We start from the raw sequence: 66,196 nt of genomic DNA on the forward strand, positions 1-66,196 counted from the left end.
GTTGTAACAATATATTATTAAGAGCCTTGTATTAAATTTTCAAGCTTTTTCACCCAATAAAAAATACATTTTATTGACATTCATAAAGTACATAACATACCAAAGTTTACACTCAGCAGATAACGTTTCGCCCCGTTAGTTTAAAAATTAGAGTCGTGGCTCGCTATAGTAGGTACAATTAACCAAGCGTTAAACTCTCCGTAGAATAATTTATAGTATCAAACCGGATACAAAGCTACGTCATGTGTCAGGACGTGCGATGGCTTGTTTATCATGATTACAACGGCAGTATGGTTTAAAATTGCGCCGTAGTCAATTCTTGGTATAAATTCTTGTTTGAATAATAAATTTCAAACAGCATAATATTATATAGATAATATATAACTATACAATACCATTTTACTATTATATAATAATGTTATTAAAATAAATTAAAATTTTAATAATTCACAAGTAAACAAATTTCTGACCACAGCATTTTGGCGCCCCCAAAATACTGGCTCCCCAAAAAACTCATTTTGTCATTTTCTTTTCGGTCGTCGTGCTCAAAAAGTGTAACTTGAATGAATATCATACAAAAATAAATAGTTTTAATTACATGATACATAGCTACAAAATAGCTATGCAATAGCTTTACCGATGTAGTATTGAAATGTTGACAAATGTTAACAGGTGTTGACAAAATGGCTATCTTCAGCGTGTGTTTATACCCAATTCACAACGTTTTCTCATCCATGAACTAGGTTAGGTTAATAATTTCTCCATGATAAACCTCTAATTCATATTTTATATAAACTTATTTATTAACTAACCTAGTTCATGGATGAGAAAACATTGTGAATTGGGTATAAACACACGCTGAAGATAGCCATTTTGTCAACAGTTCAATATTTCCCAGAAGGCATCGCTTGTTGCTTGGTACATTGTAAAATACTACATACCTTATCTAAAATCTTAGGATGTTTTCGTAATTAAATAGTTTAGTTTCATTAGCAGACTTCAGTTTCTGTGTGTTTTCTTGAGCTGCTTTGTGTTTTTGAAGTGTTACTAATTGTAATTTCTTAAAGTTAGTAGTTCAATCCAATTCAATTTTTTTTTTAAATTATATAATAGCTGTGGTAATATTAACTAAAGGTATGAAAATTGAATTATTCAAGTTAGAAGTTTTTAACTTGGGTGATTTTAATTACATACAAAATTTATAACAAGAAAAAATTGGTATGCATATACTCTTATCAAGGCCAGTGTCTGATACGGGTCAATGCGTTTCACTGGTATATTGTACATGTAACTTCTTACACATTGGATTTTGAACAGATATGTGTTGATGACTGATATACTCCAGTTTTTTTCTTTGATGATCTTAAATTATATACATCTACTATATTATATTTTAATTTAAATATATTTTTGTAGTATTCATAATATAGATACAATGAATCAACAGCAGGAGCCGCAACAGCAGCAGGAGCCACAACAGCAGAAGCAGGAGCCACAACAGCAGCAGCAGCAACAACAACCATCATCACAACTACAAATGAATGATGACCAAAAAATGTCCAATGAACAAACTGATACAGATGATTGTCAGTCGAATAAAGAATTTTTTGTGAAGATCCGTGGCATATTATGGTCAACTACAGCTGATGAAATAATCAAATTTTTAAGCACATTGGGTATGTTAAGAGCAAACTATAATAATTATCTTACTCAAATTCAAGTACACCGAGCAGCAGAAAAAAAACAGTTGAGCTTGTACATCCATCCCCCCACTACTGGTAACTGAAACAGTTTATATACAGTTGTGTTCGACTACTATGTTAGTCTACAATGATTAGTACATATATAATTATTAATTACTGAACATTCACAATTCCGAAGCCATCCTTTAGTTATTGTTATTATAAGTTAGTATTATACATTTTTAGTGATATTTGGTGTCATAATATTATGTTAAATACAAATCAAAAGTAGAGGATTTAACAGCAAATTTATGATTTTGATTATTTATAACTATTTTAATTTATATTTTTTACCCCTTGATTATTTGTCATTAAGTTTGATTCTAGTGTAACTAGTTAACTAGATGTAGCCACAAAACTTCAACAAGTATACCAACACCTCTCAATGCTATTTCCAATACTTAAATTAATAAAAAATCAGTCTACTATGCCCTTTACTAACTTACGCTTGCCTTATCTGGGTTAACTGCTCAGCGACACACATAAAAAGAATTCAAATTTTTCAGAATAGAAATATAACGAACGTACCATATGTTTTATTCGAAAAGATAATCTTCACAAAGACTTCAAAATTATGAAAATTCAAGACCATATAAAAACCCTTGCAGCAAATTTCCATAGTTCGCTTAATCAACAGGCTCATTACACTTCAATTAACACATACATCTATCACCTCAAAGACGTCTCAAAAGTGGTCACCCACACAATCTTATTACCTAGTTAATTATGATAAAGCTTATTATAAATTATAAGTCTAATTTTATTCTTAACCTTACACCCTAAACTATACATTAATTATAATTAACCTTCATTAGGTATAGGTATCACTACTATTGTTATTATTAATAAATTAATATAATGTTAAAATTGTCAAATACAAAAACTCTGTAAATATCTGTAGATATAGATACCTAGCCTACATAAGCTAGGTATATCTTATTATTAAATTATTAAATAATAACAAGTTAATTCAATAGACATACAATTGATCAAAAAAAAAAAAAAACTAGATGTAGCAATAGTTTTATATTTAAAATAAATTAAATGTAATCTATTTTTATATTATGTAGGTGAAGCAAAGGTTAAAGGTGGTGCTTCTGGAGTACATTTTACTATGACTAGAGAAGGAAAACCTAGTGGTCAAGCTTATGTTGAAATGGAATCCGAAGAAAATCTTAAGGCTGCTCTTGAGAAAGATGGAGAGCATATGGGCAGTCGTCCCTTTGAAGGTTATACTCAAATTATATTTAATAATGTATTAGTAATTAGTTTTAATGACTGATTTGCTTCCAAAGTATGGCTTATACTTAAATTCCTAATTCCTTAAACTAATAAAAATCGACTGTAAAAAAGAATAACTTTCTTATTCCGCTCATAATCTACAATAGTCTACAATCATTTAAATATAAATGTTAATAGTGAGTTATAAAAGTGTATTTTAAAACTTAATCATTTGAATATATTTTTTTTTTTTTTAGTATTTCCATCAAAGCGTTCAGAAATGGAACGGGTTTTTAAAAAAACTGGTTCAACACTTGACAGTAAACTATATGATAATTGTGTTCGCTTAAGAGGTCTTCCCTTTGATTCTACTGTGGATGAAATTGTAGAATTCTTCCAAGGTATATACTTTTCCATTTAATTTATATACATTGATTGAATTTTATTTTTTATTTCTCTTGTTAATTTTTGGGTTACTTATAAATTTGCTTTGTCTTGGTGATTCAATAAGATTTATATTTTTAATTAGTTTTGTGATATTTTTTTAACAGTTTTTTTTAAAATCTTATAGCAATTTTACTAAGTAAAGCTTATATTTTTTTTAATTTAAAATATTAAGTGTTACACTATATAATTTGTCTTTGTATAGACTTAACCACTCTACTACGTTCCATTAAACATAAAATTATGATAACTAGTAAGCTATTTGTCCACAGAAAACATTAATAATCGTTTACTGCTTAAAAATTAAGTTTTATATGCTGTATTTAAATATTGAGCAGGATATTTAAAAATGGACTTAAAAAGTAGTAACTAGTAATTATACCAAAATGTAAATTTAAGGACAACAAAAAATATGTAAATAAATTTTTTTAATTTATAAATATCACAAGTTTAAATCAATAACAGTTAAAATGATCTTAATTCATTGCCTTATCTTAACATTTTATAAAAATATTCAAACTTAATAATATTTACCTTTTGTTAATTGAACTTTTTGTGTTTTTGGTTGTGCTAATGATTGGGTCATCTATGATTGATTGTATTGCGGTCAACAGGGTTGAAGATGACACCAGACGGTATAACCATGCCAACCGACTTCACGGGGCGGAGTACAGGGGAAGCTTTTGTACAATTTGTAAGCCGAGAGAATGTAGAGGAAGCTCTGCAGAAACACACGGAGAAAATAAGACACAGGTGGGGTATCTTCCTTTATTTTATATCCCGGTGAAAAGTTGGCGGGTAATATAATCACACATAGTTAAACAAAGGGTGGCCGGTAATCCTTCGCTCCTCCTTATTTGTGGTTTGTTTTTTTTATTTCATTTTTAATTATTTCTACCATAGTAAAAATTTACTTTATGTTAAAGTTACTTTTAGGTATCAATTGCATTGAGATTATAATACTTCATAAATTACTCCTTTTTTTTATGATTCTTTAGATATATTGAGGTATTTCGCAGTAGCTTAGCAGAAATTCGCAACCAAGCACTGCAAAGAAGACCAAGACAATTTCCATATTATGACCGAATAGATTGTTTTTGTGGTGGCAGAGGATGGTACTTTGATATGTCCATGAGAACTGGACGTAATATGAAGTATTTTGGCAGTGGTAGAAGTATGGGTGGACCAAGAGGCGGTGGCAGAGGTGGCCATGGTATGATGGAAGGCAGTAGTGGAGGTGGCAGAGGTGGCCATGGTATGGTGGGAGGCAGTAGTGGAGGTGGCAGAGGTGGCCATGGTATGATGGGAGACAGTAGTGGAGGTGGCAGAGGAGGAGGATGGAATAGTAATAACTGGAAATCTCCACCAAGTAGACCATTACATGTTGTAAATATGAAAGGATTACCTTTTAAAGCAAATGAGGATGATATAGTTACAGTTAGTATATTTATATTTTAAATAATAGGTATAGCTTTTTTTGTATAAATTTTAATAAATCTTTCAAAATAGTTTTTTGGACCATTGGAGCCCGTTGATATATATTTTCTTTTCAATAACAATTATCGACCATCTGGAGAAGCAAATGTTGAATTTGTCAGCATAGAAGATGCAGTATTGTCAATTTATTAAACAAGCATTGTCAAAGTAAATATTTTTTTTTTAGAAATTGCTTAATAATTTATATATAATAAAAAATATGAAATGTTTTAATTTATAAGATAATACATTTATGCAACATAGATGCATTGAACTGTTTATGTTAGATATCTAAGGCCTTCTGGACTAATATAAATATGTCAGGACCTAGACCAAATTTTAACCGCTTTTAAAATTGATGATAAATATAAATAAAATAAATTGTTTGACTTTAAACTTTAAACTAAGTATTATCATATGTTTGCAGCAGATCTATTTTTTTTTTTATTTCTTAAACTAATAAAAGTAATTATGATTGTGCTCTTTAAATCTAAATATGTTAGTTTTACCATTCAAGTGTTATTTAATTTTGACAACCTAATTTATGATGTATTGACATAGAATAATTTTGTAATATCATTTTTTTAGAAAAATATGAGAACACGCTTATTTTATCACAACATTTTAGGGCATATGATGTTATATCATAACTTTCCTATCATCCTAATATAAGATAATTTGATGTTGTGGAATCTTTAAAAATCCAAATACTTGGAGTATGGAAATCGCATTTTAAAGTTAATAGGAACAACTCTTTTTTTATACATTGAAACTTGTGTTTTGCATAACTTCTATTTTTGAATGTATACATTAAGGAAACAATTTTATATTTATTAAAATTAGTGTTTGTAATAAAGCGTCTGAAAAATAAATTGTACCAATCTTTTTAATTCCTATGCATCATAGTTCACGAAAAACCGCTGTTATTATATAAATTTGGTAAAAAATGTGATATTTGTTTTGATTTTGTGTTATGTTACGTATGTTCCCTTATGTTGTATGAAAACTTAGATTACTTGAACGTATATTTTATAATTTTGAAGTAAGTATTAATAATGACTAACATTAAAGAAAGTCATAATTGAGAAAGCGGTAAGAAATAAAGTTTACAAAAAAATTTATCAAAAAATAAAATGTCTACAAGAAAATCAAATTTAATTTTTATGAGCGTTTGAAATTCATATTCTTACAACATTCGATATCACTCGATTATTCACATGTAGCGATTTTCAAATTGTGTTGTAATTCAAAAATGAATAACTGTAGACACTTGAAATGTAGGTACACGATAAGTTTATTTTATCAATTTCTTTACTTGATAAAATTTTCAAAATATTCGTGTAATTACCAACCATCGATAATTTTATCACTTCATATATTGTATAGACAATATAAATTATGTTATGAATCTTCACTTTATTTAATTAAACATTCACGTAATTATTTCCAAATTTATTCCAAACCCTGTCAAATAATTACGAATACAAAAACTATAATAACCGTGGATACTTGAAGTTTTTAACAAATGTTTATTTTATCATTTTATATATAGATATGATACAATTTTAAAAATACTTTGATATTTTGAGTTATTTATCGAAATTTTAAATTTTAAATTTTTTCAGTTTCTTTTTCTATTATGTCCATCAGTTTTTTTTTTTAGTTTGGTAAAAAACTTAGACAATTTAATTCAAGGTTCCTTATAAGTTATTATATAATATAAATTTAAAAATATTAAAGATTCGTAAACAAGATTTTATTTCATAAGCATTTAAAGTTCAAATTTTATAAACAAAATTACATTTTCAAATGTAATTTTTTCACAAAAATTAAGTCAACCTACTAAATATTACTAATGGGCAATGGCTCATATAACTTCGAGAATTTGAGTATTTTTTTTAGAGGTCCTAGAGAATGTATTATATTAACTATAAATTTGTATAAAACCCAAGAAATAAGAATTAAGAAATTATTTCTGCATATTTATTTATTTCTGGAAATGTTTACAATATTATGCACATTTTAAATCAAGTATCATTAACTCAAATTAAATATAAAATTATTAAATTACCTACGTGGCTAGGTATACCTATGTAAGCACTAATTTCAAATTTTTCCGAAGAAAAGTTCTGCTTAGTATTTAAAACCAAAACTAAAAATTATTTTAAAAGTATTTTAAATACTTTATTCGGAATATTATTATTCATAATTATTCGAGTATTTATATCAAAAGTTTGAAAAATATTTTACGCAAGTCTGACGAATACGGAATGTACAATGTACAAACTACAAATAACAAATGTGCAATCATTATAATTATTAAAGACCGGATTTAGCATGAAATGCATTTTGCTATTTTCAACATCATATACATGCAGTCCATGAGTGTCCATAAATCATTGCTCGATTGATTAAATATCAACATTTTATACTGCATATTTTTACATATTTCGACGTTAGTGCATGGTTTGCATATTTGTGCATATTTTAACAAAAAAACATACAATTATACCTAATGGTCCAAAAAGGTGTTAAACAACAAAACATATCATATTAAGTAAATAGGGGGTACAGTTAATTGATCGTATGAAATTGGTTGTGGTAAAATTGGACGTCTGAAATTAGTCGTTTGGTAAATTGGTCGTTTGGAAAATTAGTAGTTTTCAAAATAATATGTATTTTATGTAAAAATAATATTTGGTCGTAATTATTCTTAAATTAATATGTAATAATATGTGTAAAAATATTTATAAGTTATAAAAAATAATATGTGTAAAAATAATTATAAGTTTCAAAAATAATATGTGTAAAAATATAATATGTGTGAAAATAATTATAAGTTATGAGCTATCCCAGATACATTCATCAAATGTTCTATTATTAAATGTTTTACATATTTTATTTATCCTCTCAGCGATGACACCATTATATTTCTTTCATTTTCTAGGAGTTTCTGCTCCAGTGCGATATTGGACCATTTTCAGATGGTTTAGCTTTTCTTCTTTTTGTAGGGAGTAGGGCTCTTATAAATTTAATTAATTTGTTTGGGTGAATAGGATTTAATATGGATGAAAAACCATTATGTCATCCTTCTACCGAATTATTGGTTTTTGGAAGGTTATATTCAACAGCATAGAAATTCCAAATTGTAATTGAAAATTTGGGATTTTCCCTTTTCCCGTTCCTCTCCATTTTACCAATCCACGTTTCTTCAAAATAGTCAAGTTAGTATTTTGGTTCCATCACTTAGAATAGAATGTTCATCTGAATGTATTCTGGCTTTAACTTTTTTTTTTAAATTTCCAACACATTTTTACATAGTTTTTTTTATCATTTTTACTTTCAAAACGATATAAAAAAACCATCAAACACGAGCATATCTTTTCCTCTTTCACTTTTAATAAAATCTAGAGGCATATTAATTGTTAGTTTTTTATTTTTCATTAACTTAACTATTGTTCATTTGTACCTACATAACGTTTTTAAACCAGTAGGTATTCACGTTTCGCAACGAAAATATAGTAAGACTAGTTTACCAAACGACCAATGTACAAAATGCCCAATTCAGAGGACCAATTGTATATGACCAATATTGACGCAGACTCAGTAGATAGATATACGTTTATATATAAAATATTTTACGATTCAAAGAATTCAATTTGTCGTACTACCTAAAATGTTATTTACTTGGTTTGCAACCTATAAACGATTAAAAATTAAATTACATTTTTTTACTGCGTTTTTCAATTTTTGTGCTATAATATATACCTCTATTATACATTTTACTTTTTGTATATAAGAATTTTAATAAAATTAATAACCAATTAACGCTACAAAATTGAAATTTAATCTTGCATGTTTTGTATTTTTTCTGTCCTATTTTGACTTTTTTTAGTGCATGTTTGCATGCATATTTTACAATTTAAAACACATATAAATATTATCTTTAATTATAATATTATATTGTAGGTAGTTAATGGTAATATTAAAAGAACTAAATTAGAACTTGTTTTTATTCGAGCGCAGATTTTATAAAATAAATATATTATAAAATAAACGAAATCAGTTTTCGCGTTGGAATCACCCGTCGCCGTGGATGAATAAAATATTATTATTATTATTGTTGTTGTTGTTGTTGTTATTGTCGTAGAAAATATAATATAATATTGGACTGCAGCGTCGGCGGTGGTGGTGGTGGCAGGAGAACACGGACGAAACGTTGACCGGCGTGCCGTAGAATACGTACGAACCGGTAACCGCGGTTTGTGGCGGAACGTGTATGGGGTTCGGTGAAAGCGCGGGTGTTCACCGCCCGATTTACGCGAACGGCATTCGCGGTGGGGCGGTGTGCTCCGCAGACGATCAGACGAGGGCCATCACGTCTTGTGTTTCAGCGCGGGCCGATCTCGGCCGTTGATGGGCCACCCGCGCAGTCTCTACCGTATGGTGGCGCCCCCTATAGTCGGCCGCCGCCACAAACTCTGCCGTCGCTCTTGCCGTATACCGCTCAAATATATTATTACGTACCTATTTAGAAGAGGTCTGCACGGGCTGATAATTTACAGCCCGGTCCGGCCCGGTAAATTTTTTAGAAAGCCAGGCACGGCCCGCGAATAGTTATAGGCGAGTAAGACCGGCTCTATCCGGCCCGGTAGTATTTCTAGAAAGCCCGGCCCGGCCCGCAAATAGTTTTTGGCGAATAAGCCTGGCCCGATCCGGCCCTGTCCTTTCCAATGCCCATCTAAATGTTATATGAATTAAGCACGGCACGGTTAAGCCCATATATTTTCGTCCAGCATGTTAAATATTTTGGAAGATAGCCCTGTCCGAAGTTTTTGTAGTTTTTAAGTAGATACTAGATACCTCTTATTATCTTTTAAAAGATTTTTTTTTTTTAAATGATAAAATAGTTTAGGAACTAGGTACTAGTAGTAGATACTCAGTATCTGTTTTAATTTAAATAACTTTAAAGGTCGTATTCAAGTAATCCTGATTGCACAAACACGTTGAGCATAAAAATACTAATAAATAATGCTTACTCTAAGCGGTTGATTCTTATAACCAGTGAACACTATACGCGGCAACCACTGTATATGGACATCTTTTTATAGCTCAAGCCAACCATCCTAATAGGTAAAGCCTTTGTCAACAAATCTTGTTCAATAGTTACGGATTTACAAATGACATGTGTTATAACAGCTTGAGGTGGCTTTTGAACCAATTGTTTAAATAAGAGACGAGACAAATCTGTGTGTAAACTCTAAAGAACATTAAAATAATAAAATATGTGATAAATTGTTTGTACTAGGAATTTGGAAAGTAAATATTTAAATTTTTGAGCACAGTATATTTTAATTAAGATTTAATTTTATAATTAACTTTAAAATCAAGAAATAACCATCGCCTGAAAACAAAACAGATTTAATAAAAGCATATTATATACTATATAGTATAAGCATAAGCTAAATATAATAGCATACAAATACAGTTTAACATTTAATACATTTCTATCTACAAGATAATTTGCAAATTGTTGATGAAATTTGTCAAAATGTGAACTTTAAATGCTTATCAAAATTGGTGGCTATATATTATCTTTAACATTTTTGAACATACATTATAGAAACTATAAGGATCCCTGTATTACATTTTCAAACTCTTAAACAGAGCAAAGACATTTTTATTGACAGTAATTTTAAAAACAAAAGTAATCGAAAAAAATAAAATGTATTATTCGCATAACTAGAGGTCAAAAAGAGTAAAATTGTTTTAAAAATTGTAAGGTGTGTGTAGAAAATGGTAATACGAAAATTCGGCAAAAAATCATGTATCTATAACTAGGTAGTTTTTTTTTTAGTTACACTTATAAAAAAAAATCAATTTTTGACAAAAATATAATCATTTTTCAATAATTGTTCTTTTGTTTTTCCCCATGTATTTGAAAACAACATTCAATCTTTACCTGTTTAACGTATCCAACTAGATGCACTTTCCCTTTAAGAAAGATACCAATGCCCAAAGTAGTTATGTGTTTCTTTGAGGCTCTCTGCTTTATTAAAATTTAATTCTTGCTCAGCAAAATTGTATTACCTAGAAATTAAAACTTTGTTAAAAATATGTCAGTGCACCACTTGTTTTCTCTCTTTGCACAACCATCAACATGCAAATGTGAGTACAGTAGATCCAGTTTTGTACCGTTAGTCCTAATATATTAGACTGATATGACATAATGTTATAATCAAACTTAAAGGCAAAAATATTTTTTAAGGAATCTTACGGGGAAGCACCTATTATATTAATGTATTTTATTTTTAAAACAAGTCATGGATATTTTAAGATTGTAACATACAATTATTTATTTATTAATTCATTTTGACTAAACGGGCTGAGCGCTTTCGATACACAAATATATGCCCACGCACACAATTAGATGTCATACGATGTGTCTCGTGAACAGGTGGGTATTTTATGTTAGTTGAATAGAACTCTGTACCACTGTAGTTCTGTTCAAATTTCACATAATCGCGATTCCCGAGTGATTCAAACTTAACGTCGGCAGACGAAAAAATAAAAATATTATGTTGTTATTTATTTGATAACAATTATTATCATCATAGTTCGTGATAAATAGTGATAAGGTTAGAATCGCGGGCATTAAATTTGACGGAAGTCCGACATTTCGTGAACGATGCAGCTCCACGACCCACGATTTAAGACGTAACACGGGCATTTTATTGTTTCCGTTATATATAGCAAATTTACGTTCTGCGTAATACATTTTTATTATTTGTGTCCGTGTACACGATAAGTATTCGAAATAATGCTTCGCTTTTCATCATTTCCGGTGCGAAAGTGAATCTAGTAGGTGCATAGGGGATATCGTAGTACCTACCTAGTCTCCAAAATCGCCGGGAAAAACAAAAAAAAATATAGGAAAACAAGAATTTTTACGTAAATTCGTTTTTGGTGTAAGTGGTGTTATTCTAAAATAAATTACTGTAGATACAAGCAATTTTCACCGATTGTTTGTATTAGAATTTGAAACCATAACATTTTCAAGATATTTAGATTCATGTCTAGGTATTCATATGCATATGAGATTTTCGATTATTTTAGTTTTTTCTCAATTTATGTCGATAAAAACATTTTCTCTTGGTCCAACAACTTGAAAATGAGCTGTAACTACTGTCGTGCACTAGTATACTAGGAATCGTGTTTTTTAATTTCTTCTTGATTAAAGTAAATTGATTTTATTATTATGGCACACTAAACATATTAAAAACTATAAAATGCCACTACTGGAATAATTGCAAAAAAACAATAAAAATATGATTTATTTGAAATCGGAATGACATGAAGCTTATTAGATTTCTTTATCTCATATAGAAAAAGTTCAATATTGCAATAGTAATTAATACAAAAATGACTAAAAAAAACACAGAAATATGCAATTAAAATGTTAAAAAAGTCTTTAAAATGAAAAAAGTTAGTTGATTGGTCGTATTATGCGGCCCAAAAGATTCACAGTGTAAATCGTTATCGTCATGAAACTAATTCTGTGCTCACTATTAGCATATCATACCATCAACCAGACTAAATATGTAAAATCATACGAATTCGCGCTCTAATCATATTAAAATAGATTGAGTTAATAAACACAGAGAAAATTAAGTTAAAAAGTAGAAATTTATTAGACTTAAGTCCATAGACTACATTAGTCATATATTTCTAAACTTAAATATACATATACACTATCAATACGACAAATATGAAAAGTATGATAGTATAACTTATAATGATTTTATACAGGTACAAAGCTAACGTAACCTACCTACTTTTCTTTTTTGTTATACAATTTGAAAATAGAGTTTTCATAAATTGGTCATTGACAAAATAATTTTATTCACAAACATGACTGCACAGTGTATAGGTATAGTTTTTTTTTTGGTTAAATAAAGTAACTAATTACTTTCTGATGGGTGGTGGGGGAAACATAGGAAAAATAAGTACACAAATTAAAGTAAATAGGTACCTATCACAATATAATATAAGTCTTCATCAATTATGTCCATTGTCGATAGTTGAAGTATTTTAATAACAACCACTGAATCTTTTTGGTAATTGCATACTCTTTTTTACAATGAAGATTGTATTTCCTCGTTGTAAATGGGAACGGGTTTGACGACCTGTAAACCAATTATGTACACATTTAATTCAATTTGATAAATAATAATACTATGATCAATTGTTATCAATTTTTACTATAAGCATAAGCTAAATATACAATCGAACATTTAAAACATTTTTAACTGCAAGATAATTTGCAAATTGTTGACGAATTTTGTCGAAATGTGAAGTTTAAATGCTTATGAAAAATGGTGGCTATGTATCTCTTATATTTGTGAACATATATTACAGAAACTACAATAGGATGACGTCCGTATTGCATTTTCAAACACTTTGACATAGCAAACAACATTTTATTGAATATAATTTTTAAAAACAAAAGTAATCGAAAAAAATAAAATGTATTATTCGCATAACTAGAGGTCAAAAAGAGTAAAATTGTTTTAAAAATTGTAAGGTGTGTGTAGAAAATGGTAATACGAAAATTCGGCAAAAAATCATGTATCTATAACTAGGTAGTTTTTTTTTTAGTTACACTTATAAAAAAAAATCAATTTTTGACAAAAATATAATCATTTTTCAATAATTGTTCTTTTGTTTTTCCCCATGTATTTGAAAACAACATTCAATCTTTACCTGTTTAACGTATCCAACTAGATGCACTTTCCCTTTAAGAAAGATACCAATGCCCAAAGTAGTTATGTGTTTCTTTGAGGCTCTCTGCTTTATTAAAATTTAATTCTTGCTCAGCAAAATTGTATTACCTAGAAATTAAAACTTTGTTAAAAATATGTCAGTGCACCACTTGTTTTCTCTCTTTGCACAACCATCAACATGCAAATGTGAGTACAGTAGATCCAGTTTTGTACCGTTAGTCCTAATATATTAGACTGATATGACATAATGTTATAATCAAACTTAAAGGCAAAAATATTTTTTAAGGAATCTTACGGGGAAGCACCTATTATATTAATGTATTTTATTTTTAAAACAAGTCATGGATATTTTAAGATTGTAACATACAATTATTTATTTATTAATTCATTTTGACTAAACGGGCTGAGCGCTTTCGATACACAAATATATGCCCACGCACACAATTAGATGTCATACGATGTGTCTCGTGAACAGGTGGGTATTTTATGTTAGTTGAATAGAACTCTGTACCACTGTAGTTCTGTTCAAATTTCACATAATCGCGATTCCCGAGTGATTCAAACTTAACGTCGGCAGACGAAAAAATAAAAATATTATGTTGTTATTTATTTGATAACAATTATTATCATCATAGTTCGTGATAAATAGTGATAAGGTTAGAATCGCGGGCATTAAATTTGACGGAAGTCCGACATTTCGTGAACGATGCAGCTCCACGACCCACGATTTAAGACGTAACACGGGCATTTTATTGTTTCCGTTATATATAGCAAATTTACGTTCTGCGTAATACATTTTTATTATTTGTGTCCGTGTACACGATAAGTATTCGAAATAATGCTTCGCTTTTCATCATTTCCGGTGCGAAAGTGAATCTAGTAGGTGCATAGGGGATATCGTAGTACCTACCTAGTCTCCAAAATCGCCGGGAAAAACAAAAAAAAATATAGGAAAACAAGAATTTTTACGTAAATTCGTTTTTGGTGTAAGTGGTGTTATTCTAAAATAAATTACTGTAGATACAAGCAATTTTCACCGATTGTTTGTATTAGAATTTGAAACCATAACATTTTCAAGATATTTAGATTCATGTCTAGGTATTCATATGCATATGAGATTTTCGATTATTTTAGTTTTTTCTCAATTTATGTCGATAAAAACATTTTCTCTTGGTCCAACAACTTGAAAATGAGCTGTAACTACTGTCGTGCACTAGTATACTAGGAATCGTGTTTTTTAATTTCTTCTTGATTAAAGTAAATTGATTTTATTATTATGGCACACTAAACATATTAAAAACTATAAAATGCCACTACTGGAATAATTGCAAAAAAACAATAAAAATATGATTTATTTGAAATCGGAATGACATGAAGCTTATTAGATTTCTTTATCTCATATAGAAAAAGTTCAATATTGCAATAGTAATTAATACAAAAATGACTAAAAAAAACACAGAAATATGCAATTAAAATGTTAAAAAAGTCTTTAAAATGAAAAAAGTTAGTTGATTGGTCGTATTATGCGGCCCAAAAGATTCACAGTGTAAATCGTTATCGTCATGAAACTAATTCTGTGCTCACTATTAGCATATCATACCATCAACCAGACTAAATATGTAAAATCATACGAATTCGCGCTCTAATCATATTAAAATAGATTGAGTTAATAAACACAGAGAAAATTAAGTTAAAAAGTAGAAATTTATTAGACTTAAGTCCATAGACTACATTAGTCATATATTTCTAAACTTAAATATACATATACACTATCAATACGACAAATATGAAAAGTATGATAGTATAACTTATAATGATTTTATACAGGTACAAAGCTAACGTAACCTACCTACTTTTCTTTTTTGTTATACAATTTGAAAATAGAGTTTTCATAAATTTGTCATTGACAAAATAATTTTATTCACAAACATGACTGCACAGTGTATAGGTATAGTTTTTTTTTGGTTAAATAAAGTAACTAATTACTTTCGGATGGGTGGTGGGGGAAACATAGGAAAAATAAGTACACAAATTAAAGGAAATAGGTACCTATCACAATATAATATAAGTCTTCATCAATTATGTCCATTGTCGATAGTTGAAGTATTTTAATAACAACCACTGAATCTTTTTGGTAATTGCATACTCTTTTTTACAATGAAGATTGTATTTCCTCGTTGTAAATGGGAACGGGTTTGACGACCTATAAACCAATAATGTACACATTTAATTCAATTTGATAAATAATAATACTATGATCAATTGTTATCAATTTTTACTATAAGCATAAGCTAAATATACAATCGAACATTTAAAACATTTTTAACTGCGAGATAATTTGCAAATTGTTGACGAATTTTGTCGAAATGTGAACTTTAAATGCTTATGAAAAATGGTGGTTATGTATCTCTTATATTTGTGAACATATATTACAGAAACTACAATAGGATGCCTGTATTGCATTTTCAAACTCTTTGACATAGCAAAGAACATTTTATTGAAAATAATTTTAAAAACAAAAGTAATCGAAAAAAATAAAATGTATTATTCGCATAACTAGAGGTCAAAAAGAGTAAAATTGTTTTAAAAATTGTAAGGTGTGTGTAGAAAATGGTAATACGAAAATTCGGCAAAAAATCATGTATCTATAACTAGGTAGGTTTTTTTTTAGTTACACTTATAAAAAAAAATCAATTTTTGACAAAAATATAATCATTTTTCAATAATTGTTCTTTTGTTTTTCCCCATGTATTTGAAAACAACATTCAATCTTTACCTGTTTAACGTATCCAACTAGATGCACTTTCCCTTTAAGAAAGATACCAATGCCCAAAGTAGTTATGTGTTTCTTTGAGGCTCTCTGCTTTATTAAAATTTAATTCTTGCTCAGCAAAATTGTATTACCTAGAAATTAAAACTTTGTTAAAAATATGTCAGTGCACCACTTGTTTTCTCTCTTTGCACAACCATCAACATGCAAATGTGAGTACAGTAGATCCAGTTTTGTACCGTTAGTCCTAATATATTAGACTGATATGACATAATGTTATAATCAAACTTAAAGGCAAAAATATTTTTTAAGGAATCTTACGGGGAAGCACCTATTATATTAATTGTATTTTATTTTTAAAACAAGTCATGGATATTTTAAGATTGTAACATACAATTATTTATTTATTAATTCATTTTGACTAAACGGGCTGAGCGCTTTCGATACACAAATATATGTCCACGCACACAATTAGATGTCATACGATGTGTCTCGTGAACAGGTGGGTATTTTATGTTAGTTAATAGCTTTAGTATAAAAACCGATCAACAATATTCTCACCTTTGAGTTGCACAATTCACTCCAATATTATATGGCTTCATCTGAGTCTGTAGAATTATCTTCAAGAAAGTCAACGTCTGAAAAATTGTCAATACACTGGCTCCACTTCTTAGTTCCTTGTATGTGGTACATAATATATTATTTCAATTTCGAAAACAATAATAAGTATAATCCACTCTATGAACTAAAAACGATAAGCTATTAAGTGACTTTTGGTTTTGACAAACATTTAAAATTGGACACTTGAGTGATATACTTACATAAGTGTGTGTGAATTAGACATTAATCAGTATGTAAGGCTTTTCTGGGCTAATCAAAATCATCAACTGTAAGTCCTCGAAACCCTTTATTCGTCTGTTCATTTTCTGCTAACCCATCGTTGGAGAAACAAAGTTTTCTGAAATTGTCATTTTGTAAAAAATATATAAGTACCTAATTCATAATTTATGTTAAATGTTTTTACCTCTTAGATGCGATTTCCTAGTCGTGCTCAGAGTAGTACCGATGTTGCCGTAAATAACTAAAATTTATTTTACTTCTCTATCCCAGACAAGTGGTTTGGATTATGTTTTGAGACAGCCTCTGACCGTGTTTACTAATTTACTGAGCATTGTTTACAATCACTAATTGAGAAATGATTGCCGCAGATTCTATGCCAGGTAGAAATTGGGATAATCATTTAATTCGAAGATTTTTAGTCTTTATTTCATTGATTTTTTGGAAATCTATATCTGTGAACAAATTAGCAAACTAGACTGACTCCATATTATTAAGAAGTATAAACAGTGCAATTTGAAAATAATACCTACTTACAAATGAAAATTAACGTAATGTGGCGGCGAGGCGATACATTGGATGTTTTGCTAAAAAGAATACACTTATCCCTGGTGATTATGTTCTAAAATTATGTATGAATAGAACTCTGTACCACTGTAGTTCTGTTCAAATTTCATATAATCGCGATTCCCGAGTGATTCAAACTTAACGTCGGCAGACGAAAAAATAAAAATATTACGTTGTTATTTATTTGATAACAATTATTATCATCATAGTTCGTGATAAATAGTGATAAGGTTAGAATCGCGGGCATTAAATTTGACGGAAGTCCGACATTTCGTGAACGATGCAGCTCCACGACCCACGATTTAAGACGTAACACGGGCATTTTATTGTTTCCGTTATATATAGCAAATTTACGTTCTGCGTAATACATTTTTATTATTTGTGTCTGTGTACACGATAAGTATTCGAAATAATGCTTCGCTTTTCATCATTTCCGGAGCGAAAGTGAATCTAGTAGGTGCATAGGAGATATCGTAGTACCTAGTCTCCAAAATCGCCGGGAAAAACAAAAAAAAATATAGGAAAACAAGAATTTTTACGTAAATTCGTTTTTGGTGTAAGTGGTGTTATTCTAAAATAAATTACTGTAGATACAAGCAATTTTCACCGATTGTTTGTATTAGAATTTGAAACCATAACATTTTCAAGATATTTAGATTCATGTCTAGGTATTCATATGCATATGAGATTTTCGATTATTTTAGTTTTTTCTCAATTTATGTCGATAAAAACATTTTCTCTTGGTCCAACAACTTGAAAATGAGCTGTAACTACTGTCGTGCACTAGTATACTAGGAATCGTGTTTTTTAATTTCTTCTTGATTAAAGTAAATTGATTTTATTATTATGGCACACTAAACATATTAAAAACTATAAAATGCCACTACTGGAATAATTGCAAAAAAACAATAAAAATATGATTTATTTGAAATCGGAATGACATGAAGCTTATTAGATTTCTTTATCTCATATAGAAAAAGTTCAATATTGCAATAGTAATTAATACAAAAATGACTAAAAAAAACACAGAAATATGCAATTAAAATGTTAAAAAAGTCTTTAAAATGAAAAAAGTTAGTTGATTGGTCGTATTATGCGGCCCAAAAGATTCACAGTGTAAATCGTTATCGTCATGAAACTAATTCTGTGCTCACTATTAGCATATCATACCATCAACCAGACTAAATATGTAAAATCATACGAATTCGCGCTCTAATCATATTAAAATAGATTGAGTTAATAAACACAGAGAAAATTAAGTTAAAAAGTAGAAATTTATTAGACTTAAGTCCATAGACTACATTAGTCATATATTTCTAAACTTAAATATACATATACACTATCAATACGACAAATATGAAAAGTATGATAGTATAACTTATAATGATTTTATACAGGTACAAAGCTAACGTAACCTACCTACTTTTCTTTTTTGTTATACAATTTGAAAATAGAGTTTTCATAAATTGGTCATTGACAAAATAATTTTATTCACAAACATGACTGCACAGTGTATAGGTATAGTTTTTTTTTGGTTAAATAAAGTAACTAATTACTTTCTGATGGGTGGTGGGGGAAACATAGGAAAAATAAGTACACAAATTAAAGTAAATAGGTACCTATCACAATATAATATAAGTCTTCATCAATTATGTCCATTGTCGATAGTTGAAGTATTTTAATAACAACCACTGAATCTTTTTGGTAATTGCATACTCTTTTTTACAATGAAGATTGTATTTCCTCGTTGTAAATGGGAACGGGTTTGACGACCTGTAAACCAATTATGTACACATTTAATTCAATTTGATAAATAATAATACTATGATCAATTGTTATCAATTTTTACTATAAGCATAAGCTAAATATACAATCGAACATTTAAAACATTTTTAACTGCAAGATAATTTGCAAATTGTTGACGAATTTTGTCGAAATGTGAAGTTTAAATGCTTATGAAAAATGGTGGCTATGTATCTCTTATATTTGTGAACATATATTACAGAAACTACAATAGGATGACGTCCGTATTGCATTTTCAAACACTTTGACATAGCAAACAACATTTTATTGAATATAATTTTTAAAAACAAAAGTAATCGAAAAAAATAAAATGTATTATTCGCATAACTAGAGGTCAAAAAGAGTAAAATTGTTTTAAAAATTGTAAGGTGTGTGTAGAAAATGGTAATACGAAAATTCGGCAAAAAATCATGTATCTATAACTAGGTAGTTTTTTTTTTAGTTACACTTATAAAAAAAAATCAATTTTTGACAAAAATATAATCATTTTTCAATAATTGTTCTTTTGTTTTTCCCCATGTATTTGAAAACAACATTCAATCTTTACCTGTTTAACGTATCCAACTAGATGCACTTTCCCTTTAAGAAAGATACCAATGCCCAAAGTAGTTATGTGTTTCTTTGAGGCTCTCTGCTTTATTAAAATTTAATTCTTGCTCAGCAAAATTGTATTACCTAGAAATTAAAACTTTGTTAAAAATATGTCAGTGCACCACTTGTTTTCTCTCTTTGCACAACCATCAACATGCAAATGTGAGTACAGTAGATCCAGTTTTGTACCGTTAGTCCTAATATATTAGACTGATATGACATAATGTTATAATCAAACTTAAAGGCAAAAATATTTTTTAAGGAATCTTACGGGGAAGCACCTATTATATTAATGTATTTTATTTTTAAAACAAGTCATGGATATTTTAAGATTGTAACATACAATTATTTATTTATTAATTCATTTTGACTAAACGGGCTGAGCGCTTTCGATACACAAATATATGCCCACGCACACAATTAGATGTCATACGATGTGTCTCGTGAACAGGTGGGTATTTTATGTTAGTTGAATAGAACTCTGTACCACTGTAGTTCTGTTCAAATTTCACATAATCGCGATTCCCGAGTGATTCAAACTTAACGTCGGCAGACGAAAAAATAAAAATATTATGTTGTTATTTATTTGATAACAATTATTATCATCATAGTTCGTGATAAATAGTGATAAGGTTAGAATCGCGGGCATTAAATTTGACGGAAGTCCGACATTTCGTGAACGATGCAGCTCCACGACCCACGATTTAAGACGTAACACGGGCATTTTATTGTTTCCGTTATATATAGCAAATTTACGTTCTGCGTAATACATTTTTATTATTTGTGTCCGTGTACACGATAAGTATTCGAAATAATGCTTCGCTTTTCATCATTTCCGGTGCGAAAGTGAATCTAGTAGGTGCATAGGGGATATCGTAGTACCTACCTAGTCTCCAAAATCGCCGGGAAAAACAAAAAAAAATATAGGAAAACAAGAATTTTTACGTAAATTCGTTTTTGGTGTAAGTGGTGTTATTCTAAAATAAATTACTGTAGATACAAGCAATTTTCACCGATTGTTTGTATTAGAATTTGAAACCATAACATTTTCAAGATATTTAGATTCATGTCTAGGTATTCATATGCATATGAGATTTTCGATTATTTTAGTTTTTTCTCAATTTATGTCGATAAAAACATTTTCTCTTGGTCCAACAACTTGAAAATGAGCTGTAACTACTGTCGTGCACTAGTATACTAGGAATCGTGTTTTTTAATTTCTTCTTGATTAAAGTAAATTGATTTTATTATTATGGCACACTAAACATATTAAAAACTATAAAATGCCACTACTGGAATAATTGCAAAAAAACAATAAAAATATGATTTATTTGAAATCGGAATGACATGAAGCTTATTAGATTTCTTTATCTCATATAGAAAAAGTTCAATATTGCAATAGTAATTAATACAAAAATGACTAAAAAAAACACAGAAATATGCAATTAAAATGTTAAAAAAGTCTTTAAAATGAAAAAAGTTAGTTGATTGGTCGTATTATGCGGCCCAAAAGATTCACAGTGTAAATCGTTATCGTCATGAAACTAATTCTGTGCTCACTATTAGCATATCATACCATCAACCAGACTAAATATGTAAAATCATACGAATTCGCGCTCTAATCATATTAAAATAGATTGAGTTAATAAACACAGAGAAAATTAAGTTAAAAAGTAGAAATTTATTAGACTTAAGTCCATAGACTACATTAGTCATATATTTCTAAACTTAAATATACATATACACTATCAATACGACAAATATGAAAAGTATGATAGTATAACTTATAATGATTTTATACAGGTACAAAGCTAACGTAACCTACCTACTTTTCTTTTTTGTTATACAATTTGAAAATAGAGTTTTCATAAATTTGTCATTGACAAAATAATTTTATTCACAAACATGACTGCACAGTGTATAGGTATAGTTTTTTTTTGGTTAAATAAAGTAACTAATTACTTTCGGATGGGTGGTGGGGGAAACATAGGAAAAATAAGTACACAAATTAAAGGAAATAGGTACCTATCACAATATAATATAAGTCTTCATCAATTATGTCCATTGTCGATAGTTGAAGTATTTTAATAACAACCACTGAATCTTTTTGGTAATTGCATACTCTTTTTTACAATGAAGATTGTATTTCCTCGTTGTAAATGGGAACGGGTTTGACGACCTATAAACCAATAATGTACACATTTAATTCAATTTGATAAATAATAATACTATGATCAATTGTTATCAATTTTTACTATAAGCATAAGCTAAATATACAATCGAACATTTAAAACATTTTTAACTGCGAGATAATTTGCAAATTGTTGACGAATTTTGTCGAAATGTGAACTTTAAATGCTTATGAAAAATGGTGGTTATGTATCTCTTATATTTGTGAACATATATTACAGAAACTACAATAGGATGCCTGTATTGCATTTTCAAACTCTTTGACATAGCAAAGAACATTTTATTGAAAATAATTTTAAAAACAAAAGTAATCGAAAAAAATAAAATGTATTATTCGCATAACTAGAGGTCAAAAAGAGTAAAATTGTTTTAAAAATTGTAAGGTGTGTGTAGAAAATGGTAATACGAAAATTCGGCAAAAAATCATGTATCTATAACTAGGTAGGTTTTTTTTTAGTTACACTTATAAAAAAAAATCAATTTTTGACAAAAATATAATCATTTTTCAATAATTGTTCTTTTGTTTTTCCCCATGTATTTGAAAACAACATTCAATCTTTACCTGTTTAACGTATCCAACTAGATGCACTTTCCCTTTAAGAAAGATACCAATGCCCAAAGTAGTTATGTGTTTCTTTGAGGCTCTCTGCTTTATTAAAATTTAATTCTTGCTCAGCAAAATTGTATTACCTAGAAATTAAAACTTTGTTAAAAATATGTCAGTGCACCACTTGTTTTCTCTCTTTGCACAACCATCAACATGCAAATGTGAGTACAGTAGATCCAGTTTTGTACCGTTAGTCCTAATATATTAGACTGATATGACATAATGTTATAATCAAACTTAAAGGCAAAAATATTTTTTAAGGAATCTTACGGGGAAGCACCTATTATATTAATTGTATTTTATTTTTAAAACAAGTCATGGATATTTTAAGATTGTAACATACAATTATTTATTTATTAATTCATTTTGACTAAACGGGCTGAGCGCTTTCGATACACAAATATATGTCCACGCACACAATTAGATGTCATACGATGTGTCTCGTGAACAGGTGGGTATTTTATGTTAGTTAATAGCTTTAGTATAAAAACCGATCAACAATATTCTCACCTTTGAGTTGCACAATTCACTCCAATATTATATGGCTTCATCTGAGTCTGTAGAATTATCTTCAAGAAAGTCAACGTCTGAAAAATTGTCAATACACTGGCTCCACTTCTTAGTTCCTTGTATGTGGTACATAATATATTATTTCAATTTCGAAAACAATAATAAGTATAATCCACTCTATGAACTAAAAACGATAAGCTATTAAGTGACTTTTGGTTTTGACAAACATTTAAAATTGGACACTTGAGTGATATACTTACATAAGTGTGTGTGAATTAGACATTAATCAGTATGTAAGGCTTTTCTGGGCTAATCAAAATCATCAACTGTAAGTCCTCGAAACCCTTTATTCGTCTGTTCATTTTCTGCTAACCCATCGTTGGAGAAACAAAGTTTTCTGAAATTGTCATTTTGTAAAAAATATATAAGTACCTAATTCATAATTTATGTTAAATGTTTTTACCTCTTAGATGCGATTTCCTAGTCGTGCTCAGAGTAGTACCGATGTTGCCGTAAATAACTAAAATTTATTTTACTTCTCTATCCCAGACAAGTGGTTTGGATTATGTTTTGAGACAGCCTCTGACCGTGTTTACTAATTTACTGAGCATTGTTTACAATCACTAATTGAGAAATGATTGCCGCAGATTCTATGCCAGGTAGAAATTGGGATAATCATTTAATTCGAAGATTTTTAGTCTTTATTTCATTGATTTTTTGGAAATCTATATCTGTGAACAAATTAGCAAACTAGACTGACTCCATATTATTAAGAAGTATAAACAGTGCAATTTGAAAATAATACCTACTTACAAATGAAAATTAACGTAATGTGGCGGCGAGGCGATACATTGGATGTTTTGCTAAAAAGAATACACTTATCCCTGGTGATTATGTTCTAAAATTATGTATGAATAGAACTCTGTACCACTGTAGTTCTGTTCAAATTTCATATAATCGCGATTCCCGAGTGATTCAAACTTAACGTCGGCAGACGAAAAAATAAAAATATTACGTTGTTATTTATTTGATAACAATTATTATCATCATAGTTCGTGATAAATAGTGATAAGGTTAGAATCGCGGGCATTAAATTTGACGGAAGTCCGACATTTCGTGAACGATGCAGCTCCACGACCCACGATTTAAGACGTAACACGGGCATTTTATTGTTTCCGTTATATATAGCAAATTTACGTTCTGCGTAATACATTTTTATTATTTGTGTCTGTGTACACGATAAGTATTCGAAATAATGCTTCGCTTTTCATCATTTCCGGAGCGAAAGTGAATCTAGTAGGTGCATAGGAGATATCGTAGTACCTAGTCTCCAAAATCGCCGGGAAAAACAAAAAAAAATATAGGAAAACAAGAATTTTTACGTAAATTCGTTTTTGGTGTAAGTGGTGTTATTCTAAAATAAATTACTGTAGATACAAGCAATTTTCACCGATTGTTTGTATTAGAATTTGAAACCATAACATTTTCAAGATATTTAGATTCATGTCTAGGTATTCATATGCATATGAGATTTTCGATTATTTTAGTTTTTTCTCAATTTATGTCGATAAAAACATTTTCTCTTGGTCCAACAACTTGAAAATGAGCTGTAACTACTGTCGTGCACTAGTATACTAGGAATCGTGTTTTTTAATTTCTTCTTGATTAAAGTAAATTGATTTTATTATTATGGCACACTAAACATATTAAAAACTATAAAATGCCACTACTGGAATAATTGCAAAAAAACAATAAAAATATGATTTATTTGAAATCGGAATGACATGAAGCTTATTAGATTTCTTTATCTCATATAGAAAAAGTTCAATATTGCAATAGTAATTAATACAAAAATGACTAAAAAAAACACAGAAATATGCAATTAAAATGTTAAAAAAGTCCTTAAAATGAAAAAAGTTAGTTGATTGGTCGTATTATGCGGCCCAAAAGATTCACAGTGTAAATCGTTATCGTCATGAAACTAATTCTGTGTTCACTATTAGCATATCATACCATCAACCAGACTAAATATGTAAAATCATACGAATTCGCGCTCTAATCATATTAAAATAGATTGAGTTAATAAACACAGAGAAAATTAAGTTAAAAAGTAGAAATTTATTAGACTTAAGTCCATAGACTACATTAGTCATATATTTCTAAACTTAAATATACATATACACTATCAATACGACAAATATGAAAAGTATGATAGTATAACTTATAATGATTTTAAGCAGGTACAAAGCTAACGTAACCTACCTACTTTTCTTTTTTGTTATACAATTTGAAAATAGAGTTTTCATAAATTGGTCATTGACAAAATAATTTTATTCACAAACATGACTGCACAGTGTATAGGTATAGTTTTTTTTTGGTTAAATAAAGTAACTAATTACTTTCTGATGGGTGGTGGGGGAAACATAGGAAAAATAAGTACACAAATTAAAGTAAATAGGTACCTATCACAATATAATATAAGTCTTCATCAATTATGTCCATTGTCGATAGTTGAAGTATTTTAATAACAACCACTGAATCTTTTTGGTAATTGCATACTCTTTTTTACAATGAAGATTGTATTTCCTCGTTGTAAATGGGAACGGGTTTGACGACCTGTAAACCAATTATGTACACATTTAATTCAATTTGATAAATAATAATACTATGATCAATTGTTATCAATTTTTACTATAAGCATAAGCTAAATATACAATCGAACATTTAAAACATTTTTAACTGCAAGATAATTTGCAAATTGTTGACGAATTTTGTCGAAATGTGAAGTTTAAATGCTTATGAAAAATGGTGGCTATGTATCTCTTATATTTGTGAACATATATTACAGAAACTACAATAGGATGACGTCCGTATTGCATTTTCAAACACTTTGACATAGCAAACAACATTTTATTGAATATAATTTTTAAAAACAAAAGTAATCGAAAAAAATAAAATGTATTATTCGCATAACTAGAGGTCAAAAAGAGTAAAATTGTTTTAAAAATTGTAAGGTGTGTGTAGAAAATGGTAATACGAAAATTCTGCAAAAAATCATGTATCTATAACGAGGTAGTTTTTTTTTTAGTTACACTTATAAAACAAAATCAATTTTTGACAAAAATATAATCATTTTTCAATAATTGTTCTTTTGTTTTTCCCCATGTATTTGAAAACAACATTCAATCTTTACCTGTTTAACGTATCCAACTAGATGCACTTTCCCTTTAAGAAAGATACCAATGCCCAAAGTAGTTATGTGTTTCTTTGAGGCTCTCTGCTTTATTAAAATTTAATTCTTGCTCAGCAAAATTGTATTACCTAGAAATTAAAACTTTGTTAAAAATATGTCAGTGCACCACTTGTTTTCTCTCTTTGCACAACCATCAACATGCAAATGTGAGTACAGTAGATCCAGTTTTGTACCGTTAGTCCTAATATATTAGACTGATATGACATAATGTTATAATCAAACTTAAAGGCAAAAATATTTTTTAAGGAATCTTACGGGGAAGCACCTATTATATTAATTGTATTTTATTTTTAAAACAAGTCATGGATATTTTAAGATTGTAACATACAATTATTTATTTATTAATTCATTTTGACTAAACGGGCTGAGCGCTTTCGATACACAAATATATGTCCACGCACACAATTAGATGTCATACGATGTGTCTCGTGAACAGGTGGGTATTTTATGTTAGTTAATAGCTTTAGTATAAAAACCGATCAACAATATTCTCACCTTTGAGTTGCACAATTCACTCCAATATTATATGGCTTCATCTGAGTCTGTAGAATTATCTTCAAGAAAGTCAACGTCTGAAAAATTGTCAATACACTGGCTCCACTTCTTAGTTCCTTGTATGTGGTACATAATATATTATTTCAATTTCGAAAACAATAATAAGTATAATCCACTCTATGAACTAAAAACGATAAGCTATTAAGTGACTTTTGGTTTTGACAAACATTTAAAATTGGACACTTGAGTGATATACTTACATAAGTGTGTGTGAATTAGACATTAATCAGTATGTAAGGCTTTTCTGGGCTAATCAAAATCATCAACTGTAAGTCCTCGAAACCCTTTATTCGTCTGTTCATTTTCTGCTAACCCATCGTTGGAGAAACAAAGTTTTCTGAAATTGTCATTTTGTAAAAAATATATAAGTACCTAATTCATAATTTATGTTAAATGTTTTTACCTCTTAGATGCGATTTCCTAGTCGTGCTCAGAGTAGTACCGATGTTGCCGTAAATAACTAAAATTTATTTTACTTCTCTATCCCAGACAAGTGGTTTGGATTATGTTTTGAGACAGCCTCTGACCGTGTTTACTAATTTACTGAGCATTGTTTACAATCACTAATTGAGAAATGATTGCCGCAGATTCTATGCCAGGTAGAAATTGGGATAATCATTTTAATTCGAAGATTTTTAGTCTTTATTTCATTGATTTTTTGGAAATCTATATCTGTGAACAAATTAGCAAACTAGACTGACTCCATATTATTAAGAAGTATAAACAGTGCACTTTGAAAATAATACCTACTTACAAATGAAAATTAACGTAATGTGGCGGCGAGGCGATACATTGGATGTTTTGCTAAAAAGAATACACTTATCCATGGTGATTATGTTCTAAAATTATGTATGAATAGAACTCTGTACCACTGTAGTTCTGTTCAAATTTCATATAATCGCGATTCCCGAGTGATTCAAACTTAACGTCGGCAGACGAAAAAATAAAAATATTACGTTGTTATTTATTTGATAACAATTATTATCATCATAGTTCGTGATAAATAGTGATAAGGTTAGAATCGCGGGCATTAAATTTGACGGAAGTCCGACATTTCGTGAACGATGCAGCTCCACGACCCACGATTTAAGACGTAACACGGGCATTTTATTGTTTCCGTTATATATAGCAAATTTACGTTCTGCGTAATACATTTTTATTATTTGTGTCCGTGTACACGATAAGTATTCGAAATAATGCTTCGCTTTTCATCATTTCCGGTGCGAAAGTGAATCTAGTAGGTGCATAGGGGATATCGTAGTACCTAGTCTCCAAAATCGCCGGGAAAAACAAAAAAAAATATAGGAAAACAAGAATTTTTACGTAAATTCGTTTTTGGTGTAAGTGGTGTTATTCTAAAATAAATTACTGTAGATACAAGCAATTTTCACCGATTGTTTGTATTAGAATTTGAAACCATAACATTTTCAAGATATTTAGATTCATGTCTAGGTATTCATATGCATATGAGATTTTCGATTATTTTAGTTTTTTCTCAATTTATGTCGATAAAAACATTTTCTCTTTGTCCAACAACTTGAAAATGAGCTGTAACTACTGTCGTGCACTAGTATACTAGGAATCGTGTTTTTTAATTTCTTCTTGATTAAAGTAAATTGATTTTATTATTATGGCACACTAAACATATTAAAAACTATAAAATGCCACTACTGGAATAATTGCAAAAAAACAATAAAAATATGATTTATTTGAAATCGGAATGACATGAAGCTTATTAGATTTCTTTATCTCATATAGAAAAAGTTCAATATTGCAATAGTAATTAATACAAAAATGACTAAAAAAAACACAGAAATATGCAATTAAAATGTTAAAAAAGTCCTTAAAATGAAAAAAGTTAGTTGATTGGTCGTATTATGCGGCCCAAAAGATTCACAGTGTAAATCGTTATCGTCATGAAACTAATTCTGTGCTCACTATTAGCATATCATACCATCAACCAGACTAAATATGTAAAATCATACGAATTCGCGCTCTAATCATATTAAAATAGATTGAGTTAATAAACACAGAGAAAATTAAGTTAAAAAGTAGAAATTTATTAGACTTAAGTCCATAGACTACATTAGTCATATATTTCTAAACTTAAATATACATATACACTATCAATACGACAAATATGAAAAGTATGATAGTATAACTTATAATGATTTTAAGCAGGTACAAAGCTAACGTAACCTACCTACTTTTCTTTTTTGTTATACAATTTGAAAATAGAGTTTTCATAAATTGGTCATTGACAAAATAATTTTATTCACAAACATAACTGCACAGTGTATAGGTATAGTTTTTTTTTGGTTAAATAAAGTAACTAATTACTTTCTGATGGGTGGTGGGGGAAACATAGGAAAAATAAGTACACAAATTAAAGGAAATAGGTACCTATCACAATATAATATAAGTCTTCATCAATTATGTCCATTGTCGATAGTTGAAGTATTTTAATAACAACCACTGAATCTTTTTGGTAATTGCATACTCTTTTTTACAATGAAGATTGTATTTCCTCGTTGTAAATGGGAACGGGTTTGACGACCTGTAAACCAATTATGTACACATTTAATTCAATTTGATAAATAATAATACTATGATCAATTGTTATCAATTTTTACTATAAGCATAAGCTAAATATACAATGGAACATTTAAAACATTTTTAACTGCAAGATAATTTGCAAATTGTTGACGAATTTTGTCGAAATGTGAACTTTAAATGCTTATGAAAAATGGTGGCTATGTATCTCTTATATTTGTGAACATATATTACAGAAACTACAATAGGATGACGTCCGTATTGCATTTTCAAACACTTTGACATAGCAAACAACATTTTATTGAATATAATTTTTAAAAACAAAAGTAATCGAAAAAAATAAAATGTATTATTCGCATAACTAGAGGTCAAAAAGAGTAAAATTGTTTTAAAAATTGTAAGGTGTGTGTAGAAAATGGTAATACGAAAATTCTGCAAAAAATCATGTATCTATAACGAGGTAGTTTTTTTTTTAGTTACACTTATAAAACAAAATCAATTTTTGTCAAAAATATAATCATTTTTCAATAATTGTCTTTTTGTTTTTCCCGATGTATTTGAAAACAACATTCAATCTTTACCTGTTTAACGTATCCAACTAGATGCACTTTCCCTTTAAGAAAGATACCAATGCCCAAAGTAGTTATGTGTTTCTTTGAGGCTCTCTGCTTTATTAAAATTTAATTCTTGCTCAGCAAAATTGTATTACCTAGAAATTAAAACTTTGTTAAAAATATGTCAGTGCACCACTTGTTTTCTCTCTTTGCACAACCATCAACATGCAAATGTGAGTACAGTAGATCCAGTTTTGTACCGTTAGTCCTAATATATTAGACTGATATGACATAATGTTATAATCAAACTTAAAGGCAAAAATATTTTTTAAGGAATCTTACGGGGAAGCACCTATTATATTAATTGTATTTTATTTTTAAAACAAGTCATGGATATTTTAAGATTGTAACATACAATTATTTATTTATTAATTCATTTTGACTAAACGGGCTGAGCGCTTTCGATACACAAATATATGTCCACGCACACAATTAGATGTCATACGATGTGTCTCGTGAACAGGTGGGTATTTTATGTTAGTTAATAGCTTTAGTATAAAAACCGATCAACAATATTCTCACCTTTGAGTTGCACAATTCACTCCAATATTATATGGCTTCATCTGAGTCTGTAGAATTATCTTCAAGAAAGTCAACGTCTGAAAAATTGTCAATACACTGGCTCCACTTCTTAGTTCCTTGTATGTGGTACATAATATATTATTTCAATTTCGAAAACAATAATAAGTATAATCCACTCTATGAACTAAAAACGATAAGCTATTAAGTGACTTTTGGTTTTGACAAACATTTAAAATTGGACACTTGAGTGATATACTTACATAAGTGTGTGTGAATTAGACATTAATCAGTATGTAAGGCTTTTCTGGGCTAATCAAAATCATCAACTGTAAGTCCTCGAAACCCTTTATTCGTCTGTTCATTTTCTGCTAACCCATCGTTGGAGAAACAAAGTTTTCTGAAATTGTCATTTTGTAAAAAATATATAAGTACCTAATTCATAATTTATGTTAAATGTTTTTACCTCTTAGATGCGATTTCCTAGTCGTGCTCAGAGTAGTACCGATGTTGCCGTAAATAACTAAAATTTATTTTACTTCTCTATCCCAGACAAGTGGTTTGGATTATGTTTTGAGACAGCCTCTGACCGTGTTTACTAATTTACTGAGCATTGTTTACAATCACTAATTGAGAAATGATTGCCGCAGATTCTATGCCAGGTAGAAATTGGGATAATCATTTAATTCGAAGATTTTTAGTCTTTATTTCATTGATTTTTTGGAAATCTATATCTGTGAACAAATTAGCAAACTAGACTGACTCCATATTATTAAGAAGTATAAACAGTGCACTTTGAAAATAATACCTACTTACAAATGAAAATTAACGTAATGTGGCGGCGAGGCGATACATTGGATGTTTTGCTAAAAAGAATACACTTATCCATGGTGATTATGTTCTAAAATTATGTATGAATAGAACTCTGTACCACTGTAGTTCTGTTCAAATTTCATATAATCGCGATTCCCGAGTGATTCAAACTTAACGTCGGCAGACGAAAAAATAAAAATATTACGTTGTTATTTATTTGATAACAATTATTATCATCATAGTTCGTGATAAATAGTGATAAGGTTAGAATCGCGGGCATTAAATTTGACGGAAGTCCGACATTTCGTGAACGATGCAGCTCCACGACCCACGATTTAAGACGTAACACGGGCATTTTATTGTTTCCGTTATATATAGCAAATTTACGTTCTGCGTAATACATTTTTATTATTTGTGTCCGTGTACACGATAAGTATTCGAAATAATGCTTCGCTTTTCATCATTTCCGGTGCGAAAGTGAATCTAGTAGGTGCATAGGGGATATCGTAGTACCTAGTCTCCAAAATCGCCGGGAAAAACAAAAAAAAATATAGGAAAACAAGAATTTTTACGTAAATTCGTTTTTGGTGTAAGTGGTGTTATTCTAAAATAAATTACTGTAGATACAAGCAATTTTCACCGATTGTTTGTATTAGAATTTGAAACCATAACATTTTCAAGATATTTAGATTCATGTCTAGGTATTCATATGCATATGAGATTTTCGATTATTTTAGTTTTTTCTCAATTTATGTCGATAAAAACATTTTCTCTTTGTCCAACAACTTGAAAATGAGCTGTAACTACTGTCGTGCACTAGTATACTAGGAATCGTGTTTTTTAATTTCTTCTTGATTAAAGTAAATTGATTTTATTATTATGGCACACTAAACATATTAAAAACTATAAAATGCCACTACTGGAATAATTGCAAAAAAACAATAAAAATATGATTTATTTGAAATCGGAATGACATGAAGCTTATTAGATTTCTTTATCTCATATAGAAAAAGTTCAATATTGCAATAGTAATTAATACAAAAATGACTAAAAAAAACACAGAAATATGCAATTAAAATGTTAAAAAAGTCCTTAAAATGAAAAAAGTTAGTTGATTGGTCGTATTATGCGGCCCAAAAGATTCACAGTGTAAATCGTTATCGTCATGAAACTAATTCTGTGCTCACTATTAGCATATCATACCATCAACCAGACTAAATATGTAAAATCATACGAATTCGCGCTCTAATCATATTAAAATAGATTGAGTTAATAAACACAGAGAAAATTAAGTTAAAAAGTAGAAATTTATTAGACTTAAGTCCATAGACTACATTAGTCATATATTTCTAAACTTAAATATACATATACACTATCAATACGACAAATATGAAAAGTATGATAGTATAACTTATAATGATTTTAAGCAGGTACAAAGCTAACGTAACCTACCTACTTTTCTTTTTTGTTATACAATTTGAAAATAGAGTTTTCATAAATTGGTCATTGACAAAATAATTTTATTCACAAACATAACTGCACAGTGTATAGGTATAGTTTTTTTTTGGTTAAATAAAGTAACTAATTACTTTCTGATGGGTGGTGGGGGAAACATAGGAAAAATAAGTACACAAATTAAAGGAAATAGGTACCTATCACAATATAATATAAGTCTTCATCAATTATGTCCATTGTCGATAGTTGAAGTATTTTAATAACAACCACTGAATCTTTTTGGTAATTGCATACTCTTTTTTACAATGAAGATTGTATTTCCTCGTTGTAAATGGGAACGGGTTTGACGACCTGTAAACCAATTATGTACACATTTAATTCAATTTGATAAATAATAATACTATGATCAATTGTTATCAATTTTTACTATAAGCATAAGCTAAATATACAATCGAACATTTAAAACATTTTTAACTGCAAGATAATTTGCAAATTGTTGACGAATTTTGTCGAAATGTGAACTTTAAATGCTTATGAAAAATGGTGGCTATGTATCTCTTATATTTGTGAACATATATTACAGAAACTACAATAGGATGACGTCCGTATTGCATTTTCAAACACTTTGACATAGCAAACAACATTTTATTGAATATAATTTTTAAAAACAAAAGTAATCGAAAAAAATAAAATGTATTATTCGCATAACTAGAGGTCAAAAAGAGTAAAATTGTTTTAAAAATTGTAAGGTGTGTGTAGAAAATGGTAATACGAAAATTCTGCAAAAAATCATGTATCTATAACGAGGTAGTTTTTTTTTTAGTTACACTTATAAAACAAAATCAATTTTTGTCAAAAATATAATCATTTTTCAATAATTGTCTTTTTGTTTTTCCCGATGTATTTGAAAACAACATTCAATCTTTACCTGTTTAACGTATCCAACTAGATGCACTTTCCCTTTAAGAAAGATACCAATGCCCAAAGTAGTTATGTGTTTCTTTGAGGCTCTCTGCTTTATTAAAATTTAATTCTTGCTCAGCAAAATTGTATTACCTAGAAATTAAAACTTTGTTAAAAATATGTCAGTGCACCACTTGTTTTCTCTCTTTGCACAACCATCAACATGCAAATGTGAGTACAGTAGATCCAGTTTTGTACCGTTAGTCCTAATATATTAGACTGATATGACATAATGTTATAATCAAACTTAAAGGCAAAAATATTTTTTAAGGAATCTTACGGGGAAGCACCTATTATATTAATTGTATTTTATTTTTAAAACAAGTCATGGATATTTTAAGATTGTAACATACAATTATTTATTTATTAATTCATTTTGACTAAACGGGCTGAGCGCTTTCGATACACAAATATATGTCCACGCACACAATTAGATGTCATACGATGTGTCTCGTGAACAGGTGGGTATTTTATGTTAGTTAATAGTTTTAATATAAAAACCGATCAACAATATTCTCACCTTTGAGTTGCACAATTCACTCCAATATTATATGGCTTCATCTGAGTCTGTAGAATTATCTTCAAGAAAGTCAACGTCTGAAAAATTGTCAATACACTGGCTCCACTTCTTAGTTCCTTGTATGTGGTACATAATATATTATTTCAATTTCGAAAACAATAATAAGTATAATCCACTCTATGAACTAAAAACGATAAGCTATTAAGTGACTTTTGGTTTTGACAAACATTTAAAATTGGACACTTGAGTGATATACTTACATAAGTGTGTGTGAATTAGACATTAATCAGTATGTAAGGCTTTTCTGGGCTAATCAAAATCATCAACTGTAAGTCCTCGAAACCCTTTATTCGTCTGTTCATTTTCTGCTAACCCATCGTTGGAGAAACAAAGTTTTCTGAAATTGTCATTTTGTAAAAAATATATAAGTACCTAATTCATAATTTATGTTAAATGTTTTTACCTCTTAGATGCGATTTCCTAGTCGTGCTCAGAGTAGTACCGATGTTGCCGTAAATAACTAAAATTTATTTTACTTCTCTATCCCAGACAAGTGGTTTGGATTATGTTTTGAGACAGCCTCTGACCGTGTTTACTAATTTACTGAGCATTGTTTACAATCACTAATTGAGAAATGATTGCCGCAGATTCTATGCCAGGTAGAAATTGGGATAATCATTTAATTCGAAGATTTTTAGTCTTTATTTCATTGATTTTTTGGAAATCTATATCTGTGAACAAATTAGCAAACTAGACTGACTCCATATTATTAAGAAGTATAAACAGTGCACTTTGAAAATAATACCTACTTACAAATGAAAATTAACGTAATGTGGCGGCGAGGCGATACATTGGATGTTTTGCTAAAAAGAATACACTTATCCATGGTGATTATGTTCTAAAATTATGTATGAATAGAACTCTGTACCACTGTAGTTCTGTTCAAATTTCATATAATCGCGATTCCCGAGTGATTCAAACTTAACGTCGGCAGACGAAAAAATAAAAATATTACGTTGTTATTTATTTGATAACAATTATTATCATCATAGTTCGTGATAAATAGTGATAAGGTTAGAATCGCGGGCATTAAATTTGACGGAAGTCCGACATTTCGTGAACGATGCAGCTCCACGACCCACGATTTAAGACGTAACACGGGCATTTTATTGTTTCCGTTATATATAGCAAATTTACGTTCTGCGTAATACATTTTTATTATTTGTGTCCGTGTACACGATAAGTATTCGAAATAATGCTTCGCTTTTCATCATTTCCGGTGCGAAAGTGAATCTAGTAGGTGCATAGGGGATATCGTAGTACCTAGTCTCCAAAATCGCCGGGAAAAACAAAAAAAAATATAGGAAAACAAGAATTTTTACGTAAATTCGTTTTTGGTGTAAGTGGTGTTATTCTAAAATAAATTACTGTAGATACAAGCAATTTTCACCGATTGTTTGTATTAGAATTTGAAACCATAACATTTTCAAGATATTTAGATTCATGTCTAGGTATTCATATGCATATGAGATTTTCGATTATTTTAGTTTTTTCTCAATTTATGTCGATAAAAACATTTTCTCTTTGTCCAACAACTTGAAAATGAGCTGTAACTACTGTCGTGCACTAGTATACTAGGAATCGTGTTTTTTAATTTCTTCTTGATTAAAGTAAATTGATTTTATTATTATGGCACACTAAACATATTAAAAACTATAAAATGCCACTACTGGAATAATTGCAAAAAAACAATAAAAATATGATTTATTTGAAATCGGAATGACATGAAGCTTATTAGATTTCTTTATCTCATATAGAAAAAGTTCAATATTGCAATAGTAATTAATACAAAAATGACTAAAAAAAACACAGAAATATGCAATTAAAATGTTAAAAAAGTCCTTAAAATGAAAAAAGTTAGTTGATTGGTCGTATTATGCGGCCCAAAAGATTCACAGTGTAAATCGTTATCGTCATGAAACTAATTCTGTGCTCACTATTAGCATATCATACCATCAACCAGACTAAATATGTAAAATCATACGAATTCGCGCTCTAATCATATTAAAATAGATTGAGTTAATAAACACAGAGAAAATTAAGTTAAAAAGTAGAAATTTATTAGACTTAAGTCCATAGACTACATTAGTCATATATTTCTAAACTTAAATATACATATACACTATCAATACGACAAATATGAAAAGTATGATAGTATAACTTATAATGATTTTAAGCAGGTACAAAGCTAACGTAACCTACCTACTTTTCTTTTTTGTTATACAATTTGAAAATAGAGTTTTCATAAATTGGTCATTGACAAAATAATTTTATTCACAAACATAACTGCACAGTGTATAGGTATAGTTTTTTTTTGGTTAAATAAAGTAACTAATTACTTTCTGATGGGTGGTGGGGGAAACATAGGAAAAATAAGTACACAAATTAAAGGAAATAGGTACCTATCACAATATAATATAAGTCTTCATCAATTATGTCCATTGTCGATAGTTGAAGTATTTTAATAACAACCACTGAATCTTTTTGGTAATTGCATACTCTTTTTTACAATGAAGATTGTATTTCCTCGTTGTAAATGGGAACGGGTTTGACGACCTGTAAACCAATTATGTACACATTTAATTCAATTTGATAAATAATAATACTATGATCAATTGTTATCAATTTTTACTATAAGCATAAGCTAAATATACAATCGAACATTTAAAACATTTTTAACTGCAAGATAATTTGCAAATTGTTGACGAATTTTGTCGAAATGTGAACTTTAAATGCTTATGAAAAATGGTGGCTATGTATCTCTTATATTTGTGAACATATATTACAGAAACTACAATAGGATGACGTCCGTATTGCATTTTCAAACACTTTGACATAGCAAACAACATTTTATTGAATATAATTTTTAAAAACAAAAGTAATCGAAAAAAATAAAATGTATTATTCGCATAACTAGAGGTCAAAAAGAGTAAAATTGTTTTAAAAATTGTAAGGTGTGTGTAGAAAATGGTAATACGAAAATTCTGCAAAAAATCATGTATCTATAACGAGGTAGTTTTTTTTTTAGTTACACTTATAAAACAAAATCAATTTTTGTCAAAAATATAATCATTTTTCAATAATTGTCTTTTTGTTTTTCCCGATGTATTTGAAAACAACATTCAATCTTTACCTGTTTAACGTATCCAACTAGATGCACTTTCCCTTTAAGAAAGATACCAATGCCCAAAGTAGTTATGTGTTTCTTTGAGGCTCTCTGCTTTATTAAAATTTAATTCTTGCTCAGCAAAATTGTATTACCTAGAAATTAAAACTTTGTTAAAAATATGTCAGTGCACCACTTGTTTTCTCTCTTTGCACAACCATCAACATGCAAATGTGAGTACAGTAGATCCAGTTTTGTACCGTTAGTCCTAATATATTAGACTGATATGACATAATGTTATAATCAAACTTAAAGGCAAAAATATTTTTTAAGGAATCTTACGGGGAAGCACCTATTATATTAATTGTATTTTATTTTTAAAACAAGTCATGGATATTTTAAGATTGTAACATACAATTATTTATTTATTAATTCATTTTGACTAAACGGGCTGAGCGCTTTCGATACACAAATATATGTCCACGCACACAATTAGATGTCATACGATGTGTCTCGTGAACAGGTGGGTATTTTATGTTAGTTAATAGTTTTAATATAAAAACCGATCAACAATATTCTCACCTTTGAGTTGCACAATTCACTCCAATATTATATGGCTTCATCTGAGTCTGTAGAATTATCTTCAAGAAAGTCAACGTCTGAAAAATTGTCAATACACTGGCTCCACTTCTTAGTTCCTTGTATGTGGTACATAATATATTATTTCAATTTCGAAAACAATAATAAGTATAATCCACTCTATGAACTAAAAACGATAAGCTATTAAGTGACTTTTGGTTTTGACAAACATTTAAAATTGGACACTTGAGTGATATACTTACATAAGTGTGTGTGAATTAGACATTAATCAGTATGTAAGGCTTTTCTGGGCTAATCAAAATCATCAACTGTAAGTCCTCGAAACCCTTTATTCGTCTGTTCATTTTCTGCTAACCCATCGTTGGAGAAACAAAGTTTTCTGAAATTGTCATTTTGTAAAAAATATATAAGTACCTAATTCATAATTTATGTTAAATGTTTTTACCTCTTAGATGCGATTTCCTAGTCGTGCTCAGAGTAGTACCGATGTTGCCGTAAATAACTAAAATTTATTTTACTTCTCTATCCCAGACAAGTGGTTTGGATTATGTTTTGAGACAGCCTCTGACCGTGTTTACTAATTTACTGAGCATTGTTTACAATCACTAATTGAGAAATGATTGCCGCAGATTCTATGCCAGGTAGAAATTGGGATAATCATTTAATTCGAAGATTTTTAGTCTTTATTTCATTGATTTTTTGGAAATCTATATCTGTGAACAAATTAGCAAACTAGACTGACTCCATATTATTAAGAAGTATAAACAGTGCACTTTGAAAATAATACCTACTTACAAATGAAAATTAACGTAATGTGGCGGCGAGGCGATACATTGGATGTTTTGCTAAAAAGAATACACTTATCCATGGTGATTATGTTCTAAAATTATGTATGAATAGAACTCTGTACCACTGTAGTTCTGTTCAAATTTCATATAATCGCAATTCCCGAGTGATTCAAACTTAACGTCGGCAGACGAAAAAATAAAAATATTACGTTGTTATTTATTTGATAACAATTATTATCATCATAGTTCGTGATAAATAGTGATAAGGTTAGAATCGCGGGCATTAAATTTGACGGAAGTCCGACATTTCGTGAACGATGCAGCTCCACGACCCACGATTTAAGACGTAACACGGGCATTTTATTGTTTCCGTTATATATAGCAAATTTACGTTCTGCGTAATACATTTTTATTATTTGTGTCCGTGTACACGATAAGTATTCGAAATAATGCTTCGCTTTTCATCATTTCCGGTGCGAAAGTGAATCTAGTAGGTGCATAGGGGATATCGTAGTACCTAGTCTCCAAAATCGCCGGGAAAAACAAAAAAAAATATAGGAAAACAAGAATTTTTACGTAAATTCGTTTTTGGTGTAAGTGGTGTTATTCTAAAATAAATTACTGTAGATACAAGCAATTTTCACCGATTGTTTGTATTAGAATTTGAAACCATAACATTTTCAAGATATTTAGATTCATGTCTAGGTATTCATATGCATATGAGATTTTCGATTATTTTAGTTTTTTCTCAATTTATGTCGATAAAAACATTTTCTCTTTGTCCAACAACTTGAAAATGAGCTGTAACTACTGTCGTGCACTAGTATACTAGGAATCGTGTTTTTTAATTTCTTCTTGATTAAAGTAAATTGATTTTATTATTATGGCACACTAAACATATTAAAAACTATAAAATGCCACTACTGGAATAATTGCAAAAAAACAATAAAAATATGATTTATTTGAAATCGGAATGACATGAAGCTTATTAGATTTCTTTATCTCATATAGAAAAAGTTCAATATTGCAATAGTAATTAATACAAAAATGACTAAAAAAAACACAGAAATATGCAATTAAAATGTTAAAAAAGTCCTTAAAATGAAAAAAGTTAGTTGATTGGTCGTATTATGCGGCCCAAAAGATTCACAGTGTAAATCGTTATCGTCATGAAACTAATTCTGTGCTCACTATTAGCATATCATACCATCAACCAGACTAAATATGTAAAATCATACGAATTCGCGCTCTAATCATATTAAAATAGATTGAGTTAATAAACACAGAGAAAATTAAGTTAAAAAGTAGAAATTTATTAGACTTAAGTCCATAGACTACATTAGTCATATATTTCTAAACTTAAATATACATATACACTATCAATACGACAAATATGAAAAGTATGATAGTATAACTTATAATGATTTTAAGCAGGTACAAAGCTAACGTAACCTACCTACTTTTCTTTTTTGTTATACAATTTGAAAATAGAGTTTTCATAAATTGGTCATTGACAAAATAATTTTATTCACAAACATAACTGCACAGTGTATAGGTATAGTTTTTTTTTTGGTTAAATAAAGTAACTAATTACTTTCTGATGGGTGGTGGGGGAAACATAGGAAAAATAAGTACACAAATTAAAGGAAATAGGTACCTATCACAATATAATATAAGTCTTCATCAATTATGTCCATTGTCGATAGTTGAAGTATTTTAATAACAACCACTGAATCTTTTTGGTAATTGCATACTCTTTTTTACAATGAAGATTGTATTTCCTCGTTGTAAATGGGAACGGGTTTGACGACCTGTAAACCAATTATGTACACATTTAATTCAATTTGATAAATAATAATACTATGATCAATTGTTATCAATTTTTACTATAAGCATAAGCTAAATATACAATCGAACATTTAAAACATTTTTAACTGCAAGATAATTTGCAAATTGTTGACGAATTTTGTCGAAATGTGAACTTTAAATGCTTATGAAAAATGGTGGCTATGTATCTCTTATATTTGTGAACATATATTACAGAAACTACAATAGGATGACGTCCGTATTGCATTTTCAAACACTTTGACATAGCAAACAACATTTTATTGAATATAATTTTTAAAAACAAAAGTAATCGAAAAAAATAAAATGTATTATTCGCATAACTAGAGGTCAAAAAGAGTAAAATTGTTTTAAAAATTGTAAGGTGTGTGTAGAAAATGGTAATACGAAAATTCTGCAAAAAATCATGTATCTATAACGAGGTAGTTTTTTTTTTTAGTTACACTTATAAAACAAAATCAATTTTTGTCAAAAATATAATCATTTTTCAATAATTGTCTTTTTGTTTTTCCCGATGTATTTGAAAACAACATTCAATCTTTACCTGTTTAACGTATCCAACTAGATGCACTTTCCCTTTAAGAAAGATACCAATGCCCAAAGTAGTTATGTGTTTCTTTGAGGCTCTCTGCTTTATTAAAATTTAATTCTTGCTCAGCAAAATTGTATTACCTAGAAATTAAAACTTTGTTAAAAATATGTCAGTGCACCACTTGTTTTCTCTCTTTGCACAACCATCAACATGCAAATGTGAGTACAGTAGATCCAGTTTTGTACCGTTAGTCCTAATATATTAGACTGATATGACATAATGTTATAATCAAACTTAAAGGCAAAAATATTTTTTAAGGAATCTTACGGGGAAGCACCTATTATATTAATTGTATTTTATTTTTAAAACAAGTCATGGATATTTTAAGATTGTAACATACAATTATTTATTTATTAATTCATTTTGACTAAACGGGCTGAGCGCTTTCGATACACAAATATATGTCCACGCACACAATTAGATGTCATACGATGTGTCTCGTGAACAGGTGGGTATTTTATGTTAGTTAATAGTTTTAATATAAAAACCGATCAACAATATTCTCACCTTTGAGTTGCACAATTCACTCCAATATTATATGGCTTCATCTGAGTCTGTAGAATTATCTTCAAGAAAGTCAACGTCTGAAAAATTGTCAATACACTGGCTCCACTTCTTAGTTCCTTGTATGTGGTACATAATATATTATTTCAATTTCGAAAACAATAATAAGTATAATCCACTCTATGAACTAAAAACGATAAGCTATTAAGTGACTTTTGGTTTTGACAAACATTTAAAATTGGACACTTGAGTGATATACTTACATAAGTGTGTGTGAATTAGACATTAATCAGTATGTAAGGCTTTTCTGGGCTAATCAAAATCATCAACTGTAAGTCCTCGAAACCCTTTATTCGTCTGTTCATTTTCTGCTAACCCATCGTTGGAGAAACAAAGTTTTCTGAAATTGTCATTTTGTAAAAAATATATAAGTACCTAATTCATAATTTATGTTAAATGTTTTTACCTCTTAGATGCGATTTCCTAGTCGTGCTCAGAGTAGTACCGATGTTGCCGTAAATAACTAAAATTTATTTTACTTCTCTATCCCAGACAAGTGGTTTGGATTATGTTTTGAGACAGCCTCTGACCGTGTTTACTAATTTACTGAGCATTGTTTACAATCACTAATTGAGAAATGATTGCCGCAGATTCTATGCCAGGTAGAAATTGGGATAATCATTTAATTCGAAGATTTTTAGTCTTTATTTCATTGATTTTTTGGAAATCTATATCTGTGAACAAATTAGCAAACTAGACTGACTCCATATTATTAAGAAGTATAAACAGTGCACTTTGAAAATAATACCTACTTACAAATGAAAATTAACGTAATGTGGCGGCGAGGCGATACATTGGATGTTTTGCTAAAAAGAATACACTTATCCATGGTGATTATGTTCTAAAATTATGTATGAATAGAACTCTGTACCACTGTAGTTCTGTTCAAATTTCATATAATCGCGATTCCCGAGTGATTCAAACTTAACGTCGGCAGACGAAAAAATAAAAATATTACGTTGTTATTTATTTGATAACAATTATTATCATCATAGTTCGTGATAAATAGTGATAAGGTTAGAATCGCGGGCATTAAATTTGACGGAAGTCCGACATTTCGTGAACGATGCAGCTCCACGACCCACGATTTAAGACGTAACACGGGCATTTTATTGTTTCCGTTATATATAGCAAATTTACGTTCTGCGTAATACATTTTTATTATTTGTGTCCGTGTACACGATAAGTATTCGAAATAATGCTTCGCTTTTCATCATTTCCGGTGCGAAAGTGAATCTAGTAGGTGCATAGGGGATATCGTAGTACCTAGTCTCCAAAATCGCCGGGAAAAACAAAAAAAAATATAGGAAAACAAGAATTTTTACGTAAATTCGTTTTTGGTGTAAGTGGTGTTATTCTAAAATAAATTACTGTAGATACAAGCAATTTTCACCGATTGTTTGTATTAGAATTTGAAACCATAACATTTTCAAGATATTTAGATTCATGTCTAGGTATTCATATGCATATGAGATTTTCGATTATTTTAGTTTTTTCTCAATTTATGTCGATAAAAACATTTTCTCTTTGTCCAACAACTTGAAAATGAGCTGTAACTACTGTCGTGCACTAGTATACTAGGAATCGTGTTTTTTAATTTCTTCTTGATTAAAGTAAATTGATTTTATTATTATGGCACACTAAACATATTAAAAACTATAAAATGCCACTACTGGAATAATTGCAAAAAAACAATAAAAATATGATTTATTTGAAATCGGAATGACATGAAGCTTATTAGATTTCTTTATCTCATATAGAAAAAGTTCAATATTGCAATAGTAATTAATACAAAAATGACTAAAAAAAACACAGAAATATGCAATTAAAATGTTAAAAAAGTCCTTAAAATGAAAAAAGTTAGTTGATTGGTCGTATTATGCGGCCCAAAAAATTCACAGTGTAAATCGTTATCGTCATGAAACTAATTCTGTGCTCACTATTAGCATATCATACCATCAAGCAGACTAAATATGTAAAATCATACGAATTCGCGCTCTAATCATATTAAAATAGATTGAGTTAATAAACACAGAGAAAATTAAGTTAAAAAGTAGAAATTTATTAGACTTAAGTCCATAGACTACATTAGTCATATATTTCTAAACTTAAATATACATATACACTATCAATACGACAAATATGAAAAGTATGATAGTATAACTTATAATGATTTTATACAGGTACAAAGCTAACGTAACCTACCTACTTTTCTTTTTTGTTATACAATTTGAAAATAGAGTTTTCATAAATTGGTCATTGACAAAATAATTTTATTCACAAACATAACTGCACAGTGTATAGGTATAGTTTTTTTTTGGTTAAATAAAGTAACTAATTACTTTCTGATGGGTGGTGGGGGAAACATAGGAAAAATAAGTACACAAATTAAAGGAAATAGGTACCTATCACAATATAATATAAGTCTTCATCAATTATGTCCATTGTCGATAGTTGAAGTATTTTAATAACAACCACTGAATCTTTTTGGTAATTGCATACTCTTTTTTACAATGAAGATTGTATTTCCTCGTTGTAAATGGGAACGGGTTTGACGACCTGTAAACCAATTATGTACACATTTAATTCAATTTGATAAATAATAATACTATGATCAATTGTTATCAATTTTTACTATAAGCATAAGCTAAATATACAATGGAACATTTAAAACATTTTTAACTGCAAGATAATTTGCAAATTGTTGACGAATTTTGTCGAAATGTGAACTTTAAATGCTTATGAAAAATGGTGGCTATGTATCTCTTATATTTGTGAACATATATTACAGAAACTACAATAGGATGACGTCCGTATTGCATTTTCAAACTCTTTGACATAGCAAACAACATTTTATTGAATATAATTTTTAAAAACAAAAGTAATCGAAAAAAATAAAATGTATTATTCGCATAACTAGAGGTCAAAAAGAGTAAAATTGTTTTAAAAATTGTAAGGTGTGTGTAGAAAATGGTAATACGAAAATTCTGCAAAAAATCATGTATCTATAACGAGGTAGTTTTTTTTTTAGTTACACTTATAAAACAAAATCAATTTTTGTCAAAAATATAATCATTTTTCAATAATTGTCTTTTTGTTTTTCCCGATGTATTTGAAAACAACATTCAATCTTTACCTGTTTAACGTATCCAACTAGATGCACTTTCCCTTTAAGAAAGATACCAATGCCCAAAGTAGTTATGTGTTTCTTTGAGGCTCTCTGCTTTATTAAAATTTAATTCTTGCTCAGCAAAATTGTATTACCTAGAAATTAAAACTTTGTTAAAAATATGTCAGTACACCACTTGTTTTCTCTCTTTGCACAACCATCAACATGCAAATGTGAGTACAGTAGATCCAGTTTTGTACCGTTAGTCCTAATATATTAGACTGATATGACATAATGTTATAATCAAACTTAAAGGCAAAAATATTTTTTAAGGAATCTTACGGGGAAGCACCTATTATATTAATTGTATTTTATTTTTAAAACAAGTCATGGATATTTTAAGATTGTAACATACAATTATTTATTTATTAATTCATTTTGACTAAACGGGCTGAGCGCTTTCGATACACAAATATATGTCCACGCACACAATTAGATGTCATACGATGTGTCTCGTGAACAGGTGGGTATTTTATGTTAGTTAATAGTTTTAATATAAAAACCGATCAACAATATTCTCACCTTTGAGTTGCACAATTCACTCCAATATTATATGGCTTCATCTGAGTCTGTAGAATTATCTTCAAGAAAGTCAACGTCTGAAAAATTGTCAATACACTGGCTCCACTTCTTAGTTCCTTGTATGTGGTACATAATATATTATTTCAATTTCGAAAACAATAATAAGTATAATCCACTCTATGAACTAAAAACGATAAGCTATTAAGTGACTTTTGGTTTTGACAAACATTTAAAATTGGACACTTGAGTGATATACTTACATAAGTGTGTGTGAATTAGACATTAATCAGTATGTAAGGCTTTTCTGGGCTAATCAAAATCATCAACTGTAAGTCCTCGAAACCCTTTATTCGTCTGTTCATTTTCTGCTAACCCATCGTTGGAGAAACAAAGTTTTCTGAAATTGTCATTTTGTAAAAAATATATAAGTACCTAATTCATAATTTATGTTAAATGTTTTTACCTCTTAGATGCGATTTCCTAGTCGTGCTCAGAGTAGTACCGATGTTGCCGTAAATAACTAAAATTTATTTTACTTCTCTATCCCAGACAAGTGGTTTGGATTATGTTTTGAGACAGCCTCTGACCGTGTTTACTAATTTACTGAGCATTGTTTACAATCACTAATTGAGAAATGATTGCCGCAGATTCTATGCCAGGTAGAAATTGGGATAATCATTTAATTCGAAGATTTTTAGTCTTTATTTCATTGATTTTTTGGAAATCTATATCTGTGAACAAATTAGCAAACTAGACTGACTCCATATTATTAAGAAGTATAAACAGTGCACTTTGAAAATAATACCTACTTACAAATGAAAATTAACGTAATGTGGCGGCGAGGCGATACATTGGATGTTTTGCTAAAAAGAATACACTTATCCATGGTGATTATGTTCTAAAATTATGTATGAATAGAACTCTGTACCACTGTAGTTCTGTTCAAATTTCATATAATCGCGATTCCCGAGTGATTCAAACTTAACGTCGGCAGACGAAAAAATAAAAATATTACGTTGTTATTTATTTGATAACAATTATTATCATCATAGTTCGTGATAAATAGTGATAAGGTTAGAATCGCGGGCATTAAATTTGACGGAAGTCCGACATTTCGTGAACGATGCAGCTCCACGACCCACGATTTAAGACGTAACACGGGCATTTTATTGTTTCCGTTATATATAGCAAATTTATGTTCTGCGTAATACATTTTTATTATTTGTGTCTGTGTACACGATAAGTATTCGAAATAATGCTTCGTAAATTCGTTTTTGGTGTAAGTGATGTTACTCTAAAATAAATTACTGTAGATACAAGCAATTTTCACAGATTGTTTATATTAGAATTTGAAACCATAACATTTTCAAAATATTTAGATTCATGTCTAGGTATTCATATGATCATAATATGCATATGAGATTTTCGATTATTTTAGTTTTTTCTTAATTTATGAATTCGACTTGTAGTGGTGGCAAAACCAGTATTTTACCCATGTAATCCCGCACCAATTTACCGTTTTCTGTACAACTCGACCTCACCACCACTTTATGCAAATTGTAATTATCCAAAATGCATTTCCCAAAAAGGAGACATCCTAACGAAGCCAGGGATGTGCTTGGCTAAGTCGTAGTACAATATTTCGATTTTTAATGAATTATAAACCTATAGATATCTACCGCAGTAGTGCAAATTGCGTCCGCCTGGCCATTATAATATGAAATAAAATTACTAAAAATCCAAATCCACACGAAATGCAGTGATTCAGACCACCAATTATTTATCATAGTAATATTATATAATATTATTTGGCGGTGATAGAACGTGTGGGTACCGCGACGTATCAGAACGGTTTAGATGGTGAGTGCGCGGGTACTGCGGCGTTTCACAATGGTCTTGATTGATAGTGCGGGTACCGCGGCGTTTCAGAACAGTCTATATGGAGAGTGTGGGTACCGCGGCGTTTCATAATTGGTGGCGATTGAACGTGCGGGTACCGCGGCGTTTCTTAATTGTCTAGACGGTGAGTGCGGGTACATCGGCGTTTCAGAACAGTCTATATGGAGAGTGTGGGTACCGCGGCGTTTCATAATTGGTGGCGATAGAACGTGCGGGTACCGCGGCGTTTCACAATGGTCTAGACGGTGAGTGCGGGTACATCGGCGTTTCATAACAGTCTTGATGGAGAGTGTGGGTACCGCGGCGTTTCAGAATTGGCGGTGATAAACGTGTATCTAGTAATCCTGATAAGTCTATGGGTTTTTCGTGTTGGCTAGCAGGATTACTAAAAATAGTCACCGGCCCCGGCGTTATTATGCTCGCGCGGTGTACTGGGCGGGTGGTGGTGGGACGTAAAAACGTACATAATGTCGACAACGCAATTGAAAACATTTACACAGAAATGCATGAAATCCATTTATTAAGACCACCAAATAATTATCATTGTAATAAATAATATAATTTTGAAAACGGCGTAGTCCATAGTTATCACTGTTGTAATCCTGCACCAATTTACCGTTTTCTGGACAACTCGACCTCACCACTACTTTATGAAAATTGTAAGTATCCAAAATGCATTCCCCACAAAGCAGACATCCTAACGAAGCAAGTGATGTGCTTGGCTAAGTCGTAGTACAATATTTCGATTTTTAATGAATTATAAACCTATAGATATTTACCGCAGTAGTGCAAATTGCGTCCGCCCGGCACATATAATATGAAATAAAATTACTAAAAATCCAAATTTGGTAGTACCGTTTTGAAAACGATATTCTCTAAATGACTTACTCTATACCGCCAAACAGTTTTAAGTCCCCTGGTAAGCGAATTAGACTTGTAGTGGTGCAAAACCAGTATTTCCCCCCGTAATCCTGCACCAATTTACCGTTTTCTGGACAACTCGACCTCACCACTACTTTATGAAAATTGTAAGTATCCAAAATGCATTCCCCACAAAACAGACATCCTAACGAAGCCAGGGATGTGCTTGGCTAAGTCGTAGTACAATATTTCGATTTTTAATGAATTTATAACCTATAGATATCTACCGCAGTAGTGCAAATTAATAGTGGTCTTAATAATTGGATTTCGTCAATTTCTGTGTAAATGTTTTCAATCGCGTTATGGACATTCGACATTATGTACGTCTTTACGTCCCACCACCACCCGCCCTGTCAACCACACTAGCATAATAACGCTGCGGCCGGTGACTATTTTTAGTAATCCTGCTAGCCAACACGAAAAACCCATAGACTTATCAGGAATACTAGATACACGGCTAACACCGCCAATTCTGAAATGCCGCGGTTCCCGCACTCTCCATCTAGACCGTTCTGTAACGTTGTGGTACCCGCACGTTCTATCGCCGCCAATTATGAAACGTCGCGGTACCCGCACTCTCCGTCAAGACTGTTCTGAAACGTCGCGGTACCCGCACGTTCTATCACCGCCAATTATGAAACGCCGCGGTACCCACACTCTCCATCCAGACTGTTCTGAAACGCCGCTGTACCCGCACTCTCCGTCTAGACCATTGTGAAACGCCGCGGTACCCGCACGTTCTATCGCCGCCAATTATGAAACGCCGCGATACCCGCACTCTCCATCTAGACCGTTCTGATACGTCTCGGTACCCGCACGTTCTATCACCGCCAAATAGTATTATATAATATTACTATGATAAATAATCGGTGGTCTGAATCACTGCATTTCGTGTGGATTTGGATTTTTAGTAATTTTATTTCATATTATAATGGCCGGGCGGACGCAATTTGCACTACTGCGGTAGATATCTTTAGATTTATAATTCATTAAAAATCGAAATATTGTACTACGACTTAGCCAAGCACATCCTTGGCTTCGTTAGTATGTCCTCTTTTTGGGAAATGCATTTTGGATACTTACAATTTGCATAAAGTGGTGGTGAGGTCGAGTTGTCCAGAAAACGGTTAATTGGTGCAGGATTACAGGGGTAAAAATGTAAAATACTGGTTTTGCCACCACTATAAGTATAATCACATAAGTAGTTCAATAATTATTCTAATAAAATGTTATTTTAATTTTCAGTTATGCTATTTATTGTTATGAGGTAGAGAACATTTTTAAATTTATTATAGTATTAAACTATTAAAGAATGGACTTTCCTTCAGTTTGTAGATTAAAACTAAGATTTGTTTGATGTTTATTAACGGCATTTTCTCTTGACTGTTAATAATATTTATTTATTTTGATGTGATAATCACTATTCACTGGGCCTCACTGAGAAGTCTAGTGTGAAGTCAAAAATGTATAAAAATTATTAACTAGACTGCAATACATATTAAATATACTTTGGGCAGGGGAAAGTATAATAATATATATGTAATTAAAACATAGGATAATATAATAATTGAATTATAAATATATGTCTACACTCTACCTATACTATACTAATACTGTATCACTGTATCATTCTGTGTTTAATTTTAATTTAATTTTAAAAAAAATGTTCTTGTTTTTTTGTTAATGTACTTAACTCTTATCATTATTCTTTGGAAGAGTAACAAAGGGTCAATTGATAAAATTTCATCTCTAATACAAACCGTTAGTTTTCTTGCAAAATCTAAAGAGACAACGCGATTTGCTCGTTGTAACTTGATATCACTAAAATTATCACCTATAACATTTTTCATCGTCTGTTGGCCCACTTCTTGTGCTTGATAACAATTAATTTGTTCATTCCCTACAACTCCTGTTGAAATAGACATAATTTCGTGTAATTCCGGAAAAGGGCTATGTATGTTTAACCAATTTGAAAGTATACCGATATGTTTGTTATCGATTTTCATGCGAGAATCACGTTGATCAACATGTTGCTCTGACGTAAAATGAAATGTATTTGTAAATTGTTCAATTTGGTCGGTACTTGCAACTGGAGTGCCTATAAGCCAACGAACTAATACACTGTTTTGAAAACTACTACGGCCGGCTCGCCATACCACAAAAATTCCGATTCAACGTTATACAACCACTGCGATAATATATATTATACACGTTTATAAAATCCAATGACATTATTTATACTGTTTATTTTATACAATCATACGACTATTTCAAATGTACGGCTTACAGTAATTAAAATTGTTAAAATAATTTAACGTTATATTATGTAAAATTATCTGCTCGTTAACTTTTGTCATAAGTCATTTCAGCGTATCGTTGACGGTTTTTGCTCAAACACAATAAAAAAAAGATAAAAAATTTTTATTTTTTATATTTTTTTAAAGTATAACATTTATCGCAACATATATATACAAAAAGTACATTAAGTCTATGGTAAATTTTATGGTCTTTAATTTTGGTCATAGGTATTTGTATTGTAAATTGAAAAGCTGACGAGTTATAAGCGAAAACAGTGAAAGGGTCGCGCCACCCTTTGAAGAGGGGCGGAGAGCTACGCACAGGGGGTAGGTGTCAGGACTTTTTGTATATTTATAAGTAAGGTATAAACTACTCACATACAAAAATTTAGCTTTCGGAAATTTTTTTTTAGTAGATTGTAATTAAATTTCTGATTCTTGTATTTTGTAATTGTCGACAAATTGTTCAATTATATCGCCACTACTGTTATAAAAAACACTATTACTTACGGTAATTGAAATTTTTTAAATAATTTAACGTTATATTATGTAAAATTATCTGCTCGTTAACTTTTGTCATAGGTCATTTCAGTGTATCGTTGACGGTTTTTGCTCAAACACAATAAAAAAAAGATAAAAAATTTTTATCTTTTATATTTTTTTAAAGTATAACACTTATCGCAACATATATGTACAAAAAGTACATTATGTCTATGGTAAATTTTATGGTCTTTAATTTTGGTCATAAGTATTTTTATTGTAAATTGAAAAGCTGACGAGTTATAAACGAAAATAGTGAAAGGGTCGCGCCACCCTTTGAAGAGGGGTGGAGAGCTACGCACAGGGGGTAGGTGTCAGGACTTTTAGTATGTTCATCAGTGAGGTATAAACTAAAAAAAAAACCAAAATCCTGCTTTCGTGGAATTAGTTCCGAACTTTGTCGATTTTTGGTCTAATTTGACTGGACTAATTTAAATTGGGCTTGTCCCGTATTATATTCAATAAATAAATAAACAAACAAATATATGAACCTATTTAAAAAAAAAAGACATGGAAAATGATTTTGTCTGGGGGAAAAATCCAGGGCCGGCCTTGCTTAAATATAGGAAATTTACGATTAGCAGATCACATTTAGCATCGTTGGTTTAAAAATTAGAGTGAATCGACCTATATCAAAACTATTAGCAAATTTACGTTCTGCGTAATAAATGTTTATTTTTTTGTCTGTGTTGTTAAGTAGTTGAAATAATGCTTCGCTATTCTTCTTTTCCGGTGGGAAAGTAAATCTAGTTGTTGCATTGGGGAGGTCGAAATGCCCAATACCTAGTCTCCAAAAGCGCCGGGAAAAACAAAAAAAAATTAAGGAAAGCCGGAGTTTTTACGTAAAATCGTTTTTGGTTTTTGGTGTAAGTGGTGTTAGTTGGTAATATAATATATTGTTGATTATTATCTAAAACTTTCGGAATCGTAAATAAATGTTTTTGATTTTTAATTTTTTCTAAACCTACTTAAAAACGTTTAAAACAATTGGTTCAACAATAATTATTGTTATACTTCTATATAAAAATGTTAAAACGTCGAAAATTATTTAAATGAATAATAATTTATGAATTAATGATTGCTTAATCTTTATATTTTTAGATCTAGGAAGAACTTCATACTAAAAATAAAGATATTTACAAATATAAAAAAAAATTTTAGTTATTATTATTAAAAAAAAAAAAACAATAGCATGCTACTCAATAATATTTTGTTTTACAAGGAAAATCTATGAATTAAATATGTTTTTGTTAATAAGTTACAACGACAACGAATCCATTACGAAAAATTCGCCGGAAAATAAAAAGCTGTATCCAACCTAAAAACATAATATATATTATGTTAAAATATCATTCTTAGGTATATTATATAAATGTATACAAATAATAGGTAATAATAAATTTTTTTTTTTTTATTTAGAAATACGCCTCAACTGCCAGGGTTATTGGCGTTTAAGATATACATGTTACAGTTGAATTATAGTTTACTTAATGATACTAGAGAAGAAAAGAAAAGAAAAGAAAAGAAAAGAAAAGAAAAGAAAAGAAAAGAAAAGAACAGAAAAGAAAAAAAAAAAAAAAACGTATATAAGATAATTAATATGATACTAATAATATATAAAAATGTGAGTTGTATGTGGTATGTTAGAATTTGTGTCATATTTTTTGCAGAAGGTTTGTTTCTTTGAGAAGTTCTAGGAGTGAAGATGTTCTTTCCGTGTTTGGTGCTAGTATTTCACAAAGGTTGCTTGGGAGCATGAGTTTGTCTCTGGTGTCTTTTGTGAGGAGGCATTCTGTTAGAAGGTGTTTGACAGTGGTCACGGTGTTGCATGAGGTGCATATTGGTTGATCCTTTTTGCTCATTAGATGTTCATGAGTGTAACGTGTATGGCCAATTCGTAATCTGTTGAGTACGATTTGATGTCTACGCGGGAGTGATGTGTCAGGCAACCAAGGGAGGGTGGATGATTTTATTTCTCTTAGCTTGTTGTTTCTTACTGATCTCCATTCTTGAAGGCAGGTTTGGTCAAGGTTAGTGTTTATAAAGAGTTTTGTATCTAAATGTGTTGTTATATTCCAGAAATCAGTTGGTTCTTTCGTTGCCCTTTTGGCTATTTCGTCTACAATTTCGTTACCAGGTATGTTGTTGTGTCCAGGTACCCATAGAAATCTGATGTCTTTTTTGGATAAGAATATAATGTTTAATATTAGGTTGCCTATTGGGTTGTTTTTTTGTGGATTTGCTAAGTTTGTGAGGGCGCTGAGAGAGTCTGTGTATATGGTTGAAGATTGGATATCCGAGGAGGCAGCTAATTGTGTGGCTTTTAAAAGAGCTAGATATTCTGCTGTATAGATTGAGTTGTATGATGGGATTTGAAATGCTGTTTGAGAGTTTGGCTGGATTATTGCGATAGCAGTTCCTTCCGTGTTTTTATATGCGTCAATATATATTTCTTGATGTGGTGGAAGACTGTTTTTTAGATCGAAGAAGTTTGATTTGTAAATGTAGGAATCGGTTTCTTTTTTTTTGTGTTCAGTTAGGTTGAGATAGATGAGAAGATTTGAGGTAATCCATGGTGGTTGTTCAGAGACTTGAGGATTAATTTGGTTTGTAAAAGTAATATTGAGATCTGAGGCATAGGTGGCTGTACGAGTGCCAAGATTGTTTATATCGTTATTTTGGAATTGGTTGATTGAGTTTCTTAATATAGTGCTGAAGGGATTTTTTGTTGCTATTAATGTTTTTGAAGAGTATTCCAATGTATGTTTTATTCTCCTTTTTTCAAGTGATTTAGAGCCTGTGATGTTTATGATGCTGAGAACTGGGCTGCTTTTGAAAGCACCAATTGACAATCTTAGGGCTGTATTGTGAATAGGATCTAAAGTTTTGATTGTAACCGCAGATGCTCCTGCATATAGTATTGAGCCATATTCTAGTGCTGAGAGGATTATTGAGTTGTGTATTGTCTGTAATGTTTTGCTTTCTGCACCCCATTCGAGGTTACTTAGTGTTTTTATTATATTGAGTTTAGATTTTGCTTCATTTTTTATGTTGTTTATGTTAGTTCGCCATGTTAGCTTTGAATCAAAGGTTAAGCATAGTATTTTTATGTTGAATACTCGAGGAATGTTCGTGTTTTCCATTTTAAGAGATGGGCTGTAGGGGATGTTTTTCTTTGAGAAAATAATGAATTGTGATTTGATTGGAGAGAAAGTAAAACCGGAAGTTTTACTCCATTGTAGTAGGTGGTTTATACAATTTTGTATCTGCTGAAATAAAGTTGGTAGATTATTTCCCCTGCAAAATATGTTACTATTATCTGCGTACATTGTGATTTTGTTTGGGGGTTTTATGATAGATGGGAGGTCATTGATAGCCAAAAGAAAGAGAGTTGAACTTAGAGGAGAGCCTTGAGGGCTGCCATTATGAAGAATGAATGGGAAAGATAGTGCACCATTATTAGATACTTGTATTGTTCTATTTGAGAGGTAATTTGTGATGAAGTTAATTATGTTACCCTTAAGATTCAACTGTACCTTGTATTTAATAAGACGGTGGCGCCATATAGTGTCGAAAGCTTTTTGTAAGTCGAGGCTGAGTAGAACCAAGTATTTATTTTGATTGAAAGTTTCTTTAATTTCATTTTCAATAATTGCTAAAGAGTCCAATGTAGAATTATTTTTGCGGAAACCATGTTGAAGATTGGATAATAGATTGTTATATTCTAGGTACCACATTAGTCTTGAGTTAATAATTTTTTCTAGTAGTTTTGTCATGGAACATATAATGGATATAGGACGGTAACTAGATACGTGGTTTTTAGGTTTGTTGGGTTTATGGATCGGTTTGATTATCGCGGTTAGCCCATAGGCGCAACTAGAAGCCAAACACTGGGGGTGCTAAAATTATGCAGATGAAACAGACCCGTGGGGGCTACGCCCCCACACCCCCAAGTACCATACTTAAATTTTATTATTACTATAACCAATCTTAAATGCACTGTAAACACATAACCACACTAATATTTAAGTATCTACAGTAGTACAGTCTACACAGTAATATACATTAGGTATATGTTACCTATATTATTAGGTAATTCAAATAATAACCAAGTACAAACAGGTAAAAAAATATTAGTAACTGATGTCAGGGCGACGTGGTCCAGTATCCAATGAACCTAAGTCAGCTAAATCAGAAGACAACCCAATGTTTAAACTTAACTGTGGCAATTCATCATGTTCTTCAAAATAAAACATTTGAAAAAAACTTGTTAATTATAAAATTCTAACAAATAAAGTGGCCTATTCCATTAAAACTAAAAAATGTAGTAGTTAATTAGTATTATTTATAGTAAATATAAATCATAAATGCTAAATTGACTTACTTTGGTATACATTTTTTTCAATAAAAATAAAAATGTATTCCCTCTAATGTTTTTATGAAATAGGCCTTTATTGTGCAGAGCGCCTCAATTATTTTACTATATTATAGGTACCTGGAAGCGCTGCTGTAATAATTAATTCACAAGATGAACTTTGACAAGAGGTTCCCGGGTCATCAATATTTTCATCTTCTGTAGAGTGATTATTTTTTTGGGGTTTCTTTTTATTCATATTAAAAATATTAAACATTTTAAAATTTATAATACTTAACACACTTCACAGTTCACATTAACATAAGGGAACGAAATATTTATTAAAATCATAGAAATGCGTATACACTATAATATGAGTTTGATAAACAAAATATGGCGTTTGTGTGTATCAATCGAACAATAACATTTGGCGGCTGATCGAATAAACTACTAAGTGACAATATTCTATAAATAAACTACTGGGTTTATCGTCTTATCACTTATCTGTTATCTAAAACCTTTATATTTTTAAATGATATCAAAATTACAGACGGCTGACTGAATAATTTGTTATCTAATCTATGACTGAAACGATTTTCGATTCACGGCTATAGATACTGTCTAGTATATAATATCTATTGCCGTGTCCGTGTGTCGATTACATACCTACCTAATATTTCATATAACCAATTATAATTTTAATCATCATAAACAATTTGTGTTTCCGTTAAAAACGTCAAATAAAAAAAACGTTATGTTGTTTTACAACATATCCAACTTTTTTTCATACGATTTTTCCAATTTTGGTGTTTTTGATCTGGGGGTGCTAAATTAAAGGCTGGGGGTGCTGAAGCACCCCCAAGCACCCCCCTAGTTGCGCCTATGGGTTAGCCATGTTGTTGGGTACTGATTTTCCATCCAAATATGATTAAAGATCTTGAGTAGGTAGAGTTTTCCGTTTTTTAGAAGATTGAAAAGAAAAATCGTAGGTATATTGTCTATTCCGCAAGCATTGCTTTTCTTGGAACTGAGGGCTGTTTCCATTTCTTGGATAGTGAGAGGACTATTAATATGAGTATTGTCTTGATTTTGATAGAGATTGATAGGTACAATTTCTTGAGCGCATTTGTATCTTTGAAAATCAAGGGGATAGGTTTCAGTACTACTAACTTTTGAAAAGAAGGAGCCAAGTTCGTTTGCGATTTCTGAAGGTTCTGAGTATATTGTGTCATTTTCGTTTTTGAGGATTTGTATATTGTCATATTTGTTGATGCATTTAAAAGCCTTAATTTTATTCCATATTTGTTTTGGGTTTGCTTTAGAATTGATTGAACTTGTATTGGCGCGCCAATTCGTTGTTTTGCTGTCTTTGATTGTACGTCTGGCTTGGGCTCTGCGTTTTTTGAATTCTATGAAATCATCTTGGGATTTAGTGCGTTTAAATTTGTTGAAGGCCGTCTTTTTTGATTTGATAGATTCGTTACAATGAGAGTTCCACCAAGGAACTGGGGGCTTTCTACCTGAGAATATAGTTTGTCCTATTGTTAAGTTGGCTATTTCTAGAATAGCATTTGTGAAATTTTGTGTAACTTCATTTAAATTGTTAATTTTTGGTTTTTCAAATTCAATTGAATCTATTTTTTGTTCTAAGAGGGATGTGAATAGATTCCAGTCAGCGGTGTTTAGTTTCCATTTTGGTTTGCCTACTTGAATGTCTTCTGTATTTCTGTACGTTAATTTCGTGATTATGGGCAAGTGGTCGCTTCCATATGGATGAGATAATGTGTCCCATGTAAGGTGAGGAGCTAAAGAAGGTGTTGTGAAAGATAAGTCAATAGCTGATTGCGTACCGGATGCTGTGCCAAAATGAGTTGGTTTACCGTTGTTCAGTGTAATTAAGTTTTCAGAATCTATGACCGATTCGATTATTTTCCCTCTAGTGTTTGTAGTTATGCAGCCCCATAATTTGTTGTGGCTGTTGAAGTCACCTAGAAGAATGAACGGCGGAGGGAGTTGTTGAATGATGTTTTTTAAGTCTGCTTCGGTGAAAAGAGATTGGTTAGGGAGGTAAAGGTTGCAGATTGTAATCTTTTGTTTGAGTTGAACAGAAATAGTTACGGATTCAAGTGGAGTATTTATTAGTATTTCTTCGGAAGAATATGAGTCTTTTATAAATGTTGAGATACCTCCGCTGGCTCTGATTGCGTTAGTTCTTATTTTGGTATAATTTGTATATCCTTTTAGTGTGTTTTTTTTATAGTTTGTAAAATTTGTTTCTTGTAGACAAATGATTTCAGGGCAGTATTTGTTTATTATAATTTGTAGATTACTGATTCTTTTGTAGAAACCATTTAGGTTCCATTGTAGTATGTTATATTTTGTATTGTTGTGCTGCATTGTAGGTTTTATTTTTATAATGTTAGATCTGCGGTCTTGCGAAGGATTGATATGTGTCATTGATTATGTATTGAAATATGAATTAAGCTTCTGATTCGTTAGAATCATAGGGTTCTGCTTTTAACGTTTTTGTGAAGCGGGTTAATCTGTTTTTGATGCTACCATTTTGTAGGGTTGGTTTGATAGACATAATAATGTCCAATAAATCTTCTTTTGATATATTGTATTCATTATAAATTGTGGGTGGTTCGAAGTGGCCTTGATTATTTTCAAAAATGTGTTTAAAGGTAATAAAATCGATTTTAAAATTGTTTTGATCGGTGAAGAGTTTTTTTGCTGGTTCTAGATATGCATCGATATTTTCTAAAAATGTTGTTAGTGCTGCTGATTTTGATTTCTTGTTCTTTTTCTTTTTTTTTTCGATGATTTCGTTTTGGGGGGTCACTGGGTTTTGTGGAGCAGGCATTGCTTTTGAGTTTACATTTGGAGATGGAGATGGAGAGTGAGTTAGAAATGAGTCGGGGAGAGATCTTTTATTGCGTGTTGGTTGATCAATTTCCATTAGGATAACGTCAGAGTTTGGAATCGCATCTAAATTTTGAAGTGTTGGTTTTGATGTGATCGATGATGTTGGTGGAAGATTTGATGGCGGTGTAGGCTCAGAAGTGATATTGGGTGTTTCAAGGGGAGATGTGTCGGTGTTCGATGTGGAGGTAGGTACTATAGGGGTATTATATGTGTTTGACGAGGCGTCTAATTTAGACGGTGTGTTTGCAATGGGTTGATCGTTGTTTACCTGTGACATTATGTTGTGTGAATTAATCTGGTTTGAGCAATGAGACGCAATGTGACCTTGGGCCTTACACAAGTAGCAGGTTAGAGAGTCATCTGATAAAAAGATCCTGTAGTTGGTGTCTTCGTAATTTATAAGTATGGAAGGTGGGAGTTTGATAAGATCGTCATGTTGGATAAAAGTTTGTCGACGAAAACTTAAAATATGCGTGAAGTCTTCAACTTGAATTCCGGCCCTTAGCGGTGTTATATATAGGGCTATAAAGAGGTATATTTAATTTGATAAATTCGTTTGCGATTATGTCAGGCGGTATATTAGGATATACGTTAGATAATATTATTCTTTTATTCGGATTGAAAAATTTTCGTAATTTGAATTGTTGGTGTAGTATTGTGATAAATGGGTTATTATCAATTAGATTATTTACTAATGAGCTGCTTGATAGGAATATACATAAGCGACCTTTAGATATACGGGACGCAAATAGAATATTAGACGGTTGGACTAATTTGCCGATTGTAATGATGTAATCTTTGTGTGGGATGTTGTCGTCTATATCGATTAATAAAGCTTGGTCTTTTTTGGGTATTAAGCTGTTTGCTACAGTTGAGGCGAATGATTGTTTGTTGATATCCGTGTTGATAGAACTGGTTGAAGTGTTGACGTTGGGTGAATTTTTTGGTGACATTTGATGTAGCGGTTTAGGATTTGATGTGCTTTTTAATGAACAACTTTTGTAGCTAAGGATTGAAAATTTAAAACAAGATTGCACGTAATAGGTTATAATATAAATTGCTTTATTCACAATAATATCATCAAATATACTTGGTAATATCATAGGCTGACTGACCGTTTTTGCTCAGAATCGTTTTTCTTATACAATGATATCATATCATTGAATTCAAATTTAACACCATCCATTACAGTGACCCACTTGTAACCTACTGTACAGCAGAGTGACATCCACTTACCCTCCTTTTTTTATGTTTAAATTTGGAGGAAATTACAAATTAAATAACCAAGAATAACGAATTTAGTTATTTTTTTGTTGTTTTATAATATTAATTCAAGCTAACGTATTATTAACGTATTAATAAGTAATAGCAATAATATAAATATAATATAAAATATCAACACTAGCGAAACCGCTTAAAATCGAATTTCGTTCACAATGATATTATATCATTAAATTCAAATTTAATATCATCCATAATACAGTGACCCACATGTAACATACTGTACAGCAAAACGAAATCCACTTACACGCCTTTTTATAAATTATTAACTATTTATAATTAATAATTATTATTTTATATTTTTGTGTAATCAACATTTTATTTATGTTCTACATTATTATTATTAAGTAGGTACATATTATGTTATCCTACGAGTTTATTAGTTTTCAATAAATATAGATGATTTTTTTTTTTACCATGTTAATTAAACTTTTCATATAATATTTATACTATAAATATAAGTATTTATGTGTCATTCACAATTTTATTCATTGTGATAAGACCAGAACGTCGAAATCAAAAACCAGACGAGTCACTATATAGTTTAAGCGGACACTTTTTGTTTCCGTCTTACGAGTGCGTAACATGGCAAATTTACGCTCAGCAGATCGCGTTTAAGAGGATGTCAGCCGTCAGCGCACTATTTGGTTTCTCTCTCTGGCCCACGCGCAACATAGACAAAACGCATTAACGCAGAATCATTTTTTCTATGTTTTTAAGTACCTAATCTTAAATCACCTATTACCAAAAAGATAGAGAATAATATTTTTGAGGGAATGACATATCTATTTTTTATTTTATTATGTTATTTGATTTTAAGAATAAACAAAAAAATGTTGTACATTTAAATTATCTAATTTTGAGACAATATTAAGACAAATCGATATCGACGAAAGAACAACAAATAATTTTTTTATCGACATTTTTAGAAAAAAACTAAAATTAATCAAACACAATCCAAGCGAAGACGGTCTAACCAAGGTCACCAAACAGTTTTAACACATTTTTATTTATTTTTGTTTTTTTTCGATTATTTAAAAAATACTTATAAAATAAAAAATATTTTTCATTTCGACCTCTCGAATTAGATCCAAATTCCTTACAAAAACCTCCATCGATGTTTATGATCAGGGAATTTTTCCTACTGGAAAAGTAGAATAGTTGAAGTTGTACACCATTTTAAAATACCTCACCTATGCGTATAAAATGATTAGACTGGACAAAATAAAAATAAAATTATAATTAATTTTCAAGCCCCCCCCCCCCTTCTATCATTGATATGGGTACTCGTTCTAAGCAGTGCTCGAATTGTGCGGGGGCAAGGTGACAGAGCTCCCTTACTATTTTTATATTTTTTTTTGCGCACTCCAACTATTTTTTCTACAACACGTCATGTTCAAGTGTACAAGTTATTAATTGCCTTAGTTAAAAAAATAAATTAATGAAAATTAGTGTTGAAAATAATTTAATAATTTATCTAAAATCTAAAATATATCTTGAGGACTCGGGGATAAATACGTTAATGGTAGGTACATTATATTAAATTGTTTCACATTTTGCAATGGTAACTTTCAAAAACTGACTTCACAAATTGGAACGCAGTGCTGTTTTTATATTATATAGGTAGCTTTAAATATTATCTTCAGTAGGTATTTGTTTTGTGTTTTTTATTCTTACTATTTTGTAAACTATGTTATTTTCTTTTTGAATACCTACTAATTACTATTAGTTTTAATATACAATATGTTTGTACTTAGGTAAGTACCAAACCTTAAAAATTATGGTTCGTTTTCAAATTTTATACACTAAATTAAACTTAAACATTTTTGGTACTTCAATGTATCGTCCGACGCAATTGACGTATAAGCGTATGGCCTTTTTTGAATCCCGCAATTTTGTTCTTTTTACCTTAACGATTTCCGGCGCAATTTACGTATACCAGATACAGCGGCATTACCGGTAATAATATCCTTGAGGATCGCACCATTACACCGCCACCACCCACTGCTGAGCGGCGACGTAAACAATGAAAATGTATGGTTTTTATTGGGAAACATAATATAATCGTCGTAATTTAATTTTTATTATTATTATTATTATAAACAAGGGCGTCCGCAGGGGGGGGAGTAGGAGCAGTTACCCGTCCCTTGGCTTTTTCTGGGTTGATTATCATATATTATTATTGATGATTTTAATGTTTTAAAAAAACCTAAATAATGCACTAAATTATTTTTATTTTTAATACTTAATATATAAATTCTAATATACATTTTAAACTTTTAAATGATTGTAGAAAAGTTTAACAGACAGAACTTATCATTTAGACTACTTATTTAATCTAAAAATTAACTTTTTTTTTTTGTAACTATAGGTTTAGACTTAAGATCATATATTTATTATAAAAATCATATAAAAACATGTGAAAATTTTAAATTTAAATTTAAAAAAAATTTCAAAATGCTCTAAAAATCTTTAAATTTAAAAAATGACCTTAAATTTAAAATCGTCAAAAAATTCAATATAGGTATGGTATAAAACGAGTATCGCGTAGATTTAGAAAACAATGCAAAGTGCATTATAATCCCGACCTAAATCATTACCGTTGTAATATAAAATATCGAAAAATAAACTTTTTTTAAATTAAAAATAAAAACATTTTTTTTTTTTTTTTTACAGAGTGATTTTTATTACACTCGATTCTGAGTCAGAACTAAGAACGTTGCTTTTATAGATTATGAGATGTAGTGGTGGGACCAAGTGCAATACTGGAGTGTCAGCCAAGTTTTTACTTTTTTGATAAAAAAAATTAAATGTTCATAGATGGCATACCTACAATAGCTACAACTTTTCAAGTTTGTGGTATCAATGACTGAATAAGCTAGAAATATTTAATTTTATAAATTACCTAAAATTATAAAACCAACGGTAAAATGTTATCTATTAAAAAATAATGTATTTGATAATTTAAAATTACATAACAATTAATTAAAATGAATGCTGCATGATTAAGTTTTGAGAGGACGTGATACCTGCATGTGTTGTCTCCTTCTTACAAGTGCGTAATATACCTAATTCTACGCTCAGCAGAACATGTGTAGCTTCGTTATTTAAAAAATTAGAGTGAATTGACCTCTTATAAAATCTAAAGGTAACATAATTATCTAGACATGGGCTTTTTATTATATTTTAATTTTTAAGCGAGTTATGAGTACTTTGAGATATACAAACAATTTACAATTTTAAAATACTCATTGCTCGCTTTCAAGTTAAAATATAATGAAAGGCCCACGAGGTTAGGTTAGATAATAATCTTACCTTTAGATTTTATAAGAGGTCAATTCATACTAATTTTTGAACGAACGGAGCTACACGTGTTCTGCTGAGCGTATAATTTGCTATATTACGCACTTGTAAGGCGGAGACAACACATGCGGGTATCACTCTTAACTAACTATGTTCGTATAATTCATAAATATTTTTATATTCCTTGTCTATATGAAAGAAAATATGTCACAAAAATACTTTATAACCAATAGGATAGTGAGACAAAAAATGTAAAAAGGAAAATATTTTGCCCTCCCCTTGACAAATTCATGCGGACGTCCTTGAATTTATACATACACGACCGGACCTTGGACACTTTGTTGCTATTTGACCACAGGTGGCAGGCCAATCGTGCCCGACAACATCACGTCATCTCATGCAGGAGATCTATACCTATATTGTTTGCCATTTGGCCGATTAATAAAAATAACGATTAAATCGTCGTAGCGTGATTGTTTGTTTTAAGGAATAATAATATTATTATTATATATTATTTGGAGAAAACCGAGCGGTTGCAGATTGCCTTTGCGTAAAGTAATATTTATTTAAAATATTTTATTTCACATATTGTTATTTTATATAATATTAAGTGGACATAGTACCCTATCACGCGTTGTCTCCGTCTAACCAACGCATAATATACCAAAATATGTATGTCTGGCAGTTCCAATTTTGTGTTGTTAGTTTTATAAATACTTTTTAATATTTAAAAATGCTCATAGTTCGCTTAAAAATAAATAAATCGTAAAAAACTAACGAGAAACACGGATAATAATAGATCAATCCGACAATGCCTCTAATATTTAAGCCAACAACACAAAATTGGAACTGTTAGACGTAAATTTAAACATTTTGGCATCTATATTATGCGTTATAGTATAAGACGGAAACAACTCAAGTTCGGTTAAATTAGGTTGGTCGTCCTCTCAAAAATAATATAATTCTCATAAGTTTACGTATTTTTTGTTACAAAAAAGAAAAGACGCGTTGACTGATTTTGAACCACTAGTTGATTGAATATTTTTGGAATGTTTAGACAAAGACAAAAAGTGTTGTATTAAGTTAGCTTTACGCTTTATTGGCCAACGAAACAATTTTGTTAAACTATACATTTTACAATCAGCGTCAGTTCGTTTTCAGTTTTTGTAAATATATTTATCATTAAAATGTATACGTTTTTGCCAACCACAACTCACAAATAATACACGTACACGAGAAGGTAACAGATACTATAGACAATTAGTTGACTAATGACTAGTGAGTATTGCGACTAAAGACTAACTCCGCGATTTCCGACCAACGATTTAAGCAAAGCTGGGCAAGTTAATGATTTTTTTCAACTCGGTTAAGTTAAGTTAATATGCACCAATAACAAAAAGTTAAAAGTTAATTTAACTATATAGGTTAACTCAGTTAAGTTAAAAGTTAATACACACTTTTGGTTAACTTTTTATTAAGTTAAAAAAAAAGTTAATTTGTTTGTACAACGCTAGCGTGCTTAATTTTTTTCCAACCCAAAACTAAATTATAGACTATAGTGTTTATACTTTGTAGAGTATTTCCATATAAGTTAGATTCGAAGGATATACATTTTTAACTTCAAACAATTGTAACAATCAAAAGTAACTAGTTGAAAAAAGTTTAAATTAAATTAACTTTTTAACTTAACTTTCACATTTTAACTCGTTAATGCCCAGCCTTGGATTTGGGTACCACTTGTACACTGTAGAAATGTCGGAGAAAAACGTCAACGCCCCCGCCGATTAAATATAAATAGGTAATACAAATTGTATGTTATTTGTTCAGTACATTATGTGTGGAATTTCAGAATTAAATATAAACAGCAAAAAAAAAAAACAGAGTGGCTACATTATTGCCAAAATAAAAAAAAAGTACGCCGTGTACAGTTGAAACGCGTTTATAAGTAAAACGCGTCGAGAAAATCATCGCCAAGCATAGTATTCTATACAGTGTAGAAATCGATAGCTACTGTTTTTCTTGACGTACTTTTTGTTAAAACTCGTTTATAATAATGTAAGCAACCGATGTCTTTAGTATCAATAATGCATTTTCATAAATGCATAAATTATCTTAAGAATGTACCTTTAGGTGTACATCAATTTGGTATTCTACAAACCGGAGTCTTAAACATTTCAGAAAACAATTTATTAATTCAGGCGTTTACAAATATATGTATATTTTGAATATAAAAACAAAACAAATATAAAATTAATATGTACATTTTTATATTCTCATAACAAAAAAACGGGTAGATAAATGGAAGTCACTCTGCAGTAACAAGTGGGTCACTGTGTAATGGACGGTGTTAAAAGTGAATTCAATGATATAAAAATATAAAATATACGAAAAAAGAAAACGGTTTTGAGCGAAAACTATCTGTCCGCCTATAAAATTACCAAGTTTATTATTGATAGTATATTATATTGTGATTAAAGTAATTTATTTTACTATTAGGCAATAGGCATTAGTACAACAGTAGGTTAAATTTATTTCTGACAAAAATTACATTTTAAAATGTCATTGTGTGTATAAAATATAATAAGATGTATTCTAAAGTTTCATATACCAACCACTAAATAATTTGTACATTTTAAATTTGAAC

General features: G+C 30.0%; 2 protein-coding genes and 3 long non-coding RNA genes across 8 annotated transcripts; 1 reads left to right on the plus strand and 4 right to left on the minus strand.

Annotated features, from left to right (window-relative positions):
• The first annotated feature begins 1,435 nt into the window (after nt 1-1,435).
• Nucleotides 1,436-5,178, plus strand: LOC132935722 (heterogeneous nuclear ribonucleoprotein H2-like). The gene is made up of 8 exons (XM_061002341.1): nt 1,436-1,676; nt 2,813-2,971; nt 3,221-3,364; nt 4,022-4,160; nt 4,406-4,653; nt 4,741-4,844; nt 4,917-5,028; nt 5,123-5,178. The coding sequence occupies exons 1-8, from the start codon at nt 1,436-1,438 to the stop codon at nt 5,176-5,178; spliced, it is 1,203 nt and encodes a 400-aa protein (XP_060858324.1).
• Nucleotides 5,179-15,591: 10,413 nt separating this feature from the next.
• Nucleotides 15,592-20,327, minus strand: LOC132937155 (uncharacterized). 2 transcript variants are annotated; one of them, XR_009663609.1, is made up of 7 exons: nt 20,191-20,327; nt 19,460-19,613; nt 17,461-17,728; nt 17,258-17,394; nt 16,998-17,181; nt 16,443-16,570; nt 15,592-15,869 (listed from the first exon to the last, which is right to left on the minus strand). It is a non-coding gene; the product is annotated as an uncharacterized LOC132937155 (long non-coding RNA). The 2 variants fall into 2 exon arrangements; XR_009663610.1 differs by lacking the exons at nt 19,460-19,613; nt 20,191-20,327 and adding an exon at nt 17,811-17,976.
• A 1,808-nt stretch (nt 20,328-22,135) lies between these two features.
• LOC132936448 (uncharacterized) lies at nt 22,136-27,954 on the minus strand. Its single transcript, XR_009663464.1, has 10 exons — nt 27,753-27,954; nt 27,550-27,686; nt 27,290-27,473; nt 26,735-26,862; nt 26,004-26,157; nt 24,005-24,272; nt 23,802-23,938; nt 23,542-23,725; nt 22,987-23,114; nt 22,136-22,413 (listed from the first exon to the last, which is right to left on the minus strand). It is a non-coding gene; the product is annotated as an uncharacterized LOC132936448 (long non-coding RNA).
• Nucleotides 27,955-29,455: 1,501 nt separating this feature from the next.
• LOC132934746 (uncharacterized) lies at nt 29,456-47,036 on the minus strand. Of its 3 annotated transcripts, none has more exons than XR_009663065.1 (26): nt 46,846-47,036; nt 46,496-46,763; nt 46,293-46,429; nt 46,033-46,216; nt 45,478-45,605; nt 44,747-44,900; nt 42,748-43,015; nt 42,545-42,681; nt 42,285-42,468; nt 41,730-41,857; nt 40,998-41,151; nt 38,998-39,265; nt 38,795-38,931; nt 38,535-38,718; nt 37,980-38,107; nt 37,249-37,402; nt 35,250-35,517; nt 35,047-35,183; nt 34,787-34,970; nt 34,232-34,359; nt 33,501-33,654; nt 31,502-31,769; nt 31,299-31,435; nt 31,039-31,222; nt 30,484-30,611; nt 29,456-29,906 (listed from the first exon to the last, which is right to left on the minus strand). It is a non-coding gene; the product is annotated as an uncharacterized LOC132934746 (long non-coding RNA). The 3 variants fall into 3 exon arrangements; XR_009663066.1 differs by having other exon boundaries at nt 46,842-47,036; XR_009663067.1 differs by lacking the exons at nt 44,747-44,900; nt 45,478-45,605; nt 46,033-46,216; ... (1 more) ...; nt 46,496-46,763; nt 46,846-47,036 and adding an exon at nt 43,098-43,264.
• Nucleotides 47,037-53,344: 6,308 nt separating this feature from the next.
• On the minus strand, nt 53,345-55,465 carry LOC132935733 (uncharacterized). The gene has a single exon (XM_061002352.1). The coding sequence runs from the start codon at nt 55,463-55,465 to the stop codon at nt 53,345-53,347; it is 2,121 nt and encodes a 706-aa protein (XP_060858335.1).
• Nucleotides 55,466-66,196: the final 10,731 nt, after the last annotated feature.

The sequence above is a fragment of the Metopolophium dirhodum genome, chromosome 1 (genome assembly GCF_019925205.1).
Source record: "Metopolophium dirhodum isolate CAU chromosome 1, ASM1992520v1, whole genome shotgun sequence".
Classification (NCBI taxonomy): Eukaryota; Metazoa; Arthropoda; class Insecta; order Hemiptera; family Aphididae; genus Metopolophium; species Metopolophium dirhodum.

Coding starts and splice junctions, on each gene's coding strand:
- LOC132935733 (XM_061002352.1), bottom strand. CDS start 55,465: ATGACAAAACTACTAGAAAAAATTATTAACTCAAGACTAATGTGGTAC.
- LOC132935722 (XM_061002341.1), top strand. CDS start 1,436: ATGAATCAACAGCAGGAGCCGCAACAGCAGCAGGAGCCACAACAGCAG. Junction 4,161..4,405: donor ACGGAGAAAATAAGACACAG/GTGGGGTATCTT, acceptor ATGATTCTTTAG/ATATATTGAGGTATTTCGCA. Junction 4,654..4,740: donor CAGTAGTGGAGGTGGCAGAG/GTGGCCATGGTA, acceptor GTGGCAGAGGAG/GAGGATGGAATAGTAATAAC.